This window comes from Geotrypetes seraphini, chromosome 3 (genome assembly GCF_902459505.1).
Source record: "Geotrypetes seraphini chromosome 3, aGeoSer1.1, whole genome shotgun sequence".
In the NCBI taxonomy this organism is placed as follows: Eukaryota; Metazoa; Chordata; class Amphibia; order Gymnophiona; family Dermophiidae; genus Geotrypetes; species Geotrypetes seraphini.
In genome coordinates, this window is record NC_047086.1 from 157,619,008 (window position 1) to 157,672,093 (window position 53,086).

At 45.0% G+C, this 53,086-nt stretch overlaps 1 protein-coding gene across 1 annotated transcript; it reads left to right on the plus strand.

Moving 5' to 3' along the window:
* Positions 1-1,634: 1,634 nt before the first annotated feature.
* PERP (p53 apoptosis effector related to PMP22) lies at positions 1,635-47,816 on the plus strand. Its single transcript, XM_033938454.1, has 3 exons — positions 1,635-2,094; positions 39,953-40,090; positions 47,302-47,816. Exons 1-3 carry the CDS (start codon positions 1,884-1,886, stop codon positions 47,517-47,519), a joined length of 567 nt encoding a protein of 188 aa, XP_033794345.1. The 5' UTR covers positions 1,635-1,883; the 3' UTR covers positions 47,520-47,816.
* The last annotated feature ends 5,270 nt before the right edge of the window (positions 47,817-53,086 follow it).

Here is a 53,086-nt window from a genome sequence, read left to right on the forward strand (position 1 = left end):
TGTGTGGATGGGATCAGATGATTTGCAGGGACCGAGCTCACAGAGATGGGGCGGAAACAAGATTTTTAAATTTTAGTCCTAGTAGTTTGCCAGTCCACAAAATAATTCTTTTATTTCTGCCGGTTGAAAAACACTGCATTAGACAATACCTTGAAGCAGCAGCAGTAGGCGAGAAAACACTTCCTGCACCTCTCCATCTTCTGCCCTCCATCCTTCCCTCCCAACCAATCCCCACTGACCGCGACCATAAATACCTTCCAGCAGAGGAGCGTCGGGCCATCAGCACTCACAGGCTGCTTCGTTGCCTTCTTGCTGGGGCCTCCTGTGTACTGATAAAGTCATCAGTATACAGAAGGCTCCAACGAGAAGGATGCTGGCCCGAAGCTCTTCTGCTGGAAGGTATTTATGGTCGCGGTTGGCGGGTATCGGTTGGGAGGGAAGGATGGAGGGTTTGGCTGCATGGCGGCGGCGGTTGCTCAAGGGTTCTGCTGCACAAGGGATGGGAAGGAAGGATAGAAGCTGGGCAAAGGGTTCTGCTGCACAGGGGGAGGGGAGGCATAGAAAGATGCTGCAGAGGGAAGGCACAAGGGGATGGGTTAGAGGGGAGGAAAGATGTACATGTAGGTGAAAGGAAAGAGGAAGAATTGGGGTGAAGGAGAGGAAGCCCTACCCGCAAATAAGACCGAGTGCCTTTTTTAGGCCCCAAATGAATATAAGACAATGTCTTGTTTTCGAGGAAACATGGTAGGACTAGTATGAAACAATATTTAAAAAAATACATATTAAAAAGCAGGATCTCTCTATTCCCCTCCCGTCCCATTCCTGCAGGCTCTGTCCTTATCTGCACAAGCATAAAACACTTTAAAATCATAAATGTTTGGGGCTTGTGCGGTTAAAGCAGAACTTGCAAGCATGAGACAGGGAAAGGACAGTGCCTGGGACATTCCACTACCCCCTCTTACTACGGGGACAGGGACAAAATTGTTCCTGGGTCATTCTCTACTGCAGAACAACCATATATAGTAAAACCTTGGATTGTAAGTAACTTGGTTTGCAAGTGTTTTGCAAGACAAGCAAAACATTTGATTAAATTTTACATTTGATTAAATTTTAACTTGATATACAAACAATGTCTTGCAATACAAGTACATATAGTATTTTGTATTAAAGTTTTTGGGTCGTGGAACGAAACGTCTGAGTTTCCATTATTTCCTATGGGGAAATTCGCTTTGATATACCAGTGCTTTGGATTCCAAGCATGCTTCTGGAACGAATTATGCTTGCAAACCAAGGTTTGACTGTACATGGTAAATATCAGTACAATCCAAAAAAATATAATAGCAAGAAAGAATATTCAAATATAGATATGATGCTAACTAACACTTTTCTACAATACTGCTGTATAGTGCAATAACCATCAAATCTCATCCCCATCCTCCCCCCCCCCCCCCCCGGAACCATGCCCTCGATGAAAACTACCACCACCGTGGGGCAGAGACCCAGTGAAGCCCCGAAAGTGATCGAGCTCCTCCGTCTGGGAGCAGAGGCAGCTTGAGGTCCCGGAAGCAGAAGCAAGGGAGGTAGGAGGTTTCAGCAAGGGCAAGCAGAGGAGGGGAGGGTGTGTCAAATTCCTAGCCTGGGGCATAGAAGAGAAGGTGCAGGCAGGGGCTCGGCCCGATCGCGCAGCTCCACCTTCCAGCTCTACAGGTCCTTGAAACGAGTGAGTCACAGGGCAGAACCGCAGCCGCCGCCGCGATCCCGGTTATAAACTGCAGCCCCCGCCCGCAGCAGAGCTGAAAGTCGGGCCGAGCAGCCGTTCTTCGCTTTTAGCTTTTTTTTTTTTTGGCTTTCTCGGACTCCCTACTTTTTTTTCCCCGGCCGAGATGTTCAGGTGCGGCATCGCCTACCCGCGCTGCAAATGGATCCTGCCGCTGCTGCTGCTCTGCGCCATCATCTTCGACATTATCGCGCTGTCGGGCAACGGCTGGGTGGAGACGGACCCCAACATGGAGTACGCGTCGCTCTGGAGGCGCTGCCTGCGCGCGAGCCCCAATTCCGACACCTGGGACTGCGACCACTCCATCATGGATTACGGTAAGTGCGTGGGAGGGGGGGAAAGCTGGGCTCGTTTATTCAGTCCAACTTTTTCCAGAGCAGTTGGAAGATCTAGTGAAGATGCGTTAGAGTTGGCAGCAAAGCAACAGGAAACGAAAATGAGACGGGAAAGTCGGGCAGGATGCGTTATCTTGCGCTTGACCGCGGCTGGTTTGCACCGCAAGTTTCGTAGGAATTGTTTTGGAGTTGTTAAGGACACGTCTGTTGTCTTGGGGATCGGAAAGTGCTGATGCAGGAGGATTCGATATGGCTTTTGAGTGCAGTTAGCGCTACTGGTTTTTTTTCTCAGTGGGCCCGGCTTTGGCTTTTTTTTTTTTTTTAAATGTAATTTATTCTGGCATGCAAAGAACACGAGTGCAATTTATCGCCGAAATTTGTTTTGTTTTCTGCACATGGGCGTTATGGAACCAGAATTGAATGCTCGAATGCCTGCTAAAGTCATCCCAAATTCAAATTTTCTTTAAGGACTAGTACTAGGTGCTCTTTCTGAAGAGACTGAGAACATAGTCCACATACTACGGTATGTTCTACAGTAGTACAAAAAGAGGCATTAACTTCCAAGCTAGAATTAACTTATTTTCTTTTTATTTTTTAAACTAATAGAGGCCAGCACACCAAACCAAACTGGTTTGATACAGAATGTAAAGCAATATTAGTCAGTGTAAAAGAAGTACCGTGAAATCTGGGCTTAGCGCATTCTGACATGGAACTTTCTATGCACTAAGCCCAGATTTACTGTGGCTTTTTTTCTTTTTTTTCCCCACTAGCTGGATAATGCAGGATCACCACACTCTACCCTTGAAATGCCTCCTCTAAAAAAATTATATACACAAGTGTATATATATATATATGTATATATATATATATAAAATATTTAACGCACACTTAATGCCAGATTTTATGCGACCTGTATGCATTGCCGATTTGGGCATACAATTGTTAAATGAGCCAATTGATGCCAATAATTGCCAATTAACAAGTTGGCACTAATTAGAATTTGTGAACAGCTTTCTAAGCCTATTCGATAAAGTGGTACACACAAATTCTAGTGCATGGATCTCAAAAAGGGCATGGCCCAGGGAGGAGCATGGATAGGGTTACCATATGACTCCAGAAAAAGGATGACGGCTTGAAACATCCAGGTTTTACTTCCACTGAGAGCAATGGAAGTATTCATCACCATTCCCATCCTTGCAGATAACCCCGGGAAACCATCTCCATGTCATTCTTAAGGAGAGAGAGAAGAATCAGAGTTATGAATGGGCACAGCCACTGACCCTCAAGCCTTTCATTGAAGAATGCTGGTGAAGGACTGAGGTTTAGTAGACACTAAAGAATGACAGTCTCTGGTATCCAGAGCAGAAATTGTGATGTCATAATGTCTCATTCCACCAATAAGAGCTGAGCTTATCAGTTATGTCACTATGGCTTCATTATCTTATTTGGCTCAGCCACTGACCCCCCCCCCCAAGCCTTGCATTGAAGAATGCTGGTGTAGGACTGAGGTTGAGATAGACACTAAAGAATGACACGGGATGGTTTCCCGCAATTATCTGCAGGGATGGGAACTGTGATAAATTTTGTCACCATGTCATTCTCAGCCTCAGTTTGTCCTCCTTATTTCCATTGCTTTCAGTGGAAATAAAACCCGGATGTCGCAATCCGGCCTCCTTTTTCTGGAGTCATATATTAACCCTAAGCATGGGCAGATTTTGGGCATTCCTAAATGTTAGGTGCCCAATCCTTGCACAATTTAAGTGTTGATATTTAGACTTAGTTTTCATTGGTATAAATGGTTGTGCCTAAAAGTTAGTCATGCGGATGAGTGCTACATGTGATTGTATAAACTGCACCTAACTTTGGGGGTATTTTATAGAATCGCACTAAGTTCCATCCTTTATGGTGCTGACTTTTTTTTTTTTAGGTGTCATATATATATAGCATATGGCTTAGTGTGTGAAAACAGGTAAAATACTGAAAATCCCTTTAACGCTATCTTCCCATGCCACAGCAGCATTAAGGATTTAATGCCCTGCATTAAAAGGGCCTCTAAGCCATTTGAACTGATTTTCAGGTCAGATTTGTTTGTTACCAAGCTAGAAATATAACCTTTGTAACGACAGCAATACAACAATTACATGACTTCATAACAAAAGGCATACAACAGTTACCATGAATGCCAGTGGGCATGCGTGTGATCAGATTTTATCTCAGTTGTAGTACCCTGTTTCCCCGAAAATAAGACCTAGCATGATTTTTAAAGATGCTCCAAAAATAAGCCCTAGTTAAGATCGATCCCCAAAGCCCCCCCCCTCCATGTCCCCGATACTCCCTGACATTAGTGCTGCCCGATTCACTGAAAAAATTGGACTCGTCAATTCAGCAATCCACACTCCGGTGAGACCTGACATACCTCCACTCAGTCCTCCCAAAACAGCTGCTGTTGTTTTTGGAGGCCTTGGAGCGGAGGTATGTCAGTCTCATGGTGGAAGGGTCAGTGGGGTTCTGCTGCACAATGGGGTGGGAGGGAGGAATAGAAAGATGCTTCACAAGGGGATGGTTGACAGGGGAGGAAAGATGCTGCACATGGGTGGATGAAAAAGGAAACAGGAAGAATTGGGGTAGAGAAGAGGAAGGGAGAGAGGATTGTTGTACATGAAAAAAAATAAGACATTCCCCCAAAATAAGCCCTAATGCATTTTTGGACCCCCAAATTAATATAAGACACTGTCTTATTTTCAGGGAAACATGGTATTGCATCTGTGAGATATACACAATGTGTTCTACCAAGAGCTGAAGACAAGGCATGCATAGTTTTTCCAATTATTAATCTGACTGCAGGCATAAAATGCAAAAGTTTTGCCACCAGCCATTTCAGTATGTTACTGTTTGAGGGTTTTTGTACACCATCTGGGTTGTTCTTTGACCAAGGCAGTGGTGTAGTAAGGGGTGGGGGTAGAGAGGGCTGACTGGCTTGGGCGCCTTCTTTGCGGGGGACGCACATCATCAGCGCCTCTTCTCTCTGCCCCCCGCATACCTCTTGAAATGTTTGCCGGCCCGAGCAGCATCTTCCACCTGCTGCTTGCGCCGGTCTCGGCACCCTTCTGACATCACTTCCTGGTTGCGGGACCAGGAAGTGACATTGGAAGGGAGAAGAGGCTGGTGTGAGCAGCAGGTGGAAGATGCTGTTTGCGCAGGCAAAAATACTGTACATCTGTTCATTTAGCACACATCACTGTATAGACAACTGGTCAGCAGAAATGATGGATGTAACGGACAGAGTTAAGGTTCAGTCAAAATTACAGTAGGGAAAGGGCAAACACCTCAAAAATCAGTTTGCAAAATTTCTGCTGATCAACCTGATTTTTTTTTTTGGAGGGGGATAGTCGTAGTACATTTATATCCCTGAGAAAAGAATATACAAGATCCATGCCTTAACCTTTTAACTGCTGGAAAGTGAAAAATAAATTCATACAGGGATTGTGGCCATTTACTGTATTGGGATAAATTTTGGGAATTCAACCCAAGATACACTGCTAGCTTCATAAGTGTCTGCTTATGGAATGTTGATCTTTGTTTTGTTAAAATCTGCATGAATAAAAATCTCAAGAACTAAGCAATATGAAATAGTTATATATGTAACCCACCAGTTTGCTATCCCTATGCACACATCTCTGTGCCCACTCATAAAAATGTTTGAGGAATATGAGACGTCAGAAAATGTTGCAACAGTTTGGGATCTTGAAAAACACTGCCTTTATATTTTAAGCTAACATTTACACGGATGTCTGAGAAGATACTCTGGGCCTGATTTTATAGCACCTTGTGGTGCCTAACTCCTGGACACCATTTAGTGCAGTTGTCAATCAACCGCTAGGCATCGTTTATAGAATTGTACCTAGCGATGCCTTACTTGGTATTCTCATGCTTGCGAGCCGTGCAGAAGGAATCCATTCCTGGTTTTCAACTTCCCCTCCTTCTCCAGAGGACTCTGCTGTCTCCTTCAGTTTTTCCTTCTACATGCAAGCTGGAAGGTGTCTGTCTCTCTCTCTCTCTCTCTCTGATCTGCTCTGTATATTTCTTTATTATTTTCTGTGGTTTTGCGGCTGTCTGTTCACCAGAGCTCCTCAGTGAGGGGGAAGCTCTTCATGTGTGGAGAAGATACAGACTTGGAACTATAACCGACAGATTAATCCCTTGGGGGACTTGTTTGGACCTGCAGAAAACTTTGTGGAGCTTGGGGTCCATGTCCCTAGTAGTTTAGCTCATCTACTAAATTGCAGGGGCTCGAGTGCAGGCTGTTAGGAATCTGCAGGGGGCTCAGTAGGAATCTGCAGGGGGCTCAGTGGGACTCTTCAAGGTGCTATCTGTGATTTTGCCTCCCCTCTTCGCATGGTTCCGCAGGGGTTGTGAATCGGCCCGACTTCTGTCCAGCTGGCAGTCCGAAGATCTGTGTGTGGAGGACTGGCTGATTGCGGCAGAGATTCTTCTTCCAGATCCAGATACTTCTTGGAGCTGAAACAGGCTGTTTCACCTTCAGAGCACTTCTTTGAAGATGCAAATTCCAACCCACCTTTAATCACCAATAACTGTCTTATCTTTCCCTCTGTAATTCTCCCACCTGAGCACTATGTATTGATACACCTTCTTGTCTAGTTTCTGTCTTGACTAGATTGTAAGATCTTCTGAGCAGGGACTCTTTCTTCTATGTTTTGATGTACAGTGCTGTGTATGTCTAGTAGCATAATAGAAATGATTAGTAGTACATGTCACAGTGAGTAAGGCTGTTACAGCCTATGGGCAAAATCGGGGGGAGGGGGTGTCTGAAAAACCTATTTTTGAAGGTTTCTGTCACATCCTGTATGTAGGGTCTCCCATCTCTAAAATCCTGTTTTCTGAGTTGCTTTATTATTAGTTGTTTTTGAGTTTGTTTTTTTGGCGCCAAAAGGCTGCTGTAGCAGCCATCTTAGATTTTTCAATTTTTTTTTTCTCCAAAGATCTCCAGATCCTTCAAATCACTTAGTTTTGCCTGATTTTGCACCAGTTTGAGATACCACTATTTTGTTTTGGCTTTTAAATGAACTGCTGCCAGGATGCCCAGCCGCATGCAAGGGGCTGCCTTTGTATAGGACAGTTGTTTAGTTTTTTTGGCTTTCCCTGTGAACTGGAATATTGAATGACATCCAACCTCTTTCTGCTTTATAATTACAGTATTTCAGAGACCAATTATGGTGCAGTCAGAGCCCTTTCCTCTCCCTTATACTGTATGAATAGAAAGCATGGAGGTGGATCCCTTGCTGGCACAGGGCTACAGCCGTGCCATTCTTAAAGCAAGCTGCAGCATGCCAGATGTGCGAGTCTGCTTAGTGAATAAAACTATTGCTTTGTGAACTTGGGCTGTGTTTAAACTCATTGCTCTGAGGTGGTGCTAGCACTAGATTTAGATACTTCTTTCTTTTTAATCTATTGAGTTTTCTTCTTTCTTTTTAATCTAATACCCTGTATAGTTTATTCCTTTAGTTTTTTTTATAAAGGAAGCAGTAAATACACCATCTTTTGAGTATCTTATCCAAGTAGCCAGGTTAATCTGGTTTGTGGATGTTAGTAAAGAGATGTACGGTAGGTTATATGAAGCATGAAGGGGCTGGATAACACTGTGCCATTAATCTGATCAATTAGATATTAAAGGGTGTTTCTATAATTGAGCACCTGCATTTACACGCCATTTAAGAACATAAGCATTGATACGCTGGGACTGAGAGAAGGTCCACCAAGCCCAGTATCCTGTTTGCAACAGTGGCTAATCCCAGGTCAGATCCCAAAAGAGTAAAACAGATTTTATGCTGTTTATCCAAGAAATAGTCTTTGGAAAATCCATTACGTGATGACTTATGAATTTTTCTTTTAGGAACTTATCCAAACCTTTTTTTAAACCCGGCTAAGTTAACTGCTTTTTACTGCATTCTCTGGCAATGAATTTCAGAGTTCAATTGCACAGTAAAGAAAAAAATTTTTTTTCTGGTTTCTTTTTTTTAATACTTTATTGATATTTGTTAAAAAAGATAAAAAAAATACTGGAAAATTAAATAGTATTATACATAGAACAAAGTCTAATCAGGAAAAAAGAAGATTTCAATTCCAGTCCACATTAATGAAGCCAAATACTACTACACTTTAGTAATATAAACAAAATAAAATAGGCCTCATTTAAATATGTCACGTTTTATCTTCAACCAAATTAGTATCTGAAACGTTCTGCACAGGTTTATCTTTCAAGAAATTCTCCAACTGTAATGGATCTACTAAAACAAATTTATCATTTCCATATGTTACAAGACACTTACACTGAAATTTTAGGAAGAATGCAGCTTCCACAGCCAAGACCTTGGGTCTTAGCTGCAGGAATTGCTTTTTCCTAAATTGTGTCTGTCTGGACACATCCGGTAAAATGTTCAGTTGTTGTCTGCAGAACAGTGCTTTCTTCGCAATGTACAATTTAAGGATATTTTGTTTTTTCATCTCCAATTTAAAAGTTACCAATAAAGTAGCATGTGTAGTTATCAAATCTTTAGAAGATTCCAAAAACTGGGAGATATTCAGACTGTCTGGTGAAACCAGTCTATCATTTTCCCCTTCTTCCCTTATTTCTTTGGAACTCCTAGGGATATACAGTAATACAAATTATCTGGCACAAAAGAATCCGCCTGAGGGTATTGTAAAACATCCCTCAGGTACATCTTTAGGAGTTCCAAAGGTACCAGATAGTGTGAGATAGGAAAGTTAAGGAATCTAAGATTCTTTTGTCTCATTAGATTCTCTGTTTTCTCCATTTATATATGAAGCAAAGTACTATCCTTAATATTAGCCATAGCTGTTTTCTGTAAAGCATTAGCTGTACCTTCTAATTTTTCCACCCTATTTTCCAAAGACATTATCTGAGATTGTTGCTCATTTACTTTAGTAGATATATCTGAGGAAAATTGACGTAAATTAGACACAGTAGCCTGTAATGAGGACTCAATCCTATTGACCACCAGCCAGACATCGTTCAAAGTAATTACTTTGTCTTTAGGAAGGACTTCCTTATTAGATGCCAGTACCATTTGGACCTGAGTCAAAAGCTGTGCTCCTAAAGACTTAGTGCCCTCTTGGGAAGAATCCATAATTTCAGTTGGTTGAGGAAATTGTAAGGGAGAATATGATGATTCCCCCAGTCACGGGGGGGATCAGCTAAACTTCCAGAGGGATCAAGTATCGGTTGAAGAGGAGGTGACAGTTCCCTAGAAGAGAGAGATGCAGTTTGAGATGACATGATTACCTTGTCTTCCATCAATGGTGAAAATAGGGATTGAAGATGTCTGTCCATTGGTCCTGAGGTCAGCTGAGATGGCACAATTTTAGCTTTCCTCTTTCCCATAGTGAAGCCCAAAGATATTCTTCTGCACTCTGCTCCTCGTAGCTCATAAGGGGTGTTTCCTGCCCCCTTGGACACGCCCCTTCAGATATGCGGCCTACGGATTCACAGCCGCGGTCCACAGCTCACAGCTGATTTATACTCTCCACCAGGTGAAGTTAGTTGGCTGCAGGGAAGCCTGTCTGATCTCCCACTGCTCCAGTAGCGGCTCACTCACTCGCAGCTCACAGCTGATTTATACTCTCCACCTGGTGAGGTTAGGTGGCTGTGGGGAAGCCTGCCAGATCTCCCATTGCTCCAGTAGTGGTTCCTTTTAAATTTGCTGCTTAGTAGCTTCATTGCATGCCCACTTTCATGTAAATTCATAGAATGTCAGCACTTTTGAGGGTAATTACACATAGAAACATGATGGCAGATAAAGACTAAACGTCCCATCCAGTCTGCCCCTCCACATCATCCACTCTCCCTAAGAGATCCCAGGTGCCTGTCCCATGCTTTCTTGAATTCAGACACAGTCTTTGTCTCCACTACCTCTGCCTTAGATTATACCTCTTAATTTCATCCTATGCCCTCTCATTCAGGAGCTTCCTTTCAACTGAAAGAGACTGGCATCACGCCTATTTGTGCCACATAGTTATTTAAACATCGCAGACGGAACCAATTGATCAGCCAGAGGAAAGCCTTCTGCAAGAGCTGAGGAGTCTGAGAGAAGAGATTCAACGCTTAAGGAGCATCCGTGATGACGAGACCTTCATCGACGGAATAATCCAGGAACTGTCTCAGATCACCGAACGAGAGCCTGACAAGACCATCCTTGAGACACCCAAAGCTTCCAGAACTTCAGACTTGAATCCAACCATCGGAATTCAGGAAGTCACTGGAGACGCTGATTCCTGGCAGCTGGTGACTTCCTCCACAGGAAAACGCAGAAAACCTAATTCTGTTTCTCTCTCTCACATACAGGGCAGCTCTACATCAACACCACATATCCCCCTTAAGAACAGATACCAGCTGCTACAGGAAGGTCCTGACAACGAGGTACAAGAAGTGGTTGAGCAGATGGTTCCGGTTCCAGAGTCCACAGGTCGGCCCACCCCTAGGAAGCGCAGAGTTGTGGTCATCGGGGATTCACTGCTAAGGGGCACCGAGGGACCAATTTGTAGACCAGATCTGCAATCAAGAGAGGTCTGCTGTTTGCCGGGGGCCAGGATCCGGGATGTAACTGCTAGCCTGAGCAGACTCATCAAGCCCCAAGATCACTTCCCTATGATTCTCATCCACGTCGGAACCAACGACACTGCCAGGGGCACCCCGGAGAGCATACCCGAAGACTTCAGAGCCCTGGGAGAGAAGCTGAGGAGGATGGATGCGCAGGTGGTCTTCTCCTCGATCCTCCCAGTGAGGGGCAAGGGCAGTGCCAGGGAGGATCGAGTCCGGAGGGTGAACGACTGTCTGCAGGAATGGTGCAAGGAGATGAACTTTGGGTTCCTGCACCACGGAGAGGCACTGCAAGGACTGCTGGGACCAGACGGGTTACACCTGACCAAGAGGGGGAAGAACGTCCTTGGACACCGTCTAGCCCGCCTACTACACAGGGCTTTAAACTAGGTAAGTTGGGGGAGGGTATGGGCTACCAATACTCTTTAGAGTCTGAACTAAGTAAACACTACATTTCTGGGATACATTACAATTCTGGGTCTAGGTGGAGTACACATAGCAATTCTGGGTCTAGAGGGAGTACACACTGCAATTCTGGGACCAGCGAGAGTGCACACACTGCAAATTGCACTAAAGGGGCTAAAGTAGCCCAAACGGGAATACCCCCACAGGGTACACACATTACCGAGTCTGAGATAGGAGCACACTGTAGTCATGGGGAGTCCGGGATAGGTACACGCTGTAACTCTGGGTCTAGGGAGTGTAAGAGACACGCGAAAAATACTAATGGTGTCCTAGTTGATAAAGAGGGATTGTCCCCATTGAGATATAACAAACACACAACATGGAGGGCTATGTACGTCAACGCCCACATTCTGGGAAACAAGATCCTAGACTTGGAAACAGAAATGAGGAATGCCGACTTGGATGTGGTGGCGATATCTGAGACCTGGCTCACAGACTCCCACGGGTGGGACATGGTCATACCAGGTTACAACTTGCTTCGCCGGGACAGGGAGGGCAAAATGGGAGGTGGGGTAGCATTATATACTAAAGATGACATTAAGGTCACCAGAATCACAGATGTACAGTACACTGGGGAATCCCTTTGGGTAAATTTGGCCAGAGGGAAGGACAAATGCCTGTATCTTGGCGTAGTATACAGACCCCCAAGACATCAAGAAGACCTAGATATGGAATTAATCGGAGATATAGAGAATATCACCTTGCGGGGGGACACAGTATTGGTAGGTGACTTCAACATGCCCGATGTGGATTGGGTCACGCTTACCTCTGCTTCCGGCAGCAGCAGGAAGCTATTAAACTCTCTGCATGGAGCAGGACTCAGGCAACTGTTATTTGAGCCAACAAGGGATCAGGCAATTTTGGACCTGGTACTTACCAATGGAGAAAGTATCACAGAGGTCTCGGTGGGTGAAACTTTGGCCTCCAGTGACCACAATATGATATGGTTCAATCTCAGGAAAGGTTTCACGAAATCTACCACACTGACCAAGGTTCTCAAGTTCAAGGACACAAACTTCCAAGACATGGGAGACTTCGTTCACCAAGCGCTACAAATCCAAGCAGACACCAACAGCGTGGAGGAAATGTGGTCAACTTTGAAAACCACCATACAGGAAGCAACCAACCGCTATGTTAAATCAGTAAGCAAACGGAGTAGGAACAACAAGCCACAGTGGTTCTCTACGGAGATCTCGGACCTCATCAAAGAGAAGAAAAAAGCATTCATCTCTTACAAACAATCAGGGACACAGGACTCCAGAGAAGATTATCTGACCAAGTCAAGAGCCGTCAAAGCAGCAGTTAGGGAGGCCAAATTCCGCATGGAGGAGTCTCTAGCAAAGAACATCCAGAAGAGAGATAAATCTTTCTTCAGGTATATCAGTGACAGGAAAAAGAACTCGGGCGGGATAGTACGACTCAGAAAACCAGACGGAGACTATGTAGAAACGGACTCGGAAAAAGCCCAACTATTAAATGAATACTTCTGTTCAGTCTTCACCCGCGAGGCGCCGGGAATCGGCCCTCAACCACAGACAAGGATTAAATCAGTAGACCCGTTTAGTAATTTCAAATTTACACCCAGCAGCGTCTACTGCGAGCTGTCAAAAATCAAGGTCAACAAGGCAATGGGGCCTGACAACCTACACCCTAGGGTACTCAGGGAGTTGGGTGATGTCTTGGCGGAACCGCTATCCGCGCTCTTCAATCTCTCCCTTAGTACAGGTAACGTCCCGATGGACTGGAAGACGGCTAACGTCATTCCACTACACAAGAAAGGCTCCAGGATAGAGATGACAAACTACAGACCAGTGAGTCTCACTTCAATAGTGAGCAAACTAATGGAAACCCTAATCAAACGCCAATTGGATAGGATCATGGACGAGGAGAATCTACAGGATCCCCGCCAACATGGATTCACTAAGGGGAGATCCTGCCTATCCAATCTGATCAGCTTCTTTGACTGGGTGACGAGGAAGCTGGATGTTGGTGAGTCCCTGGACATCGTCTACCTGGATTTCAGCAAAGCATTTGATAGCGTGCCACATCGCAGGTTGCTGAGCAAGATGAGTTCTTTAGGTTTGGGCGACACATTAACCAAATGGGTTGGGAACTGGCTTGGGGATAGGCTTCAGAGGGTGGTGGTGAATGGCACCCCCTCCGAAATGTCGGAGGTGATAAGTGGAGTGCCACAAGGCTCCGTCCTGGGCCCGATCTTGTTCAACATCTATATAAGAGACTTGACAGAAGGGCTCCGAGGTAGAATAACATTATTCGCCGATGATGCCAAACTGAGCAATGCGGTGAGCAAAAGCACAACAGACAAGAAAGCAATGGCAGACGATATGGTGCATGACTTACTTCTGCTGGAGCACTGGTCTAGGTCCTGGCAACTCAGCTTCAATGCCAAAAAATGCAAAGTCATGCACCTGGGAAACCAAAATCCATGCAAGATTTACACCCTAAATGGCGAGATTCTGACAAGAACTGAAGCAGAAAGAGACTTAGGGGTGATTGTCAGGGAAGACATGAAGTCTGCAAACCAAGTGGAGCAAGCTTCATCCAAAGCAAGGCAAATCATAGGTTGCATACGCAGGAGTTTCGTCAGCCGTAAACCTGAAGTCATTATGCCACTGTATAGATCCATGGTGAGACCGCACCTGGAGTACTGTGTGCAATTCTGGAGGCTGCATTACCGCAAGGATGTGCTGAGACTGGAATCGGTCCAGAGAATGGCCACCAGGATGATCTCGGGACTCAAAGAGCTCCCGTACGAGGAGCGGTTAGGGAAATTGCAGCTCTACTCACTTGAGGAACGTCGAGAGAGGGGAGATATGATCGAGACATTCAAGTATCTCACGGGCCGCATCGAGGTGGAAGAAGACATCTTCTTCTTCAAGGGTCCCGCGGCAACAAGGGGGCATTCGTGGAAAATCAGGGGCGGGAAACTGCACAGTGACACTAGAAAGTTCTTCTTCACTGAAAGGGTGGTTGATCGCTGGAATAGTCTTCCACTTCAGGTTATTGAGGCCAGCAGTGTGCCAGATTTTAAGGCCAGATGGGATAGACATGTGGGATCTATCCGCAAAGATAGATAGGGAGGGTCACTGGAGTGGGCAGACTTGATGGGCCGTGGCCCTTATCTGCCGTCTATTTCTATGTTTCTATGTTTCTATCATTTCTCCCCTCTCCTACTTTTCCTCCAAAGTATACATATTAAGATCTTAAGTCTGTCCCCATACGCCTTATGATGAAGACCACCAACCATTTTAGTGTCCTTCCTCTGGACCGACTCCATCCTTTTTATATCTTTTTGAAGGTGTGGCCTCCAGAATTGTACACAATATTCCAAATGAGGTCTTACCAGAGTCTTCTACAGTGGCATCAGCACCTCTTTTTTCCTACTGGCTATATATACCTCTCTCTATGCAACCTAGCATCCTTCTAATTTTTGATGTCGGCTTGTTTTACTTCTTTGCTCTTCCTCCCCCTCTATGCCCAGCTTCTTTGCACCTAATGCCTCAGTGTGTTTTCTGCTCTCTCTTCTCTCTCTCTCCAGCCTCTTTCTATCCAGTTGTCCTGCTTTCCTCCTTCTCACTGCCAACAGCTAGTTCAGGTAGAATTTATTTTAGTTATACCGCAAAAGCATAGTAAAAAAATTTTTTTAACAGTTTATAGTAAAAACAAAAATTTAAAATGGAGGATGCAGTTATCAAGGGAAGACGGACAAAAAGAAAAAGATATAAATAAGCAACCTGTTTGGCTACCTTAAGATCATTACATATTATCACACCAAAGCCCTATTTCTCTTTCATGCACAAAAGTTCTTCATCCCCCTAAACTGTACAGTTCCCTTAGGTTTTTGCAACCCAAATGCATGACCTTGCTTTTCTTAGCATTAAATCCTAGCTGCCAAATTTCAGGCCATTCTTCAAACTTCGCTAGGTCCTTCCTCATGTTATCCACACCATCAGGGGTGTCTACTCCATTCCAGATTTTGGTATAATCCATAAAGAGGCAAATCTTGAAAGCCCTTCAGCAGTATCGCTTACAAAAATGTTAAAAAGAACAGAGCCACCACTGGAAACATCCCTTTCTTCAGAGCGATCTCCTTTGACCACTACCCTCTGTTGCCTTCCACTCAACCGGTTCCTGACCCAGTCCGTCACTTTGGGGCCCATATCAAGGGCACTCAGTTTATTCGCCTGTGTGGAACAGTGTTAAAGGCTTTGCTAAAATCTAAATACACCACATCTTGAGCTCTCCTATCTAATTCTCTAGTCACTTATGTAAGTGGCAGCAGAGTAGTAGGTGCTGTTCTGTAAGGGTACTTATGAGTGGCACAGGGACAATTCTATAACTTAGCATAAAGATAGAGACACTGCAGAGAGGCACTCTTATGGAATAGTTGTGTTGGCATGCCACAATATAGGATACAGCTCAATGACTGGTGTAGGCTGGTGCATTTAAGTGCAATGTGCGTGACTGATAGTATTTCATTAAAAAAAAGGTTGTGCGTATCACTTGGTGATGCATGGGGCCTGCCTGTGTTCCACCTCCATGTGCGTTTCTCTTGCAGTTATGCGCTAAACGACTTTGATGAGTACTTTATAGGACAGTGCCTAGCTCTTAGGTGCATAATCACCAACTAGTCTCAGACGAGCTACTGTTCTATAAACTATATGGGCATCAAGCTATAGAATAAGAAAGAGAGCGCATAAATGCGAGTGGCGTATAGCAACATAAGAACAGCCATATTAGGTCAAACCAATGATCCATCTGTCCCAGTATCTGGCTTCCACCAGTGTCCAATCCAGGTCACAAGTACCTGGCAGAAACCCAAATAGTAGCAACATTCCATGCTATTGATAACAGGCCAAGCAGCGATTTTTTCCATGTCTCTCAATAGCAGACTATGGACCTTTCTTCCAGGAACTTGTCCAAACTTTTTTTTTTTTTTAAACCCAGCTATGCTATCCACTGCTACCACATCTACTGACAAACTATTCACTGAGTGATAAAATATTTCCTCCTATTTGTTTTAAAAGTATTCCCATGTAACTTCATTGAGTGCCCCCTAATCTTTGTAATTTTTGATAGAGTAAAAAATCAATTCACTTTTACCTGTTCTACACCACTTGGGATTTAGTAGACCTCGGTCATTTCCCCTTTTCATTCATCTCTTCTCTGTGCCAAATAGCCCTAATCTCTTTAGCTTTTTCTCATATAAGCGGAATTCCATTCCCTTTTATCATTTTGGTCACCCTTTTTAATTCTTATTTTGCTATATCTTTTTTGAGATATGGCGACTAGAATCGCACACAATACTCGGTGAGGTTGCACCATGGAGCAATGCAGAGGCATTATAATATTTACTGTGTTACTTTCCATGTGTGGGGCTGCCACTTAAACACGCATCTTACAGTAAGTTACATGTACTCTTGCCATATTTAGTGCCCACAGTTACAGCAGGCCAATGACAGTAGTCCATAAAAGAATTGGGGTGCCCAGGTGCTATTCTAGAACAGCCTCTCGCCATGTGGCATCAGGGCATCTAAAAAGAGGTACCCACTTATCCCCTTAGAATTTTGTCTTGCATCAGAAAGAAACTTGCATTGATTGCTTCAGAATTATGCATTGATTGCTTCAGAATTATGTTGATTTTTTTTTTTCCAAGGGAAAATGTTTTCTTTATTGGGGGTTTTTTTCTTCTTTTTGTGTTTTAAATCTTTGCTCTTCATCCCCTTCTCTGCCCAGCTTCTTTGCACTTCATGCTTCAACGGGTTTTCTGCCCCCTCCCTCCCTTCTCTCTCCAGCCTCTTTATGTTCATTCCTCCCGCTTTCCCTTTCTCGTTGCCACAAGCCGGTTCAGGTTGAATTTATTCTCGATATATCGCAAAATGCTTTTGCACTTTAAAGTAAGCACTTTAAGAACATAAGAAGTTGCCTCCGCTGGGTCAGACCAGAGGTCCATCGCGCCCAGCAGTCCGCACCCGCGGCGGCCCATCAGGTCCATGACCTGTTTAGGTGGTCCCTGACTTTTCCTATAACCTATCTCTACTTCTATCTGTATGTTTAAAGTAACAAAAAAATAAAATGGGGGATACAGTTATCAAGGGAAGACCAGACAAAAAAAGGATATGAAAAAGCTAAGGAGAATACAAGAGGAAAGTGTTGTATAATTTCAAATTTAGGAAAGGAATGTAGGTGTTGGGGGGAAAGAACAAAACAAAATAGTATGCTGTATCAAGTTAAAAGATTTTCAACAGAGTCAATTTAAAATTGGGGGAAAGCTAGGATAAAAAGATAATATTATGAGGCTTCTTTTGAAAATTTGGAAAGGAGATTTAGCTCTAAATGAAAAGAAGAGGGTATTCATAGGTAGGGAGCAAAAAACATCTTCTTGTCAGATTCTTTGGTTCTTGACTAAGCAGGCTTTTCGGAGTGTTACCTCACCACTGAGGTACCATTGCTTTATCATCTTTTAGCTTAGCTCTTGTGGATTATAAGCCATATTCATTTCCTTTCTTTTTTTTACAATGTACGAGAGTGAATCAGAAATTAAAGGCAACTTAAATTATACGATGACCAGAGCAGAGCTAGCGAAATGCAACATATTCACTCGTACATTGCCTGTTGGATAATTTGTCTACGCACAGTGCAGTGCTCGGTCTTTAGTCATGTGGCAGCCATGAGGTCAGAAACATGGACGTTCCGTTTCAAGATTCCACCATCGAAGAACAATGTGCAGTAGTGTGCTTTCTTTGGGCAGAGGGAGTGAATCCTGTGGAAATTCACTGTCGGATATTGACTCAGTTTGGACATAGCACCATGTATCAACGAAAGGTTTATGAATGGATAAAAAGGTTTAAAGAGGGAAGAACAGGTGTAATCGACGAAGGTCATTCTGGTTGACCATCAACATCTCGCACACAAGAGCACATTGACAGGGTGGATGCCTTGATTTAGAGAAGACCGATGGATAACAAAATCTCAATTGGCTGCAAATTTGGATATCTGCTATTGATCTGAATTTGCCGTAATCCATGATGACTTGGTATACAGGAAAGTCTGTGCTCGATGGGTTCCCAAACAGCTTACTGATCTGCACAAGCAACAAACAGTGTGTGGAGAATTGCCACTGGCGATGAGACATAAGTGCATCACTGCGACCCGGAGAGCAAAAGACAAAGTATGATGAAGTAAAGGAAGTGGTGCTCACCTGGCTTCGGGAGCAGCTGAAAAACTACTTCTCTGCAGGAATGCAGAAGCTCGTTGAACGATACAACAAAGGCGTCATCTTGCATGGGGATTATGTGGAAAAGGGATATGCTTAGATAGTTCTATTAAAGCCATTAAGGGCTCTTTTTATGAAAGTGCGCGCTAACCCCGCGCTACATGGAAAATACTAACGCCAGCACTATGGAGGCATTAGCGTCTAGTGCATGTGCTAAAACCACTAGCACACTTTCGTAAAAGGAACCCTAAATGTATTTTGCATTTACTTTTTGATTTACCCTCGTATTCTTTGCTGGAATAGTCAGCCAAGGCAATACAATATTTGATTTTTGTTAAAGCAGCCTTTAATAAATTGCATTTGTAACACAGTTTGAAAAAGATTTAGTTATCATAAAATACACACATTATACGGTATTATTGCCACCACTCCCACTCCACCCTATGTTTCTGCAGATCCACCCAAAGCGCCACATACTGGTTTTGCTAGTTCTGTCAGCAACTCATTCTGAAGAAGGAATCCACCCAAGTAAGCCTGCCAAAATTGACCTGGCAGTAGCAGGAGCATGTTTGCAAAGAAAGAAAGCTCAGTTTCTAGCTGCTACTTAAGGAGTACCATGGATTAAGTTACCAGATGGTTCTTAGTCATTAGGTGACAGATAAAATACCGACAACGCTTCCTTATGGGAAAAAGGATACTTGTATACTGAAGGCAAGGAAAACCGTGCACACTTTGCCACAGTGTTGGGTTGTGTTGTCATGTATTTTATTTATTTTTATAAGCTTCACCAATGTGTCTGAAAAATGTATGGACAGTGCCCTTGGATGAAAGGTGATTTTAAGATAGACAAAACTTGTCATTTCAGTTCTATTTGATCATATTAATATACTCATATTTTTACTTCTGTGTGGCTAGGTGTGCTCTGTATTTCTTAATATTTTGCTGTAGCATGCAAAAACAGTGAGAGGAGTGTGCATTTTGGCTAGTTTCCAGGACATCGGAAGCCACCTAGACCAGCCCTGAGGGTTGTTGTTTTTTTGGTTTTTTTTTAATGTAATTGTATGTGTGGACAGTGTTTTCTTTTAGATTTTCAGAAAAAATTAGGTGTACAAGTTCACAGATGGGGATAGGTAGGTCAGGATGGACACAGTCTGCCTTCAGTGACATGGAGTCATCAGATCACCTTAGCTCCAGCATTCGATCAAGGAAGAAGATGGCAATCCTCAACACAGGCTGTTCCATTTTGTGCAGCCATTTTACCCAAATGGATCTCGGGACATTTACATTGTTGTGGCTATAGTGGAAAAGAACACTGAGAAGCTCGCCAGAAAATTCTTTACCTGTATAAAAGATGTGGTATCTGTCCACTCTTCAAAGTAGAAATAAAACAAAAACATAAAGAAAAAAAATATATAATGCCTCCTTTTTAAAAATTGGACTAAATGTGGTTTATGATTAGCTTTTGACGGTAACCCCTTCTTCCTCAGTAAATGATTTCTGATCTGAGGAAGAAGGGGTTCCCTTAGAAAGCTAATCATAAGCTACACTAGGAGCTCCTTTTACTAAGGTGCGCTAGCAGTTTTAGTGCGCGCTACAATGCCACGTGCTAAACGCTAATGCCTCCATAGAGTTTGCATTAGTATTTTTCGTTTAGCCCTAAGTTAGTCCAATAAAAAAGGTATTATATTGGGGTTTTTCCTTTATGGGTTTGTTTGTTTTTTTAAAATTTCTACATTATGTATGTACTAATTTGACTTTGCTACAAAGAAGATCCAAAGACTAAAGCGATTCAAAGTAAAATGTTTTCACCTTTTTGCCCAACCTCTTGCTCCCCAGCATCAAAAACTTGATATGCTAGGTCAGGGGTCAGGAACCTATGTCTTGCGAGCCAGATGTGGCTCTTTTGATGGCTGCATCTGTCTCGCTGCCAACATGACACTCTGACTTCTGTGGGTGGAGCCAAGGAGAGCGGCCGCACACACTATGAGCTCCTCTGCTGAAGCAGAGGACACACGAGCAGACCTACCTAGACCATCGGGGACATCGACACAGAGCCGGATCAGATCTGAGCCAGGATGGGGACAGCGGCGGCCATCTTCTGACGCTCTGCACAGTGTGGCACCTCCCCCAGCTGCAGATTCTAGCCTGGACCGCAGCAAGCTATACCAGTGAAGGGGACAAGTTGTGAGTGTGCCTACTTCATTTATTATTGCTCAAGGACCCCCCCCCTAATCTCCCCAGTGTCCCTCTGTGACTATATGAATGCATGGGAAAGATCCTTGGCTGGGGCTTGATTGATGCATGCTGGGAAAGAAGAACACGTCTTTCCGCCGAGCGCAGGCCACGCCCTCCTCTGCATCGCATCCGCATCTGGCATCCTTGGTACCCACCCTACCTTGACCCACAGCATCTACGGCTGAACGGGCCTGAAGCAGCATCGTCCTTCACAGGCAGCCCCAAATCGAGGCCCCGGCTTCCCATCCCACCAGCTACACCCACAATTGGCTACCCTGCCTTCATTACCTCTGCCCTGCCCCACTACCTGGGGTGGTATCCTCCTCACCTCAATCAGATAGCTAATTGCAGAAACCCTTTTCTTGAAGAAGATGGCTAAAAGAAAAAAAGATGAGGAGTATTGTACTTTTCAGCAGGAATGGACAGAGGAATTTGCCTTTGTGGAGAGAGCAGGTTCTGCAGTGTGTCTAATATGCAATGATAAAATTGCATCGATGAAACGGTCAAATATAAAGCGGCACTTCGACACACGCCATACTACATTTGCATCGAAATATCCTGCGGGGGACAGCAGGAAGAAAGCATGTCAGGAGCTATTGTGCAGAATGCAAGCTAGTCAGCAGCAACTCCGTGTTTGGACCCAACAAGATGACTGGAATTCAGCTAGCAATTGTGAGAAACGGAAAGCCATTCACAGATGGGGAGTATGCCAAAACATTCATGCTTGATGTTGCCAATGAACTTTTTGACGACTTTTCGGATAAAGGCAAGATAATCAAACGAATAAAAGAGATGCCTCTGTCGGCAAGAACTGTTCATGATCGTACCATCATGATGGCAAATCAAATTGAGGCAACACAAGTGAAGAACATAAATGCAGCACCATTTTTTCTCTTGCTTTGGATGAGTGAACAGACGTAAGCCATTTATCCCAGTTTAGCTTGATTGCAAGGTATGCTGTCGGTGACACACTACGTGAGGAAAGTCTTGCTGTTTTGCCTATGAAAGGGACAACAAGAGGGGAGGATTTAATCAAGTCTTTCACTGAGCTCGCTAAAGAATAAAATCTACCAGTGGATAAACTTATTTTGGTGTGTACTGATGGTGCTCCATGTATGGTGGGGAAAAACAGAGGATTCGTAGCGCTTCTTCGTGAACATGAAAAGAGATCCTGCGTGCTTATACATGGTGAACGTGTTGTCGGGGCAGCGGCTGACTTAGGAGAGGAGAGGTGAAGCTGCGCGCATGCTCATTCAGGATGGCGGAAATCTTAGATGGGATCCGGGAGGCGCTGACCGACGGCAGAGGCATCAGCCGAAGCAGGAGCGCAGCCGCACGGGGACCCTGAGGGAAGGAAGGCACCACTTTGGAATCGCTGCAGCACCCACAGGCAGGTACTCGCCCCTGGGCCACCATTGCTGAATGCTCGTTTATCAGGGCAGTGCTCGGTTTACGAGACAAAAGTTTGCTGAGTGTTTTGCTCGTCTTGCAAAACACTTGCAAACCGGTACACTCGTAAACCGAGGTACCACTGTACTTTATTCATCATTAGTTAGCAACAGCATAACAACATTATTAAAAAGAATTCAGAGACTTGTACTTTAAAAGTGTTGGTCTTACATAAAATGCACACATTTACTTGTATTTAGTTTTAAACATATTGTATGGCTCTCATGGAATTACATTTTAAAATATGTTGTGTTTATGGCTCTCTCAGCCAAAAAGGTTCCTGACCCCTGTGCTAGGTTCAGGTAGAAGTTTAGGAGAGAGGTTACTGGGACAGCTCCTTCATCATTGTGGCTATTGCTACTTTTAATTTATTGGTATAGCTTATTTTTGGTTTTGTTTTATCATACAGGAGATGATGGCATATAAAGACTGAAATGATGTTCCAGTCTGCCCAACACTTCTCTCTCTCTCTGCATTTACCTCCCCCTAAATCATTTTACTATTTTGAACCAAGGTGACTACTTCTTGGTTTCCATCCTCTTTCTTTTGAGGAGAGATTCTTTTTTTAACTTTATTTTTATTAGTTTATATAAATGGCCACGAATTTGGTCTTGGAGAATGAGATGTAGTGTCAGCATCTATCAGACAAACTTGGTTATTTTTGTTACATAGAGTGTTTTGGACCCCTGTTCGTTTACAAAAAATAGATAGTTCTAAGTCCAATAGATGCTGGCACTGTAATCTGGAACCTGGGACATTAGATCATCTACTTTATTATTGTCCCTATATTAAGATATTTTGGAATTCAATCTGGTCTCAAGTAAATGCATTATTGGAAAATCATGTTGCACTTTCTTATGATACAGTGTTATTTGGCATGATGATGAAGAAAAAGAGTCAAATATCATCAGAGAACAACAAGCTTTTATTAGTCATGACAGGGGTTGCCATCCAACATATAACCAATAATTGGAAAAATCACAGTAACCTTAGTTACACATTTTGGTGGAATTCTTTATGCCATATATTTAAAATGGAACGAGCAATAGCAATACAAAGAGGGACATATACTAACTTTATAAAAATATGGGGGCCATTGGCAAAATATTGTGATGAATAGTCATCAATTCTTCTCTTTTCCTTTTCTTTTTTAGCACACTAAAGGGGGGAAGGAGTTGGGAATAATTTTACATAATATGTTAGAATATGATGAATAATATGGGGCTCATAATAAAAAAAAAAACGTCTAAAAAGTGTCCTAAGTGGCTACTTGGACGATCTAAAAGCCTGATCGTCCAAGTACCCATAACCAAAGCTGGTTTTTAGATTTATCTAAAACCAACTTAGGCTTTTCCCCTGCCACTAAACACACAGAGAGAAAAGAGGTGTGTTTAGAGGGGAAAGGGCGGGCAGTGGGCGGGAGGTGGGCCGACCTACACCTAGGCGTACAACACCTATAACCAAAACAGTTAAAGGTTGCCTAGTCGGCAGTTAGACCTTTTTCACTTAGACGAAATAAAACCAGGTCTAAGTGCCGAAAAACGGGCCGCTGAGCTGATGGCCACTGGCGCCATCAGTTCAGCGGCCCGGCAACCTAACCATCGCGGTAGGGGAGATGAGGCATCTCTCCTGCCGCGATGCAGCACGCCCCCCACACACACACACAACATCGGGGCAAGAGGGAGCCCAAGCCCTCTTGCCCCAGGCACCCGCGGCAGCCCCGACACGATCGGGGCAAGAGGGAGCTCAAGCCCTCTTGCCCCTCCGACTCCCCGACTCGTTCGGGCCAGGAGAGAGCCCAAGCTCTCCTGGCCCCGGCGACCCCCCCACCCGCGACTCATTCGGGCCAGGAGAGAGCCCAAGCTCTCCTGGCCCAGGCGACCCCCCTACCCCCACCCCACAGTACATTACAGGCAGGAGGGATCACAGGCACTCCTGCCCTCGACGCAAACCCCCATCCCCCCAACGACCGCCCCCCCCAAGAACCTCCGACCGACCCCCCTGGCCGACCCCCGCGACAACCCCACCCCCCTTCCCCGTACCTATTTTAGGTTAGCCGAACAGACGGGTGCCAAACCCTTCCGTCCGGCATGCAGCTCAACGAAGAATGGGGCTGGATTGGCCCAGGGGCACCAAAGCCCCGCCTCCTGGTGGGGCCTAAGGCGCCTGGGCCAATCAGAATAAGCCCAGGAGCCTTAGGCCCCTCCTGTGGGCGGGGCCTTAGGCACATGGTCCGGGTGGGGCCCACAGGAGGGGCCTAAGGCTCCTGGGCCTATTCTGATTGGCCCAGGCGCCTTAGGCCCTACCAGGAGGCGGGGCTTTGGTGCCCCTGGGCCAATCCAGCCCCATTCTTCGTTGAGCTGCATGCCGGACGGACGGGTTTGGCACCTGTCTGTCCGGCCAACCTAAAATAGGTACGGTGAAGGGGGGTGGGGGGGTCGGCCAGGGGGTCGCGGGTCGGCTGAGAGGGCAGTCGGAGGTTCTTTGGGGGGACGGTCGTTGGGGGGAGGGGGGTTTGTGTCGAGGGCAGGAGGGCCTGAGATCCCTCCTGCCCGTAATGTAGTGCGGGGTGGGGGTAGGGGGGTAGCCTGGGCCAGGAGGGCTTGGGCTCCCTCTTGGCCCGAACAGTAATGTCGGGGGGGAGGGGGGTCGCCGGGGCCAGGAGAGCTTGGGCTATCTCCTGGCCCGAACGAGTCGGGGAGTCGGAGGGGCAAGAGGGCTTGAGCTCCCTCTTGCCCCGATCGTGTCGGGGGTGCCGCGGGTGCCTGGGGCAAGAGGGCTTAGACTCCCTCTTGCCCCGATGTTATCAGGGGGGGGGGGTCGCGGCTTCAAAGGGGCAAGAGGGCTTGGACTCCCTCTTGCCCCGATATCGTCGGGAGGGGGGTCGCAGTTTGACATGGCAGGAGGGCTTGGGCACCCTCCTGCCTGGATCGTTGTTGGGGGGGGGGGGAGGATTCTGTAACCGGTGTTGTTTTTGACAGACACCGGTTACAGAATCCAGCTTTTAGGCGAAGGACTGGATCCTTCTTCGCCTAAAAGCCCTTCTGTTGAACGTTTGTGGCCTAGGCGTGTTTTTGTTTCATTATGGTTAAAAAGTGTAGACGTGCTGTGGGGGTACTTTTAGACATAGTGGAGATTGGGCGTTTAGGCAGAGGAAGGCCATAATCAAAACATGGACGTATGTTTTGGTTATGGACACTTTGCCTGCTTCTGGGTTGAACGTTTAGGGACTTAGGCCAAAAGGGGACTTAGACGTTTTTTTTTATTTTGCCCCTCCACGTGTATATTTCTATTGAAAATGTAATGAAGGATGGGTGGTAGGGGGGGAGTTATTGTATCACTAGATTTTTATGTGGTAGATATTAATGTGCTATTGTGGAATAATTTGTATAATATATTCTTTTGTGCACTTGTTGTTCAATTTGAAAATGAATAAAGGATTATTAAAAAAATAAAAGTTTATATAAATTTTACAAGTACAACTTGTAACGGTACTACTTGTTATCCCAGGACAAGCAGGTAGGTATTCTCACTAGTGGGTGATGTCATCCGACAGAGCCCCGATACGGACGTCTCACAAGCATGTCTTGCTTGAAGAAACTTAGAAGTTTCGAGATGCCCGCACCGCGCATGCGCCAGTGCCTTCCCGCCCGATGGTCCGGGCGTGTCTCCTCAGTTCATTTTCTTCCGCGGAGCTGAGAAGTTCAACTTCAATTCTGCGCCCATTGAATCTGTTTTTTGCCTTCTAATTCCCGCGGGTTGGGTTCTTTTGGGCTCTCCCGTGTGTTTGTTTCTTTCTTTGATTTCTTTAAAAAAAAAAAAAAAAAATTTTTCCTTCCGACACCAGGTCGGCCGCGTGGCTTAGGCCCCGCGCCTTCGACCTTGCGGCGGAGCTTTTCCGGCCTATGTCCCGGCCGATCACCGGTTTTAAAAAGTGCAGCAAGTGCCAGCGCGCGAGTTCGCTCACGGACCCTCATCGACGCTGTCTCCAGTGTCTGGGCCTGGATCATTTTCCGAAATCGTGCCGGCCTTGCTCCACTTTGACGGCGCGAGCGTTTAAGCGCCGCTGCCTGCTGTGGGAGTCCATGTTCAAGATGGAAGCTTCGTTGGATCCTGTTGCTTCAACATCAACTGGGGCTTCGACTTCATCGACAAAGCCCTCTTGTCTCCCCGGCTGCTTCGGGCCTTTTGAAACCAGCCTCGTTCACGCCGGTTTCGGCCTTGTCTTCAGCGCCGGTGCCTTCATCTGTCTCCTCGGAACAGGTACCGACCCCCATAGTTCCTCCGGTGGTGCTTAAAGTGCCGAAACCTGGCAAACAGAAGCACACTGCACCGAAAGTGCGCGAAGACCGTGCGGAAGGGCCCCCGTTTGGTGCGGATCCCTCCATATCGGCTTCGTTGAAGTCCCTCCTGGAGGCTCAATTTGTGGAGCTCATGACTACCATGGGTCCCCGGCTGATTGCCTCGATCCAGGGTGACCTCCCAGTTCCGGTCCCGAGGGGCGGGCCGCCCCTCCTCCTCCTCCGCGCCGCACGACCTCGTTGCTCGGCGAGGAGGACCGGCGGGCGGTGTCCAGCTCCTCGAGGCGATCCTCGGTTGGGGCCATGCCTCCCTTGGAACCGGTTCCATCGACGATGGCTCCTCTTGGAGATATGCCTCCCTTGGAACCAATTCCCTCGAGGAAAGCTTCCCTTAGTGACCTACCTCCTTTGGAACCTATTACTCCGCCCCATGACACAGTGGGGCGTCCACCTTCGAGGCCTCCCAGTCCTGGGCATAGCAGGAGGCAGGACGAGTTCTTCCGGACCCCCTATCAGGCCTGGGTGGCTTCCGGGGAGGCTCCGACTCATCCGCCTCTACGATCGACAGCTTCGAGTCCTATCTGCTCCTTGGAGGCTTCTGGGGACCAGTACTCTCACAGACGAACTCGATCCCCTTCCAGACATCGAGAGGGGCATCGCTCCAGACACTCTTCGAGGCATTCCTCTCGGCACTCCACCGTCTCACCTCAAAAGAAATTGCCTCGGATGGGGTATTCTGCTTCTGCTGGGTCTCCTCCTCCCGGCCCGGAGTTCGAGGACCCCGAGGTATTTTACTCACCCTGTTGCTCACAGGCCTCCGTGGAGCCCAAAACCTCAACTTCTTCTAGTCCTTCTCGGAGACCAGCGTTGGCGGACCAACTGTCCTTTTCCTCGTTTCTCAGGCAGATGGCAGATGACATGGACATTACCCTCGATGCAGGGTCCCGCTACTCCAAGGAGTATCTCGATACCATGCACTTGCCTCGTCCTCCGGCCGAGTCCTTACGCCTGCCTCTGCACAAGCTCCTTGATCAAACCTTCATGCGGTGCTTTGAGTCTCCTTACTCCATCCCGGCGGTACCTGGCAAATTGGACGCTCGGTACCGCACAGTGCATCATAAAGGCTTCGAGGGACCTCAGCTTTCTCATCAGTCCCTCCTGGTCGAATCCTCGCTCAAGCGGTCTCATCCTGGCCAGGTGTATGCTTCGGTGCCTCCGGGCCGCGAGGGCAGGACAATGGATACGTTTGGACGACGCATCTATCAGAATTCGATGATGGCGTCCCGAGTCCTGAATTATAATTTCCACTTCGCCACCTATTTGGAATTTTTTCTGCCTGTGCTTCGGAAATTCACACCCTACATCGAGTCCCAGGCTTGGTTTGAGTTTGAAGAAGTCGTTGCTTCGCTGTCCCAACTTCGTCTTCAGTTGATGCAATCGGCCTATGATGCTTTCGAACTCTCGGCACGAGCAGCAGCCTGCTCTGTGGCGATGCGCCGTTTGGCCTGGTTACGGACCATTGACATGGACCCGAATCTTCAGGACCGCCTGGCTAACGTCCCGTGTGCTGGGGCGGATCTTTTTGACGAATCCATCGAGACTGTCACGAAGAAATTGTCGGATCATGAAAAATCCTTCCAGTCCATTCTTAGGCCGAAGCCTAAGCCTCAGCAGTCTCGACCCTCTCGACCGCCTTTGATTTAACAGCAGCGTTATCAGCCGAGGCAAGCCCCTCCAGCGAGGCAACCAGCGAAGCGGCAGCCTCCTCGGAAGGGTCAGCAAAAGTTTCAGCTGTCTGCTGTCTCTAAGGCCCCTCAGCCTTTTTGACTGTCTCGTCGAGGGCATAACCAGTCTCGTTCTGCCTCCTCCTGTTTTTCCCATCGGAGGGCGCCTCCATCATTTTTATCATCGCTGGGAGGCCGTAACCACCGACCTCTGGGTCCTTGCTATCATCAGGGAAGGATACTCTCTTCAATTCCATCGGGTTCCTCCAGACCACCCTCCAAGAGAGTATCCTTCCAACTTGACTCAGCAGCGTTATCAGCCGAGGCAAGCCCCTCCAGCGAGGCAACCAGCGAAGCGGCAGCCTCCTCAGAAGGGTCAGCAAAAGTTTCAGCCGTCTGCTGTCTCTAAGGCCCCTCAGCCTTTTTGACTCAGCCTTCTTCTTCAGGAAGCCCAGGCTTTGCTCTGGCTCCGGGCCGTCGAGCCGCTCCCTGTGGACCAACACAACCAGGGGTTTTACTCCTGGTACTTCCTCGTTCCGAAGAAGACGGGCGACCTGAGACCCATTTTGGACCTCAGGGTCCTCAACAAATTCCTGGTCAAAGAGAGGTTTCGCATGCTGACGCTTGCTTCTCTCTACCCCCTCCTCGAGCAGAACGACTGGTTATGCTCTCTGGATCTCAAGGAGGTCTACACTCACATTCCTATTCACCCGGCCTCCCGCAGATTCCTCAGATTTTGGGTGGGACATCTGCATCTGCAGTATCGAGTGCTTCCATTCGGCCTGTCCTCGTCTCCCAGAGTCTTCACGAAATGTCTGGTGGTAGTGGCCGCTGCACTCAGGAACCAGGGTCTTCAGGTATTTCCCTACCTCGACGACTGGCTCATCAAGGCTCCCTCGGCATCGGGGGTCATCTCGGCGACCCTGTCCACGATTCAGTTCCTACAGAGTTTGGGATTCGAGATCAACTTTCCCAAGTCTCATCTGCGGCCCACGCAGTCGCTCCCTTTCATCGGAGCGGTCCTGGATACCATCCGCCTCAGAGCGTTCCTTCCTCCTCAGCGCATGGATGCCCTTCTTCATCTCTGCCAGTCTGTGTCTTCTCGCCAGTCCATCTCGGCGAGACTCATGATGGTCCTCCTGGGCCACATGGCCTCTACAGTTCATATGACGCCGTTCGCCAGATTCCATCTCAGAATTCCTCAGTGGACCCTGGCATCTCAGTGGACTCAGGTGGCGGATCCATTGTCTCGACACATCGTCGTCACTCCTGCTCTTCGGCAGTCTCTACTTTGGTGGATGACCTCTTTGAATCTATCCAGAGGTTTGCTGTTTCATTCTCCTCCCCACCAGAAGGTCCTCACGACCGATTCCTCGACCTATGCCTGGGGAGTGCATCTGGATGGGCTTCGCACTCAGGGATTCTGGACCAGTGCGGACCGACTCCATCAAATCAATCTTCTGGAGCTCAGAGCCATCTTCAATGCTCTCCAAGCCTTCCAACATCTGCTTCACGACATGGTGGTCCTCATTCGCACAGACAACCAGGTCGCCATGTATTATGTCAACAAGCAGGGGGGCAGGGGCTCGGCCTCCCTCTGCCAGGAAGCTCTCAGAGTCTGGGATTGGGCGGTTCGCCACAACGTCTTCCTCAGGGCTGTCTACATCCAGGGGAAGGACAATGTCTTGGCAGACAAATTGAGTCGTCTTCTCCAGCCTCACGAGTGGACACTCCATTCCACGTCCCTTCTTCAGATCTTTGCTCAGTGGGGAACACCTCAGATAGACCTCATTGCGGCTCCCCACAATTTCAAGCTGCCTCAATTCTGCTCCAGGATCTACACTCCTCATCGCCTCGAGGCGGATGCTTTTCTACTGGATTGGGGGAATCGCTTTCTGTATGCGTTTCCTCCATTTCCTCTCATTCAGAAGACTCTGGTCAAGCTGAGGTCCGATCGTGCCACCATGATCCTGATTCCTGATAGCTCCTCGGTGGCTCCGACAACCTTGGTTCTCCCTTCTACTTCAACTCAGCAGCAGGGAGCCGATGCTTCTTCCAGTGTTTCCTTCACTGCTTACTCAGCATCAAAGATCTCTACTTCATCCCAACCTGCAGTCTCTCCACCTGACAGCTTGGTTCCTCTCAACGTAACCCCTCACCAGTTTTCCCCAGCGGTGAGGGATGTCTTGGAGGCTTCGAGGAAGCCTGCTACTCGTCAATGCTACTCCCAAAAATGGACTAGATTTTCTTCCTGGTGTATTTCCAACTCTAAGGAGCTTTAGAGAGCCTCTCTATCTTCTGTGTTGGACTATCTTCTACACCTGTCTCAGTCTGGTCTCAAGTCGACATCTATACGAGTCCACCTGAGTGCGATTGCTGCTTTCCATCAGCCTTTACAGGGGAAACCTCTCTCTGCTCATCCTGTGGTTTCCAGATTTATGAAAGGACTTTTTCATGTCAATCCTCCTCTCAAACCGCCTCCAGTGGTTTGGGATCTCAATGTTGTCCTTTCTCGGCTTATGAAACCTCCTTTTGAGCCTCTGAAAATGGCTCCACTAAAGTTTCTCACTTGGAAAGTGGTTTTTCTAGTGGCCCTCACGTCTGCTCGCAGGGTCAGCGAGCTTCAGGCCTTGGTGGTGGACCCACCTTTCACAGTATTCCATCATGACAAGATGCTCCTCCGCACTCATCCTAAATTCCTGCCTAAAGTGGTCTCTGAATTTCATCTCAACCAATCCATTGTTCTTCCAGTGTTTTTTCCAAAGCCTCATTCTCATCCTGGAGAATCAGCTCTTCACACTCTGGACTGTAAACGTGCTTTGGCTTTCTACTTGGATCGCACCAAACCACACAGAACTGCTCCTCAACTATTCGTCTCCTTTGATCCGAACAAATTGGGACGACCTGTATCAAAGCGTACCATCTCCAACTGGATGGCAGCTTGTATCTCTTTCTGCTATGCCCAGGCTGGACTACCCCTTCCCTGTAAGGTCACAGCCCATAAGGTCAGAGCGATGGCAGCCTCTGTAGCCTTCCTCAGATCGACACCGATTGAGGAGATTTGTAAGGCTGCCACTTGGTCCTCGGTTCATACATTCACCTCTCATTATTGTCTGGATACATTCTCCAGAAGGGATGGACAGTTTGGCCAAACTGTGCTACAAAATTTATTCTCCTAAGTTGCCAACTCTCCCACCATCCCATTGAGGTTAGCTTGGAGGTCACCCACTAGTGAGAATACCTGCCTGCTTGTCCTGGGATAAAGCAATGTTACTTACCGTAACAGTTGTTATTCTCACGTCCCACCCACCTCCCCTGGGTTAGCTACTTTGCTAGCTACCTGAACTGAGGAGACACGCCCGGACCATCGGGCGGGAAGGCACTGGCGCATGCGCGGTGCGGGCATCTCGAAACTTCTAAGTTTCTTCAAGCAAGACATGCTTGTGAGATGTCCGTATCGGGGCTCTGTCGGATGACATCACCCACTAGTGAGAATAGCTGCCTGCTGTTCCTGGATAACAACTGTTACGGTAAGTAACATTGCTTTATGGAACTACAGAATCATATCCCCCAGTAAACAATTCCAAAGTAAAAAAAAAAATATAGAAAAGACACATTACAATAATGAGTTTAGAGTCTTCTTTAGACCGCCATAATTAGTTGAGGAATTTTAGAAAATAAAGAGAATGTTTTAACGTTATATTCAAAAAGTATTTAGGTTTAATTGGCCCTTCCCTCAGTACTTCATTTTGAACTTTTAGTCACTCCACTGGTTAATCCCTTGAGATCCAAAAAAGATCTTAGGTGTTCAGGTAGGAAAAAGGCATATTTTAAACCCAAATATTTGACAACACATTTACAGGGGTAAGCTAACAAAAAGGTGGCTCCTAGTTTCCTCCCTCATGGCAAGATTTAGTTGATTTAGTGACGTCTGGATAAATCCATACACGCTGGCCACAAAAAGGCGTTCCACCCTTTTTGAAGTACAGTCACATAACAGAATTAAGATCTTGCTCAAAAATAAAATTCATTAGCAAAGTAGCTCTCTCCTTGACTTTGGATAGTGAATCCTCTAGGAGTGCAGTAAGATTTTGTAAATTATCTTCAACAGAACCAGGATTTTTATTCTTAGGAAATAGTAAATGGTATGCTTTATTTATAAGCGGCATATTATCCGGGGGGGAAATCCAAATTTTCTATTAGAAGTTTTTTTGGGCTTTTTTTTTAAAACTTCAACTGGGGACATAGCCTGAATTTTTGGACAATTTAAAACTCTAAGATTTAACCGCCTGTTATAGTTCTCAATTTGCTCAATCTTCCATGAAAATAGGCTCTGATCTTTTCGTAACTGCTGTGATAGTCTTTCAATGTAACAGTCTCTTGTTGAATCAGGTTTATTTAAAAATTTGATATACCGCCTTATCAAAATTCAAAGCGGTTTTACATAATATATAAATACAAAGAGTGGAAAGGCATAAGTTAAAAACAAAATTATAATTATTAAAACCGACAATCAAACACACAGACGAACATTAACTTACCGAAACAAAATGAAAAAGGGTAGAAATACATTTGTGTAATGAAAAAGAGAGGGAGAAGGATCAAAACAAAATGGGGGGGGGAACTTTAGTTACTAATACCTCCATGTCCTGAGCAATTTTCCTCACTGTTGAATGTCCTACTTTAGTTACTAATACCTCCCATGTCCTGAGCAATTTTCCCCACCATTGCGTCCATTTTCTTTATGGCCTCAAGGAGTGTCTCCAATGTGACTGCCGGTATTGCTGCCAGGTTTCCAGCTCCCTCAGCATTCTTTTGATTTTTCTGTGCAGCTGCGGGTGAAGCTCCACCCAGATCTAGCTCCGGGGTTTCCTTTTTGCCAGGGCTAGATTGCCACTCCACACCTCCGCTGGACAGGCGTGGAGATCGTTGGGGATGACAAAGATATGTCTGGCTCCAAGGAACCAAGTGCTCCCTCGTTCGATTCCACAGCGAGGTCTATCCCCCGAGGGTCATGCGAGGGCTGACGAGCATCCAACGATCCAACAGCTTAGGAAGTGTTAGTTGTATCGAAGAGGAGGTAGGAGCCGGAAACTTTGCGGCTCTCACTGTTCCTTTTTGTGTGCGGCATAGTGAAGATCCAAGAAATTTTTTAAAAAATAGCTTCTCATAGCCAGTTAAAGGTAATATCAGGAAAGAATTTTGTAAGAACACTCGGAGCTCAGTCACAAGCCGTCCGCTATCTTAACTCCTCCCAGCTCCTCATACCAGCTAACTCCTTTTGAGAGATTCTTTATGTATATTTCATGTCTTTTGAATATATATTGCTGTATTTGTCTCCCACCTTTTCTGGGCGGGCATTCCATGCACTTCTTATGAAGATATTTCCTGACTTTGCTCCTAAGCCTCCCTCCTTCTAGCTTCATATTATGACCTCCTAGTTCAAATCTTGCCTTCTAGTTAGAAATAAGAACATAAGAAGACCAGAGGTCCATCGCACCCAGCAGTCCGCTCCCGCGGCGGCCCATCACCTGTAAGGTGATCCTTGTCTAAATCATTTAATCCCCCTTGTCCTTCTATCTATACCCTAGATCAGGGGTGTCAAAGTCGATCCTCAAGGGCCGTAGAGGTAGAGACATTATTATTAAAGTGGTAGAGACATTAAAAAAACTCAACAAGTGACTAGACTCAAAAACAGGGGTGGGGAACTCCGGTCCTCGAGGGCCGTAATCCAGTCAGGTTTTCAGGATTTCCCCAATGAATATGCATGAGATCTATTTGCATGCACTGCTTTCAGTGCATATTCATTGGGGAAATCCTGAAAACCCGACTGGATTACGGCCCTCGAGGACCGGAGTTCCCCATTCCTGCTCAAAAAGATGTGGAATATACATAGCAAATCCCTAAATGAGAAGAAGATGGAAATGAGCATTGAGCACTGACTTTTATTTATTCTCTGTATATATCAATTTGTATCATAAAGGACTTCTTTTACAAAGCTGTGGTAAAGGTTTCTACTGCAGATGGACCGACATGGTAAATGCTCTGACGCTCACAGGAATTCTATGAATGTCTGAGAATTTACTTTGCTGGCCCATAAAAGAAACCTCTACCACAACTTTGTAAAAGCCATTGAAAGTGACTAATATCAACTGAATATCTTAACATTCAGCAAGAGAGTTAAATACAATTTTTATTTAAAATGGTCTGGTCTTTATACAAAATGCTGAGTGCAACTTTATTTTATTTTCTAGCATTTTGTCTCCCCTTTCAACCTTGGGAGCACCATAGGTTGTGTGGGATTATAAGGGAATTGTGATAGTGGGCTCCCTCATATATACACGTGGGAGAGGCAGTAGTATCCCTAGAACATACCATAAGATTCTGTTACCAGAAACCCCACTGTGCCACCACAAACAAGCATTGAGAAAGACCCATAGCAACTTGTAAGCATGTGTGCTTGCCTCTGTTTTCAGGAGATCACATCTCTCTCTCACATCCTTCAAAGATAAGGCAGATAACTAACCAGAGTTAACCATTACCAGTTTGAGCTAAACATTGTCCAGTGTCAAAACTCAAATCTGGGTTTGTTTGTTTTTTAAACCTTTCTCAATTAGGGGAGGTGGTGGATCCCTGGCCTGCAGAGCATTGAGATCTCAGAATTACTACTTTACTATATTTGTCTGTCTTTTAACTTCATTTTATTGTAAACCACATCTATTTCTTTGATATGCTGTATATCAAGTATAATAAAGTTGAAACCTTTTCTGGCATTAGGAACACTTCAATGTACACATACACCGCTTTGCTGTTCATTTCTGACTTGTTTATTGAAAGCTTCTATACGGCTACTAATGACTGGGGAGTCAATTCAGCATGTGATTAATTTAGCTTCTCCTGTTAAATCAATTTTTCATCTTTTAAGACCTGGACTCTCTAAATGGTACTGATGTCAGCGGCTGCCAATTGCATGTCAGTCACGCAGTGGCGTCATTTAGAGAATGGTGCCTCTGGCAAAGGTGGGCGCTGGAAATGTAGGCGAGGATTTTCAAGGCCTACATTTCCGGCACATACCTTATCATAAACTTAGGGCACCTATCGCCACTTCTGGTGTTAGGCACCATAAGGTGCATACATAGGTGTGATTCCGGTACCGGGAGAGTTTGTTGTTTTTTTTTTTTTAGGCTCCAGTAGGTGCCTTGAAAATCCTTTTTAAAAGTCTTTTAAATGGCATTTTTCACTTAGGCACCAGAAGGGTACCTACTGGCGCCTAGGTTAAGGCGCTGTTTATAGAATATGGGCCTAAATGTATATATTTGCGATCATTTTCTCAAAAGCAATAGAGGAACGATTATGAATTAGAATCCATTTCTCTCCTTTTTCCCTTATGACACTACTGGAAGAATTTTACACAGACCATGGTTAGCACAGATATTTGAGGAAGGTGGGGGGATAGCCATGGAATCGTATGGCAGGGCTCCCCAAACTGTGGGTCGCAATCCTTACCTCAGCTCACCAATTTACATTATAAGCAGCCAGTTATACATATTTATATCCTTTTGGGTGAATGTCTTCATAAAGGCAGTCAATAAATATCAAGAACTGGTCATGGGATGGTGTATAGAGGGATTAGGACTTGAAAACCTTCAAAAAAGAAACAAAAACCCTACTCTTCAGAAAGTACATTTAACCTTTATAACAGAACCAGACTCCCCCCCCAAAAAAAAAAACTTCACCCAAAACACCATCTACATAGCAAATCAAAAATATTCAAACCACTCATTAAACATTTACTAGTATCTTGACAATTCTCTTGTAACCCACCGAATGTATTTCGTAACATTGGGACAATTCTTGTGTAATCTGCCTTGAACCGTAAGGTAACGGTGGAATAGAAATCACTAATGTAATGTATGCCACCTTTTTGTAGTTTTACAACCACACTCAAAGTGGTTTACATACACTTCAAGCATTTTTCCTATCTGTCCGGGTGGTCTCACAGTCTAATGTACCTGGGGCAGTGGAGGATTTAGTGACTTGCCCAGGGTCACAGGGAGAAGCGCAGGGTTTGAACCCACAGGGTGCTGAGGCTGTAGCTTTAACCACTGTACCACCCTCTCCTCCCTGATCCCAGTCATATGGCCACAGAAAGCGTATAACCCCCCTGCCCCCTCTGGAGATGCAGCCCAATAGAGTTTTTATGGAGGGCATACTCTGATCAGAACCATAAACCTAGGATGTGGTTGTGATCCACAGTCTGGGAAGCCCTGCCATATGGTTCAATTTCTTGTCTACCACCACCCTCCCCCAACCCCCAATATCTGCTAACCACTACAGTTTGTGTAGAATTTTTTCAGTATCGCAAGGGAAAAAGGAAAAAAATGGATTCTAATTCATAATAGTTCCTTCTATTTTTTTTTTTCTGAGAAAAGGATCACATATCAAATTTGTCATCTTTTATATGTACACATTTTATGTTCACATCTTTTTTTTTTTTTTTCCAAAAGTGGAAAGGCGAGGATAGATATTACAGGCCTAAGGAGAAAGGTTGGGGAAACAAGAAGAGCACCTAGAACAAAATTGAAACAATTGAAAGTTGACATTGTTGGAAGAAAAGATTACATTACATTACATTAATGGCTTATATTCCACCTGTACCTTGCAGTTCTAAGATCTACTATTATAAGGAAGTTAGAGCATATGGAGAATTGGAGAGAGAAAATTTGAGAGTGCTGAATTTTCTAAAATCTCCTATTATGTCTGTAGTAGAAATGGTAAGAAAATTCTTGTGTTATTGGTTCCGTCTGAATGCATGCTTCCTATTGTATCTTAACATCAAGAAAGGACTAGAAAGTTCTACCCCGAATTGACTCTGTGAAGGCTATACCAGAAGAGTGGATTCATTAGCTTTAGCTTTTTTTTTTTTTTTTTTTTAGAAAACTCACTGGAAGTTATTACAACTGAAAGAACAAATCTCCTTCTGATGTTTGGAATATGATAGAATGATAGAGACTTTATTCTTCAGGCATATGCGTGAGCAGTTTTTAGGTTGTAAGGTTAGTTTGGTGGATACCTGATGTATCTCTTGTTTCATAGAAGAGGAGGAAAGACTTATTAGCTCTTAGGCCAGGGGTGTCAAAGTCCCTCCTCAAGGGCCGCAATCCAGTTGGGTTTTCAGGATTTACCCATTGAATATGCATGAGATCTATTTGCATGCACTGCTTTCATTATATGCTAATAGATCTCATGCATATTCATTGGGGAAATCCTGAAAACCCGACTGGATTGCGGCCCTCAAAGAGGGACTTTGACACCCCTGTCTTAGGCCAAGAGTCTCGGCCCTTGGTGCCACATACGACATTTTGCAGGAAACTTCAATATGTATTTCTTATGGTGTTAAAAATGTTTTTCATTTTTGAACTGAAATTACTAGAATTCATTGTGGCTAGAGAGAGCGTAGGAAGCGGCTGGTGGCTAGTTCTGCTGCTGTTCTTTGTGTTTCTTTTCCTCTTTCGTGTTTGTTAAATCTGTATTCAAGTTATATGATGCTAAAGAATTGGTAGACGCTCATATTAGATGAATCCCCTTTTCCAGCAAAACAGCCCAGAATCTTGTGGTGTAAAACATTACAAACCAAGAAGTCTTGAATTTTATTCTCTTGAATATTTATTGTTTCACATTATGTATAAGGATGTGAAGACGCTTACAAGGCACTGTATTTTAAGATACTGGGCTCAACAAACTTGGATACCAAGTCACCATGGGGAAGCATTGGGCCATGTGTTGGTGGCTGCCGCAATGCCAAATGAAGCTGTAGCAGGTCAGGCGATGCAGACTGAGAGGTGGTGGGGGGTGTGTGTGTGCATTTGTTCTATAGTGGTTTGAAACAGCAGCAAGGCAGTGGTATTACTGTTGCATTGGCCCCACACTGAGCATTAGCAAAGGAAGATTAACAACATAAGGGTTGGAGAAGTTCCTGGAGGAAAAGTTCATGTTCTGCTTTTGAGACTTTGAGACAGACATGGGGAGGCCCTGGATTGGTTGCATGGAATGTTGCTACTATTAGGGTTTTTGCCAGGTACTTGTGACCTAGATTGGTTACTGTGAGGACAGGATACTAGGCTGGATGGACTATTAGTCTGACCAAGTGAAACTATTCTGATGTTCTTTTGTAAGCTGTATGGGTAGGATTGTTGCATAAATTGGATTTGGCTATGCCATTTATTTAGGCAGGGTGCTATTGGGGGATAGAGGACAGAGCATGAGCGCATCCTAATTAGGTGATGATTAGGTTGTTGCTGGGGCTAAGGGCTACCATATGTCTGGGAAAACATATGGTAACTCTTTTTTTAGAGTACTGTCTAGGTGTCTGGAGGGTCTTTTTTTAAGTAGAGGAATTTGTCTGGGTTTAGCCGGTCCATAAGCCCAGTGAGTTTGTCATGGCCAGCTTATACCCTGGAGTCAGGTATGGCTGTCCCGATTCCCCCACCTATCACCTCCCCTGCAATTTAGTCTTTAAGCCGCAGCAGCATCACTGTTGCCTTCAGCCTGTCCCAGAAGTCGTCTCTCTGCAGCGACTTCTGTGTAGGCGGGACTTACAGAGAGAAGGCTTCTGGGGCAGGCCAAAGGCAGCAGGCTTACCTCATTGAGGTTGCCAATGGCCCAAAGATTGAACTGCAGTGGCTGGAGAGGAGGTAAGTGGAGGAGAACGTATGTCTAGTAGTTCTATAGAAATGATTAGCAGTAGTAGTAGAGCCATACCCAACTTTAGGGTGGGGTTCTGGAGGGGGAGAGAGTCTATGCCACTGGATCCCACTTAGGGGGGGTTGGTTGGAAGGAGCGAGAGAGAGAGAGAGAGAGAGAAAAAAAAAAAGAAGCACCTGCAGGAGGTGGAGGTGGGGTTGTAAGAAGAGATAGAGTAGCACCCATAGCTGGAAAGAGCGAGCAAGACAAGTAACTAGAGGGGTAGGGAGAGATGCTACCATGGAGCTTTTGGGGAATTAAAGCTAAAGAGGGAGCAAGAAGTAGGTACTGGTATGTGAGAAGATTGAGAAAGACATTGGATCTAGGGAGTGGAAGGAGGAGAGAGAGAGAGAGATGCAATATCATGAGGAGGGGGCAGAGATGAAAAGAGAGAGATATTGGTCCTGGGGTGAGGGTACAGGAGAAAGGGGAAAGAAGAAAGAGAAGCTGGATGGAGTGGAATATGGGGACAGCGATAGAAAAATGACCTTGGAGGCAAAGGATGGATCTGGGACTGATGGAGTGATGAGATGCAGTGGAGGGTAGATGAAGGCTAAAAGGGTACAGAGGATGGGAAGGGGGATTTAAGGAAATGAGGGAAAGATGGGGGGTAGGGTGGGGCAGGAATGTGTTGTGGGTGGGGGCAGGGTTATGTGTCCTCCCTTTTTTTTCTTCACAAGTATGGTAACCCTATGCATGGTTGGGTGGGTGGGTGGAGAGGCAGGTTGGCAATGGCCAGAGGCTGGGGCTGTGGGGGTAGGTGACAGACTTGGGCTACTGGCATGCACATAAATATTCCAATTGTTCTTGAGTCTGGCTCCTGGATCCTAAGAAAATTTTGTTGAGGCTTGGTGTAGATATGCATTTTTAGATATTTGTATGTACATGTATAAAGATGTCTACACATGTATTATATGCACTATTACTCTACAATCTATTTCTGTATACCACTTCTCCTAAGCTGAAGATGCAGTGCCACGTATGACAATACACCGAACTCTGATCTTGATAATTCAGGTTTAACAGTTTCCTTTTGTTTTTTTTTTTCCAGCTTGGGGTAGAGCCACAGCTGCCATGCTGCTCATTGGCTTTATAATTCTGGTCATCTGCTTCCTGCTTTCCTTTGTGGGCTTGTGCATGCCACAGGTGGGCCTGCTGAGACTGATTGGAGCCCTACTGTTACTTGCTGGTAAGATTGTTGAAGTATAGACATTATTTAATTTAATTTGAAGTTGTAATGAATGCAGCTGTAGGAAGGTGTAATAGGAATACAGGGTTCCCCTGCGAATTCGTGAATCGCGGACTCGCTCATTTGCGGTCTGCTCCAACCACCTCTTCCTGTAGTAAAGTCGGGCTACCCCAATCAGGAGCTGCATGTCAAAGCAGCTCCTGATTGGTGTAGCTCGACTTTACTACAGGAAGAGGCGATCGGAGCAGACTGCGAGTGATTTTCTTCACTCGCCGGCGCTCTAGCTGCCCTCTCCTGCCTCACCAGCTGCCTTCTGCCTTCCCTGCCTTTTGACAGGCAAGAGTACTGTACAGCTAACTCCTTTTTTTTAAACCAAATTTAGTTGCACCACTAAAATAATAAATACCACTTAATAGGAGAAAGCTACTCAGTGTGTGTTTGTGTGAGGATAGATACAGATTTTTGGGAATTCAGCAGCACTTATCTGGGTAGGAGCATTATCTGGATAATGGTACTGACTGTCCTGGTGTGGTTTGGGGGCAGAGCTAAGGTAGAAACTAGAAAACTAAAGGTCTTATGGCTTATCTACTCTGCCTATCCATGCCATCTACTACCCCTTCCTTTCTCTTAGAGATCCAATGTACTTATCCCAAGCTTTGTTGAGGTCAGATACACTTTTGGGCCCTGATTCTATAATCTGCGTCCCAATTGTAGGCAGCGGTAGGCGTCCTGCTGCTATCTAACCAGCCAATCGGGACGCATGTTTTTAGAAAAAAAGCTCCTGAGGCAGGCCACCTACATTGGAGATGCCCCCAGGAGCCTAGGGAGGCCTGCATGCCCGCTTAAGTTTGCCTTAGGTGAGTCGTGGGTGTGGTTTGTCCCGGAAGTTGCCTTAGGCTTGGAAAAGAGACAGTTAAGGTAAGATATAACGGAGGTCTACAAAATCCCGAATAGTGTAGAATGGGTAAGTGAATCACTCTTTCAAAAAGTACAAAATCAAGGGGATACTCAATGAAATTACAAGAGAATAATTTTACAACAAATAGGAGAAAATATTTTTTTACTCAGGGAATGTGATTATAGAGGTTGGCGTAGCTCGGGTTATGAAAAGTTTGGATTCAGCAACTTTGAGGATTTCAAGTTTTGGTTCTTCCTTTCTTTGGGGTGCTCTCATTTCCTCCACTTCCAGAGCTGCATACCATTTCTTCAGTTCAAGGACAGGTGGGATTATAGTATCGATCGTGGAGGGTCCTGTAATCCGAGTCCAGCTGTCCTCCCTCAGCATGGCCTCTTCTGCCTCACTGCTGGAAATCTTTGATGCCTCATTAAAGCATTTTACCAATGTAGCTCTCATTCTCATGGATGCTTCTTAGTCTTACCACCTCTCAGTTTCTTCATGAGGAATTGAAGCTGAAGATGTCTTGCACATGGAACCAGCCCTCTGCTTAGATAACATTTTTTTGTCTGCACAGAGGCAGAAATTGTAACTAGGGTGACAGGATGTTTCCCAGCCATACTGTGGTTGCAGAAGTATAGAAACATAGAAAATGACGGCAGAAAAGGGCCATAGCCCATCAAGTCTGCCCACTCTAATGACCCACCCCCCTCGGCTTTACCCCCCTAGAGATCCCACATGTGTGTCCCATTTACTTTTAAAATCTGGCACGCTGCTGGCCTCAATCACCTGCAGTGGAAGTTCATTCCAATGATCAACCACCCTTTCGGTGAAGAAATACTTCCTGGTGTCGCCATGAAATTTCCCGCCCCTGATTTTTAGCAGAAGCCCTCTTGTGGCCAAGGGTCCTTTAAGAAAGAAGATATCATCTTCCACCTCGATATGGCTCGTGATATATTTAAACGTCTCAATCATGTCTCCTCTCTCTCTACATTCATCGAGTGAGTACAGCTGCAATTTATTCAGCCTTTCCTCATACGGGAGATCCCTGAGGCCCAAGACCATCCTGGTGGCCATTCGTTGAACTGACTCAACCCTCAGCACATCTTTTTGGTAATGTGGCCTCCAGAATTGTACACAATATTCCAGATGAGGTCTCACCATGGATCTGTACAATGGCATGATGACTTCGAGTTTCTGGCTGACAAACTTCTACGGATACAACCCATCATTTATCTAGCCTTTGATGGAGCCTTCTCCACTTGATTAGCAGTTTTCATGTCTTCACTAATTATCACTCCTAAATCACGTTCTGCTTTAGTCTTAGCTAAGGTTTCCCCATTTAGTGTGTAAGTTCTGCACAGATTTCTGCTGCCAAGGTGCATGACCTTACATTTTTTAGCATTGAAGCTTAGCTGCCAATTTGAGGACCAATGTTCCAATAGAAGTAGGTCCTGCGTCATACTGTCGGGCAAAGTGCTTTTACCTACTATGTTGCATAGTTTGGCGTCATCAGCGAACAGTGTTATTTTACCTTTAAGCCCTTGAGTCAGGTCCCCTATGAATATGTTGAATAGGATCGGGCCCATGGCACCAAGCCCTGTGGCACTCCACTGGTCACCTCCGACGTTTTAGAGAGGGTACCGTTTACCACCACCCTCTGAAGTCTACCACTTAGCCAATCATTGGCCCATGCAGTTAATGTCTCTCCTAATCCCATCGATTTCATCTTGTTCAATAACCTGCGGTGTGGGACGCTATCAAAAGCTTTATTGAAGTCCAAGTACACGATGTCTAGGGACTCCCCCACATCCAGCTTTCTTGTTACCCAGTCGAAGAAGCTAATTAGATTGGATTGGCAGGACCTTCCCTTGGTGAATCCATATTGGTGGGGATCTCGTAGATTCTCCTCGTCCAGGATCGTATCTATTTTATGTTTAATTAGTGTTTCCATGAGTTTACTCACTATGGATGTGAAACTCACCGGTCTGTAATTCGCAGCCTCCGTCCTGCAGCCCTTTTTGTGGAGTGGGATGACATTGGCTGTCTTCCAGTCCAGAGGGACTCTTCCCATACTCAGGGAAAGATTGAAGAGTACGGATAACGGTCCTGCCAGAACATCACACAACTCTCTAAGCACCATGGGGTGTAGATTGTCCGGTCCCATGGCTTTGTTTACTGTGAGCCTTGATAGTTCACAGTAGACGCTGCCGGGTGTAAACTTGAAATTCAAAAACAGGTCTTCCGATCCTTGCCTTGCTTGCAGCTGTGGACTGGACCCCGGCGCCTCGCAGGTAAAGACTGAGCAGAAGTATTCATTTAGTAGTTCGGCTTTATCGGAATCCAATTCTACATAATCCCCGTCTGGTTTCCTAAGGCGTACTATCCCATCTGTGTTTCTTTTTCTATCACTAATATACCTGAAGAAGGATTTATCCCCCTTCTTAATGTTCTTTGCTAGGTTCTCTTCTATTCTCTGCTTGGCCTCTCTGACTGCCGTTTTGACAGCTTTAGACCTGATGAAAGAAGAGTGAAGAGTAAACAGAAAAAGCCCTACCAAAGCAACACCCTCCTCTTAATTGGCTAAAGAGCCTATAAATAAAAAAATCAGCCTTGAGGTGGGTAGAAGGGAATTAAAACACTAAACAAAAGGCTTTCCTCAACTGCTATCGGTGCTCTAAACTGATATCTTATGCCCTAAAATTCAGCTTAAAATACTAATCTAGACTCTAAAACAGTGTTCTTCAACCTTTTTACACCTATGGACCAGCAGAAATAAAATAATTATTTTGTGTACTGTCATCGGTCCGCAGACCAGCGGTTGAAGAACACTGGGCTAAGTCGTGGGCCAGACCCTGCCCATCTCTATCCAATCTCCACCCCAGCCCCTGCCCTCATAGTCCTAATTGTAACACTATTTTTTCCATTCATATATACACACATTTTTTCCATTCATATATTCACACAATATAATCTTATTAACAATGCATCGATCGCACCGCGGACCGGCAGTTAAAGAACACAGTTTTGGGCCAGATGCACATGCCGGCCCTGTGGACCGGCAGGAAATTTCTATGTACCGGCACCGGTCCATGGACCGGTGGTTGAAGAACACTGCTCTAAAACACGTTTTATATAAAATCCTAACTTAGGCTTTAAAGGCCACATTAAACTGACTTTTCTAACTAAGCAGAGTAATTAATTAAAAAAGTAAAAGACAATGAAATCAGCAGGTCAGATACTCCAATGAAGTTTTTCTTCCCCTTAGTAGGTCCTCACTCAGTACCTCTTCAGGACTAGGACCAGCTGAGAGCCAGAACTTATCCAACTGTGGTTGATGATCAGCACCACTGCCTAGAAAACTACGCAGATACATTTTAAGCCAGTAAAATAGCTGTTTTAACAACCCCAAATACTTATCCAGGTATGAGCCATACCAGATAAGTTCTGCAGCAGCCTATATCTATTCTAGAATGATATTCAGTGCCACTGAATATCCTAGAAACTACAAAAATTCACTCTCCTGTAGGTAATTCAACCTCCTTAAAATATTAGGAATATCTTCATATGTAGTCAAAAATATGCTCAGAGCCATAGAGGCAAAACCAAGGGGTGAACCCCAAGAATGTCACCTCATCACCCAATCATTGCATATGATTGAACAAACATCAGAAAGGTTCTTTCTTCGCTGCTTGTGCAGTTGTAACAAAAGAACATCTTTATTGAGGGTTCCGACGTGGCCCGTTTTGTTCCTGCGTCAGGGAACCGATATACAAGATTCAAACAAAGATTTTATAAGTGGCATCTGTCTCAAAAACAATTTAATCAGCTCCTTTAAAAGTGCAGGCTGCTTCTACTGTGCTCAAAATGGCCGAATATCCTGGCAGAACTTAAAATGCCATAGTCGGCATTTGAGATCAGCGCTGACCGTGATGTTGAGTGAAACATCAGAGGTTTAGTTTTTTACATGGCAGTTCTTCCATTCCTCATAGGTAAGCAAGGCTGGGAGCTGGTCCTGTGAGCCTTCATTTGCAAATAATCCAGGTTCCTTCTTTTTCCCAACTTCTTTTGGTCTACACTTCTCTCTCCGAATCCGCGGTTTCAGTATCCATGGATTTGATTATTTGTGATTTTTTTTTTTAATTGTTTTTAATTTTTTGGGCTATTTTTAAGCCCTCTGAGACTCCCCAGGACTTTACCTGGTGGTCTAGTGGGCCTCCGGGGCAGGAGGGATCTACCTACGCTCCTGCCCCATGCAGATCACTCATAGGAAATGGCTGCCTTGAGCTCCCGTAGTCTCGAGACTACAATGGGAGCTCACGGCAGCCATTTCCTATGAGTGATCTGCACGGGGCAGGAGCGTAGAAAGATCGCTCCTGCCCCGAAAGCCCGCTAGACCACCAGGTACGGTTCCGGGGAGTCTCAGGGCGTAAGGTAAGGTCCGGGATTCTGGGAGAAGGCAGGGGGTGGATCAGAATCGGCCCGAATATTATTCACGGTTTTTTAATATTCGCGGGCCGGCTCTGCCCCTAACCCCTGCGAATATTGAGGGAGAACCTTTTCTTTTTCTCATTGCCAGCTGCATTGAATTAAACGTGCTTTGAATTAACATTGATTGGGAAGTTGTTTTGTGAACATTCTCGCCTGCTCTACAATGAGGTGTGGTCTAGTGGTAGAGCTGCTGCCTCTTCAACCACAGATCGTGGGATCAAATTCCAGGGCAATGGAGGATTAAGTAGTTAGTACCTGTATACAGTATATGTAAACTGCTTTGAGTGTGGTTGTGTAACTACAAAAAGGTAGTATACGTCCCAATCCCTTTCCTCTTTCCCTTAATTCTTGTACATGACTCAAGAGTTATGAGCCTGACTAAACATTAGACATGTGGTTTGAAAGTTCCTGTGCAGATGAAGTGTCATCCTATGCAATTTTTCATTAGGCACATGAAAGATGTTCCTACAAGGCTTTACAGTAAAGAGCATATACGGAGCAAGTTATGGCTCGATGCATGCTAAATTCCATACAAATGGGAATAAGAGGGATTGCAGCTAGGTTTCGCCTGCATAGTTGGTAGGCCCCCTGCCTCCTGCCCCAAAGTGACTTGCTGAAGATCACAAGCAGCATCAGCAGAAAAAGCTGGATTTCAACTTCTGGCTAAAAAGAAGGTGGTCAGGGGGATGCATGGGGAGAAAGCCAGGGAAGATAGGAAGATTCAACAACCACTCAGCTGTTCATGCTGGAAAAAATGAGATAGAATAATTCTAATTTCTATAAAATGCTACATTTTATGAGCTAGTCTGGCCTGGTGGCTCAGTTGCGTGAAGGACCTGAGTGATCGACAGGCAACATTCAAACTCATAGAATATAATATTATAGGAAAGCTGAAGCAAATGATTGAACAGGAGATTGTATATGAACTTAAGTACTGTATGTAACTTTGTTGTTTGGGTTGCTTTTTTTTTTTTTTTTTCATATCAAATTTTGTAAGGTGAAATTGTTTGCCTATTTGAGCAGTATGTATAGCCCACAGAAGGGGAAGCATATCTTTTGGTGGGCACAACAAGGCAATGAGGAGAGAAACTTAGATTCAAGGGGTCTAGCACTAGGGTGGATGCAGTTCATATTCACCTTCCATAGTATTCATGGATTCCATGGCAATGATGACATGGTGATTAAACTAATCACCATTCCAGTCCCTGTGGATAACCGCGGGAAACCATCTCCATGTCATTCTTTGAGAGAGGGAAGAATCAGTGGTATGAATGGGCACAACCACTGACTTTCCAGCCTTGCATTGAAGAATGCTGGTGTAGAAAGACTGAGGTTGAGATAGACACTAAAGAATGACACGGGATGGTTCCTCGTGGTTATCCGCGGGGACAGGAAGGTGATGAATTTTGTCACCGTGTCATTCTTTGCACCCAAACCGTACTGCAGCTCACGTTGAGGCAAATTGTACTTTGAGGAGGTAGCGTGGATGGACCCTAGCTATTTACAGGTTGAAGTGGATGCTGTAATAGAATGTGATTGGGACTTTGATAGCTCTAAACCAGGGGTGTCAAAGTCCCTCCTCGAGGGCCGCAATCCAGTCGGGTTTTCAGGATTTCCCCAATGAATCTGCATGAGATCTATTTGCATGCACTGCTTTCAATGCATATTCATTGGGGAAATTCTGAAAACCCGACTGGATTGCGGCCCTCGAGGACCGACTTCGACACCTGTGCTCTAAACAGTTGTATTTCAAGTATCGATGCTGTAATCCTGCACCAGATTGTAGGTTGCTCACCATATTTCTACTCTTGTCTTTTTATTTCAGTTGTTTGCCAGATTATTGCCCTTGTCATCTACCCATCGAAGTACACACAAGACCTGGTCACACAAAATTACAAGTACCTGTATAGCTGGACGTACGGTTTTGGCTGGAGCAGCACCATTGTTATGTTCGGCTGTGCTGTCCTCTTCTGCTGCCTCCCCAACTATGAGGATGAGCTCATGGGCAACGTGAAGACCAAATATTTCTATACATCCCCCTAAACGTTATCAGGAAGCGAAGAAACCTACAATGAGAGAGACTCTGGGGGAGGGGGCAATGGGGGAGGGAGGATTATGCAAATGTGTGTTTCTGATGCAAAGTTATCAAAATGGCTTTTTGTTGGTAGAACTGTTAGAGAGCTTCTGGTTTTTTCCCCTTCTACCAGATGTACCACTTAGCATGGATTCATATATACAGTGCTGTAATGATGAACTCTTGTTTTTCCACCTGCCAATGCACAAAAGTTGATGCCTCACAATTTGTTCCTACTTGTGAGAGATTAGACTGAAAAGATAGTATTAAAACAAGCTGAAGACAGTACAGTACATTGATGGGCTATTAGTATGCTTTCCCCCGTTCATTTCACTTAGTTTTCAGGAGCAGTTGGGTTGTGAATAACACAGAAGCAAGGTAGACAAAAACAAGCATTTACTGTGTTGTGTCTTTGCTCAAAGCAGAGGAGGAACTTCAGAGTAGTGTTTTATTTTCCCCAAAACACTTGCATTTTGGGAAACTCACGGTATATAACTCTGAGATCCAATAACCTGTGGCCTCTCCCAAGTGTTTCCGTCCACTTGTCATTCAAAATACAGTATCTACATGTTAAAATTATATCCACGTTTTATTTCAAAACATTTTGTTGCTTGGAATTGGTGTACCCCTTTACTAATGTGGCTCAATTTAGCTGATCAGGAAATATGTAGAAATAAAACAAAAACATAAAGGTGATCTTTTTTTTTTTTTTAATTGGACTATCTTAATGCATTTTTTGATTAGCTTTCGAAGGTAACCCTTCAGATCAGAGATCAGGAAGAGTCCATTGACAGTCATCCACATTATGTAGCTGTTATCAAGCACTGTGGAGACAGGTTATTGCTGCAAGCCTGGCAGATGTATTTTATTTGAAGAGTAAGAGATTGAAAAAAAAGCTTGAAGCATAATGTTGCCTAGGATATGTTTGTCCCTTTTCTTCAAATTCACTGAGCTTTGGAATAACCTCCTTGCCCCGCTGCGGAACCTAGGCTCATTCCAATTATTCCGAAAGCATCTGAAAACCTGGCTTTTCTCCAAAACGTAAAGCTATCTATTTAAAATGTAAAGCTAGCTATCCTTTTCATAACCTCTAATTTCTTATTATGTCCTTCCCTCATTTATTGAAAACCGTGCCGAGCTCTATCTTTATGAAGATTATGCGGTATACAAATTTAAGGTTTAGTTTAGTTTGTTTCAGGCCATGTCAAGGACAAGCATTCAGCCTCTCCCTTTTGAAATGAGCAGACCAGTTGCAGTGTTGCTGCACAGATTACAAATGAATTTTGATCCTCTTTTCTGCCTAGCATTTACTTAAGTTTTAAGGTTCACAAATCTACTGGGTTAATTCTGCTTATGTTTTTTTGTCACTGCGGCACTGATTTGATTACACTTCTCACCCAGCCTAGCTGCTTGTTATATTATGTGCAAATGTCTCTCTTTTGAAGAAGCGTACAGAATCAATAAGTTTGTGTTCTGAGAGCCTTGCGAGTTGTCTGGGTTCTAAAAGGGGGTATGGATTTGATATACTGCCTTTTTCAGTGGTACAACCAAAGCAGTTCACATTTAGGGGGTTGGTATTCAGCTGTTGGCACGCGGCGTTTTTACAGATCTTCACCAGTGTCATACCTGGAAATTCAATGCTGAGCCATGTCCAGACTTTGGCACAAAACTTCTAGGTTTCTGGAGTTGACTACACCATAGCCGGTTAAGGGCACGGCATAAAGATAGAACTGATTTTTATGCTGTCCTATTTACGTGGCGACCTTTACCAGTTAAGTGCTAAATATGGCACTTAATTGGCTGTGCTGACTCCACCCCTCAGGATGCCCCCCAAAATAGCCCGTTTTGCTTTTAAGTGCTAACTGGTCTTTTTCAGCAACACTGACAGGTTTTAAGTGCTGCTGAAAATGACCAGTTAGCCCCAAACAGGCAATTATAATAGGCCAGGATCTGTTTCTAGCCAGTTAAATAGCTTTGAATATCGACTCTTTTTAGTATATGCAGGTACTTTTTCTGTCCCTAGCAGTCTCACAATCAAGTTTTTGCACCTGAGACAACAGAGGGTTAAATAACTTCCCCAGGATCTCAATCCACTGCAGTAACCATTAGAGACTGCGCCTCTACTCCCTGTAGATTTTTTGCAGTCTTCTGACCTTGGAAGTTTTCAGCTTTAGTAGTAAAAGGTCTGATGTCCAGTGGTCATTTAATTTTTGTATTAATCTTTTTGCTTTTTAAGCTGCATTTTTGTCTTACATGTTAGAACTTGTTAATGGCAATACAGTAAAAGGTTCGGGCATTCGCAATGCCTCTAAAACAGAAAGGTCCATTTACGGCAGCAAGTCTCTTTCCTGGGGGGTCTCTCCAAGTACCGCCCTGGATATCCTGTATTCGTGCATAAGATTTTTGTGACACTTATCCATGTTGAACTTCATTTGCCATGTCAATGCCCATTTCTCGAGCTTGATTATGTCACGTTGCAGATCTTCGCAATCCCCCTGTGTGTTCACTACTCTGAATAATTTTGTATCGTCCACAAATTTAATCACCGCACTCATCGCACCAGTGTCTAGATCATTTATAAAGATGTTGAAGAGCATGGGTCCAAACACTGAGCCCTGCGGCACCCCACTGGTGGCGCTCTTCCAGTCCGCGAGTATTGTCCATTTACCCCCCCCCCCCGTCCCATTTTTCTTTTTATATGAGACGAGGGCTTCATTCTCCGGAATCTCTTTTTAAAGAACAGAATTGCTTTATTCTGCCACTTTATTTGTCTGGGAATTTGACCCATCATGGATACTGGAGACGGGAACTGCAGGAAAGATCGGAAAAATTAAAATTGCAGACTGTAGCTTGGGATTACTTCCCTAGGCTTTCCCATTGCTCTGCCTAGAGAATGGTCTTTATTAGTAATCTTTTAATACTGTAAACATTGCTTGGGGTAAAAGTATGTCCTGATGGAAAAACATCCTGTACATACATATTTTCTAAATGTTTTTGGATTCCATTGTGTCATCAAGATTCGTCCAAGCAAGATGGACAGTCCTTTTTTTAAAAGTGGTCCATTTTCCTTAAAGTTAGCATTTGCATGCTTCTTTCAACTTTGTTCTGTAGAATTTTGGGTGTTTTGGTCCTTCTCTAGTTTCCACCTGTCTCTGGACAGCACACTTGGGCAGTCTGGGGGGGGGAGGACTTTCTTTGGTCCATGGGTTTCTTCCAAGGTATACACTTGGGTGCCAGTCATTGATACCAGCAGCCATCTTTTCTCTTCCCTGGGCCTGGATGCAGCTTTTCCCTGGGCCTGGATACAGCTTTTCTTTGGCACATCCATGCCTGCCCATAACAAACCAAAATCCATAATGCGCAGCATATGGATCTGGCCTTCTGCAATTTGTTTTATACTACATAAGGGCTAATAATGTATGCCTTTAAAAAAAGGGGCTGCTTACTAACAGTAGTAGAGGTTTCTACTGCAGGCCGGCAAGTTAAATGCTCCGATGCTCATAAGAATTCTATGAGTGTCGGAGCATTTAATTCACCAGCCTGTGGTAGAACCCTCTACTGCTGTTTGGTAAAACCCAGCGTAAAAATATTGCCTCCAATACAGTAAAAAATTTAAGAAATCTTAACATTTTTGCACTGCATATTGAATAGTTTTGTATTAGGTAAACATAAGAACATAAGAAGCGCCATCTCCGGATCAGTCCTTCGGTCCATCTAGTCCGGCGATCCGCACACGGGGAGGCCCTACCAGGTGTACACCTGGCATAGTTTTTTAGTCACCTATATCCTTTTATGCCTCATAAGAACATAAGACATAAGAAGTTGCCTCCGCTGGGTCAGACCAGAAGTCCATCGCACCCAGCAGTCCGCACCCGCGGCGGCCCAGCAGGTCTGTAAAGTTGGAGGAAGCCCTAATAAAATAACGAATTACACTACATTGTCCTTTATTTAAACATTGTAAATCGTCATGTTTATAAATTCAGATATCCCAATTTTTAAATGTTTATTTTACTGTCAAAATGGTACTGTCTCACTATATCAGTTGAAAGTGCATATACATGATGTGCAATGGCAAATCTTTTGTAACTGTTTTCTAAAAAATATAAAATAAACTCTATTGTTTAAAATACTCCACCGCTTTTGTCTGAGCTCTGTTATTACTTTGGACTTGCCTCGGGGGTGTTCAGGTTGGTGCTGTGGTTGATATTGCAAATTGAGACAATGAATTTATTGAATCTTATGATTAACAATCCCATCCCACAACTTAACAAGTTAAACATGAATCTCAAGGTTCTCAACTTTTCTGGTGGTAGAAGGGAGTGGGCATCCCTCCTGCCAATTTTTTTTTTCTTTTAGGAAGGGAGGGGTCGGTTTGGGGGGGCTTGTGGGGAGGGAGTCAGTGCAGGGGGGTTTGCAGTAGGCAGGAGGGAGTGGGCATCCCTCTTGACGATCTTGCCTTGCATGGGGAAAGTTTCTGTGGTGGCAGGAGAAGAGTGGGCATCCCTCCTGCTGATTTTGGCTAGTGTGGGAGGAGTTTCTGACGTAGCAGGAAGGAGTAGGCATCCCTTGTGTCGCTATTCTGTTTCCGGGAGGGAGGGGGTCTTCATCTGGGGGGTGGAGGGGCAGTACGGCTTTTTTTTTTTTTTTAATGGGGCAGATATTGTGCGTCTATAACATGCACATCTGTGCCAATTAAAAGAAAAAAGCCCCAACAGCTGAGTGGCAGGCGACTGCTTTGGGGCTTCTCCTGCCGCTCAGCTGTTTAGGCTTCCCCAAACCTGCTCTACGCATGTATCAGTTGCTCTCAGAGTGACTGGTTGGATGGGATTATGGCGAACCTCCATGCAAATCATTTGCATGGAAACTTGTTGGATCATCAATCGCTGTTCCAGAGTCAGCCAAAAAATCGGATAACAGAGACTCTCACGGTCTTAATGACTGTGTTTTGTGCATCTACCCCTGTGTTAGGATCAGTGAGATTTATTAATAGATGTTAGGATCTGAGAAGAGTATAGAACATCCTCTTCACTTTTTTACTCATATCTGAGTGATAGAAATGATAGCTTTTTTTTTTTTTTTTTTTTTACTAGAGTTGGAGAGAAGCTATAGATCTCTACTTCCTCCACATTCTTTCCATATGATGTGTTTTGCTGATGCAAAAAGTGGAAGCTCCTTATTCAACCACATTTTGGTTGAGGGTCTACATGACAGGGAAGTGTTAAGGACAGAGGAGAACTATTGCGAGTGGGAGTGAAGGGAGGAATCCCACAATGAGAGTTGCAGAAAAGTGTAAATGTTCATATCTTTTTGAAGGCGTGATCTGAATGACTTTTGTAAGAAGGCTGTACAGTATTTCACAATGTTCCTGGTACTGAGATGACCCTAGAATCAGATTTTTTTTTTTTAAATTTTGATATGGTAAATTGTTTGCAGACATGCCTTAACTGCAGTGGGGATGCACAAAATATAGTTGGATTTAACATCTTGCATCTCTGTTGGGGAGCTGAAGAGTGCAACCTCTTGTTCCGCCTTCCCC

What these genes read in the sequence shown, in the direction of transcription:
- PERP (XM_033938454.1), top strand. Translation starts at nt 1,884, where the DNA reads ATGTTCAGGTGCGGCATCGCCTACCCGCGCTGCAAATGGATCCTGCCG. An exon ending in CCACTCCATCATGGATTACG is followed by an intron (nt 2,095 to 39,952) that starts GTAAGTGCGTGG and finishes TTTTTTTTCCAG; the next exon opens with CTTGGGGTAGAGCCACAGCT. An exon ending in AGCCCTACTGTTACTTGCTG is followed by an intron (nt 40,091 to 47,301) that starts GTAAGATTGTTG and finishes TTTTTATTTCAG; the next exon opens with TTGTTTGCCAGATTATTGCC.